This window comes from Liolophura sinensis, chromosome 13 (assembly GCF_032854445.1).
Source record: "Liolophura sinensis isolate JHLJ2023 chromosome 13, CUHK_Ljap_v2, whole genome shotgun sequence".
NCBI classification, from domain to species: domain Eukaryota; kingdom Metazoa; phylum Mollusca; class Polyplacophora; order Chitonida; family Chitonidae; genus Liolophura; species Liolophura sinensis.
The window spans coordinates 5839122-5911210 of record NC_088307.1 but is presented as its reverse complement, the minus strand read 5'-3'; the positions used below and the strand labels follow the sequence as shown (position 1 = coordinate 5911210).

Genomic DNA, 72089 nt, shown 5'->3' with positions numbered 1-72089 from the left:
GATGCCATCGTGAGTTTATGCTCCAAGACTTATTATTGTTACGGCGGGGAATCCAACGCAAAAGATAAACTCTCCTGCAAAGGTGTGAGTGCACGAGGTGTGGACAAGGCCGTGTACCTCTCTGTGCTGCGCGACCACCAAAGCGCGAGTGGCGTGAATAGGGGGATGCGGATGCGGGGAAATACGATGTACTCGTATACTCAACACAAAGACGCATTCACGTACTTTTACGGGAAGCGGAAAGTGCTCCCCGACGGGGTGAGCACCACCTATTTAGATCTGTAGATCGGTGCTATGTATACCCTAAGTAGTTGAGAATGTGGCTTTGGTTCCGTTTTAAGGAGTCGTTTTTTGTGGTGATGTGGTGGTGACGTCACACCTTCGCTGGGGCAGTTTGGTGGGCTTTTTCCACGTCGTGGGGCATATGTGATAAGGAGTGAGAGGGCTGGGCGCTGGTAGATGTTGCGGCTGGGGGTAGGTATGACGTCACCCCCTTCCATGCTTCGCTGGGGAAGTTTGGTGGGTTTTTTCCACGCCGCGGGGCGTATGTGTATAGACTAGTGTATAGTATAACCGTATAACAGTATAGGGAAAAAAAAGAGAAAAAAAAGAGCCAAAACGTCGGCTTGTAAAGTCGAGTGGGACAACTCGAAAAGAGCTCCCGGGCGCCAAAACAGACCAATGGGTGAAGAAGAAGCCGTGTGTGTGCCAAGCATTTTACCCTGCGGTATAACTGGCTCCGGCACCAGCGGACGCATCACCAGCCCCAGACAAACAAAAGATTCACCTGTCCGACCTGTGACCGGGCGTTTTTTCGCCGGGCGAATTTGATCCGACATCAACAGCGGCATGGCAACAAAAAAGAACGTGTGTGGCATTGCGAAGACTGCGAGGAGTCTTTCTACCGGTTGTGGGATTGGCGGACCCATCAACGTGGGAAACACGGCCCGGTAAGTTCTTGTACAAACATGTGACCGAGTCATTGTGTCCCGCTTGGGCAGAGTGACCTACTAGCCCACGACCCTCCCTCACAGCCCTCCCCCTTTCTCCCTCTCTCCCCGCCTTGGCCGATGACAATGCATTATAATGTATTATGATGTATGTTATGACGTCGTCATATGTAAACAAACATGTACGGCGACAGAATCATTGTGTCCTGCTCGGGCTGAGTGACCTACTAACGGGTCGGTTATGTACCTTTTGATTCTCATCAAGAATGTTATTTATTTTCTGGGCCGTTTATTCGCGTACCTCTAGGCCGGGATATTCGACCTTATAGACGGGTCGATTATATGAAAGAACCCACAAAGAACTAACAAAACCAGTAGAGCATTATAATCCTGGTTTGTTGTCCGTGTAGACAAGGCGAGTGTATACATCAGACTGATACGGAGTTTGCTTGACTTCAGTTTTGGATCCACTGTCTATACATCAAAACCTGAGTCTTAGAAAAGATAGCGCTGTACAGTGACGTACCACCGAGGTGATCGGCCTTTTATAAGACAACCCCGGCTTGTAAAGTTGGAGGGAAACGCGGGGCGCGGGCCTAAGTGAGAGCACTAAAAGTGATGTATCATTGGCGGGCGTGTTTTCATATATCCATCTCGGCTACATTTTCCCGCGCGTTTCATACAGAATCCTCCGCCTGGCAGAGCTGTGCGCGTGACGCTACATTGTTGTCAGCCGGGGTTGTGTTCACATCGCCTGCTATGTATATATGTAATACATGTATATATGTCTAATACTGACAACCGTACCCTGCACCGGCTGCACCGGCTGACCTGCCTGCCTACCTCCCAACCAGCCTGCATTGGAAATACATAAGTAACAGCAATACATTACACATACACACACACACACACACAAGAAATTTGGTGGGTTTTTTTCCACGCCGCAGGGTGTATGTGTATATACTAGCGTGATATAGCGTGTAGTAGACTAGAGTACAGTATAACAGTATAACAGTATATGGGATATAGATATAGATAGATAAATAGAGAAAACAGTGGTTTGTTTGTTTCAGGGTGGGTATAAATTAGGCAGAGTTTTAAGTAACACCAATACATTACGTATATACACAAGACAAGGGGATGTAGATATAGATAGAGAAAACAGTGGTTTGTTTGTTTCAGGGTGGGTATGAATTAGGCAGAGTTTTAGGTGGAGTAGAAGGTTAGGAAGACTTTGAGGATTTGGGATAAAAAAAAAATGGGGAGACTGTGTCTGGTGTGGGGCTTCTTTTTCTTTTCTTTTTTTTTAGTGCTTAGATTGAGAAAGTACTCTTTCGGGAAGAGTTGGGTGGCCCTGAAAAGGGCCGTTGGAAAGTGCTGCTGTTTTCTTTCTTTTTTCTTTTTTTTTTAAACAGCCATTTTTTTTCTTTTTTTCTTTTTTAAACAGCCATTTTTTTTTTTAAACAGCCAGCTGTTTTTTTTCTTTTTTTACAACAAATACAACAGGTTCACAACATGAAAAACGATTAAAACAAGATTGACAAACAATTAATAAAAGAGACGAATAATACGTAATATATACAAATTGCAGAATGGGCACCGCTGGGGTGCGAGACGACGAGCACAGGTAAGGCAAATCGCTGCATGCCCACAGGGTAAGAGACACGCATCGGACGCTCTTACATAACAAATCCGACACTCACGTGTTGGAAAACCGTCCGATGTGTGTCTCCTCCTCCCCTGTAAGGACGCAGCAAGTGACTTACCTGCACCACTCTCAGGTGATGGTGGGTTGGCTGGTGGTGGGTTGGCTGGTGATGATGACGCTGGTGCTGGTGCGGCTGGTGGTGGTGGGGTCGACCCCGGCGCTGGCGTCAGTGGTAATGTTCCCACCGCCGCGGGGATTAAAAACCACTGCAGGGGAGGGTCGGCTCGCAATGGAGCCTCAGTGTGACGAACTAAGGCTTGCCTGTCCTCTAGGCTAATGTAATTTTGGGAGTTGACAGGCCTCACCTCCCCCGCTTGCTCGACTGGTATTGGCTGTAAATCCGGCACTGGTGGTTCTACAACCCCACGGCGGGTGTCACCACCCCAAGGCTGGGGTGGGACGTGAACTCGGGAGTAGTATAGAATGTGGCTTTGGTTCATTTTTGAGGAGGCGGTTTTTGTGGTTTTGAGGAGTCGTTTTTTGTGGTGATGTGGTGGTGACGTCACCCCTCAGTTGTGGGTTTTTCCCACGCCGCGGGGCGTATGTGTATAGACTAGTGTGATATAGTGTACAGTATAACCGTATAACAGTATAAGGAAAAAAGAGAGAAAAAAAAGAGGCAAAACGTCGGCTTGTAAAGTCGAGTGGGACAGCTCGAAAAGAGCTCCCGGGCGCCAAAACGGACCAATGGGTGAGCTGGATTTGCCACAAAACTGCCCAATGGGGGGGGGGGATGGTCCGCAAAACGGACCAATCAGCGTGCGAGAAGAGGTTACGTAAGAAAAAACGAACCAATCAGCGTGTGGCGGCTCCTCAAAACCACAAAAACCGCCTCCTCAAAAATGAACCAAAGCACAGTCACACCGGGCCGTGGTTCAAACCCGATCGATGCCGCTCTCCATGCTTTGTATTACAACCCGAACAGTCCAGCGGCTTACAGCGGGGCTCAACCCCTGCTCAAGGCAGCTCGACAACAGGGACTCAAAGTCAGTCGAACCCACGTGTCGGCTTGGCTGGCTCAGCAGGACACGTACACACTCCACCGGCCTGCACGCCGCCATTACCCGCGTAACCGAGTGGTGGTTGGGGGTATGGACAGTCAGTGGCAGGCGGACCTGGTCGACATGACAGCGTTCGCCAAAGAGAATGACAACAACCGTTACCTACTGACCTGCATCGATGTGCTCTCCAAGTATGCTTGGGTGATGCCACTCCGGGCCAAAACCGGGGCTCGTTTGATCGAGGCATTTCAACAGATTTTCAAGACGGGTCGCCAACCGTTGTACCTGCAAACGGACGAGGGAAACGAGTTTCTGAACAGACCGTTTCAAGCCTTTTTAAAGGACAAAGGGGTGTTTTTCTTTCACACGTTTAAAGAAACCAAAGCCTCCGTGGTAGAACGGTTCAACCGCACTTTGAAAGGTCGCATGTACAAATATTTCACCGCTCACAACACTCGGCGCTACCTGGACGCCTTACCGGCGCTGGTTCGCGGTTACAATCAAGCCTACCACCGAAGCATACGACGAGCTCCTATCAACGTCACCCCCCAGAACCAGAAGGAAGTCCGCCAACTCTTGTACGGTCCACCCACAGCCCAACGTTCGGTCCACCGGTATCGGGCCGGTGATCTCGTGCGTATCAGTAAAGTGAAAGGGAAATTTGAAAAATCATACCTGCCGAATTGGAGCACGAAAATGTTCCGCATCGTCCGCTCCCACCCTCGACAGCCTGCTGTGTACACACTGGAGGATTTGAACGGGGACCAATTGCTAGGGACGTTTTACGAAACCGAACTCCAACCGGTGACAGCCGCGGTGGATAAGTTTTATCAGGTGGAGAAGATCTTAAAAAGGGAGCGGCGGCGCGGGAAACTGTACTACTGGGTGAAGTGGGTCGGTTATCCGCCCAGCTTTAATTCTTGGGTGCCGGCCACGGACGTGAAACGTATTTAAACCCGAGACTAACGAGGTCGCTACCACTTCCGACTGACCTGCCTCAAGGGATGGATCGGTGTATACAAGGCTTGCGCGAGAATAAAGGGACCGTAGCAGCCGTACTGGGCGTTCTCTTGTACATCGGTGCTTTAGTGGGTGGATTGGCTGCGGAACTCAGCCTACAACTGCTCCAAGACCAGTCAACCCTGCAATATCTACGAGGACAATTGAACAAGACGCGTTTCCGCTGGATTGGGACACCTGTATCGCCACCCCAACCACCGTCAATTGCCCGTCGATTTGACAATACCGAGAACGCCGTCACTGCCACTAGCGCCATTACCCCGAGCTGGGATCGAACTCCCACGTCACAACCCTCCACACCCACCACAACCACACTACACCGACGACACCCACTCTCCTCAAACTCCTCAAACTCCTCACCCCAGTCACCCACCCCTACTCACCCCACCACACCAATACCTAGCATCGTTTCCACACTTGTCTATCGACCCCCTAACACAACACAGGTAACACAGGTAACACAGGCAACACAGGCAACACAGACAACACAGGTAACACAGCCAACACAGGCGACACAGGTACCATCACCTGCCGTCACTCCCCCCACTATCCACCACCCCCACCCGTACGACGATCCAAACCGCCGACGGAGCTAGTTCTACCCATGGACACGCGATGGGAGCATCCCTTTACTTGCATTGTCAGCTGCCCGACGGGATCTGGGAAGTCTGTGTTTGTGAAACGGTTAGTGGAACACGCTCCAACTCTCATTCATCCGCCCCCACAACGCATCGTCTGGTGTTACGGGGAGTGGCAGCCATTGTACACCACATTACCCCACGTTCAGTTTGAAGAAGGTGTGCCCAGCCCGTCCACTTTCGACCCTGGGGAGCGGACGTTAGTCGTCGTGGATGATTTGATGGCTGAAGCCGACGATCGCGTGACAAAACTCTTCACCAAAGGCAGTCACCACCGCAATATCAGCGTGGTGTACATCGTGCAGAATTTGTTTAACAAAACCAAAGACCATCGGACCATCAGTCTGAATGCACACTACTTGGTGCTGTTCAAAAACCCGCGAGATGTATCCCAAATTACCACGATCGCTAAACAAATGGCTCCAGGGCGAACACAGTACGTGCGCGAGGCCTTTGAAGATGCCACGGCTGAACCTCACGGGTATTTGCTGGTGTATTTCAAGCAAACCACACCCGATCACCTGCGACTTCGCACCCACATTTTCCCCGGGGAGATTCAACACGCCTATCTCCAAAAGTCATAACACCAACTTTGAACCTACAATCTATCACATCAGTTTGTTTTGGCTGGCTGGCTGGTGGGCTGGCTGGTGGGTGGGCTGGCTGGCGTGTCAGCTGACGGACTGGTAAAACAGTGTATTATTGCAGCGAGCGGTGACTAGGTCAGTGTGTCAGTGTTATCATAAACACAACACACCTAGCTCCCAAGTCATAATACCAACTTTGAACCTACAATCTTTCACATCAGTTTGTTTTTGGCTGGCTGGCTGGTGGGTTGGTTGGTGGGTGGGCTGGCTGACGTGTCAGCTGACGGCCTGGTAAAACAGTGTATTATTGCGGCGAGCGGCGACTAGGTCAGTGTGTCAGTGTGTCATCATAAAACTTTGAACACACAGTCTATCGCCTCAGTTGCTCTCACAACGACAACCCATGATGAGGTCACGCCGTCTCCAACGTTACGGTCCCTTATTAACTCTGCTCGCGCGAGCCACCCCCTCTATTCGTCAGGCTGTGTTGCGGGGTAACGATCCAGGATTACTCCGGTGCTTGTGTGAATGTGCTAAGAATGTGTTAAATGGAAACGTTCCACTCTCGCCGGCTCAGAAGGTGAAGTTACAGCGACACAAGACGGGTCTTCGCACTTTGGTGAAGAAAAGTGTTCCCCTGCATAAGAAAGGACGGATTGTTCAACGTGGTGGATTCCTGCCACTGCTACTTGCCCCCCTCCTCGCCAAAGCCATTGTACCAGCCGTTCTCGGGGGTGTTGTCGGCGGTGTCGTTAAGGGTGTCACTAGTAAGGCTATAGCTGGTGGCAGGTAATGCAGCACGCCAAGAAAATGGCCTTGGTCGAGCCACGGCTCTTAGAGACGCTCACACGACCTTCACCTCCAGCCCACCCACCTCCAGCCTACTCTAACTCCCCATACCCCGTCTCCAGTACGGTGAAAGCCCTCAACACGCTCGATCAAGAGATGGCCTCGATCCTCCACGACAGGACTCTCTCGGACGAGGAGAAAATACAGCGATATCACCACACCCTTCAACGGTACCAAACGTTTCAAGATCAATACCAAATCGGGCAGCGACCGAGTTCGATCCCACCTCAGGCCAAACCCACAGCCAGTCGTTTTTTGAGCGAGGCGGATAAGGCGATGGTAGACACCCCAACCCAAACCCTCCAGCCTACCACCCCTACCACCCCTACCACCCCTATCCCCTCACACGATCGCTCAATACCCCGGGATCACTACCGAGCTTGGGTGCGGGAAAAAATGAGCACACCCGCCGAGCTGGGGAATCCCCCGACCGAGTTGGGGAATCCCCCGATCGCCAGAACCCCGACCAGAAAAAATTTTTAAAAAATCAGGCCCTCCACTACCGCCACTAGTTCCACACACACCACACACACCACACCAAAGCGACCCAAGAAGACGCGACGAGGCCAGCGACCTGAACTCCGGCCCGCTTCATCTATCATACGCCCGCTCAGGTGGAGTCCCTATTAATTAAATACAGGCGCCAGAGGACAAAACGATCAGTCCACCTGAGGGAGATCATCTCACCCACACCATGTTTTACGTGACGCTACCCAGTAACAGCTCGCTGGACTACTTCCCCAACAATACCTTGACGCGTTTCACCACCCAATTACCCCGCCCCATCCATTTGACAGGTGACTGGGAATGTGGGCTGGTCGAAATACAGTATCCCCGGACCTGGTTTAACGTGCGGACAGGTGAAGTGTGGTATACCATAGACTCCCCAAAGGACTCTCACCACGGTACGCATAAGCTCGTATTACCAGCCGGCTACTACCCGACACCCGAAGACCTGGCCTGGGGGTTGACCAAATTGTTAAGCGAGACAGAGATCCGCGATCTCCAGGAGCACGCCGGGGACTTAACGTTTGAGTTCGACGATATGCAGCGGAAATACAGCGTGCGGTTTGAGAAACCACTGGGGCTTGGTTTCAGCCCACGGCTAATGCAACTCATGAATTTACCGTACGGATGGCTCATGGGACCGGCGGACCTCATGTATGTCGGTGCCGAGGATTTAACGATCAGCACACCCACGCTGTACGTGTACACAGACATTATCGAACCGCGTGTGGTGGGGGACACGTTGGCCCCGCTGTTGCGGACGGTTACCACGGAAGGGCAGTATGGGGAGCACGTCTCCAAGACTTTCCAACACGTGGAATACATCCCCGTGCAGTCCAAACATTTCTCGACGGTGGACATTGATATTAGGGACGACACGGGTCAATCCGTCGTATTTGAACGCGGTAAAGTGGTGGTGACACTTCACTTTCGACAGCGGCGTGCTTTACCCTTGCAATAATGGCATCACAGCAGGCTTACATCGACTATTACACCAAACAAGCCGGCGGAGGTGGCTTACCTGTGTTTCGGGGTGTGGCTGTCCAGCGCGGTCACGGTTTGCTGGGCGGTCTCAGCAAACTCCTCTCACAACCCTTGTTAACCTCACCGGCTGTGAAAGCACTGGGCAAAACGGCGTTACGAACCGGACTGCAAGTCGTGGGGGACGTGCTGAGTGGGGGCGTGTCACCACAACAGGCTTTGAAACGACGCGGTTTGGCGACTGGAAAACAGCTGCTGGTCAAAGCTAGTCGCTACGCCCGACAGCGGTTACTGGGTGAGCCTATAAAACGGAAGACACCGCGCGTCACGCCCACACGTCACAGACACGTGGGACTTAAAAGACGTGCCGTCAAGCCCAGAAGAAGACACATTAAAGCTCGAGCCACATCGAATGCCCTGAATCCACCGGATATTTTCAGCTAAACACACACGCGCACGCGCACATACACAAGCCATGGCTCTTCCCCACCCCGAGTGCTGCCCGTCCGTCAGCAGTGAGTTTGATTTGTGGACCTTACCCCCGACCGACACCAGCGTTCGAGAAGGCCGCTGGGATGCTTACAGCCCCATCGCCAGCCTGAGTGATGTGGGACCTGTAGAATTTGTCATCACCAACGCTGACGCAGACACTTACTTGGACTTGGCCAACACCATGCTGTACGTGAAAGCAAAAATCCTCAACGGGGACGGGACGGCTGTGGCGGCTGACAAGAAGGTGGCTCCGACTAACCTGTGGATACAATCCATGTGGCGACAGGTAGACGTCTCCCTGAACGATAAACTCATCACGCCGTCCACCAACATGTACCCATACCGGGCTTACTTGGAGACATTGTTGTCTTACGGTAAAGAGGCTAAAAAGAGCCAGCTGTCTGCTGCCTTGTGGTATGCGGACACTCCAGGAAAGTTTGACACGATGACTGACACCAACGATGGGTTTGTCGATCGGCTGGAGTGCACGGCTGAAAGTCGGTCGGTTGACATGCTGGGTCGCCTGCATTGTGACATGTTCCTACAACACCGACACCTGCTTAACAACGTCACTGTCCGCATCCGTCTCACCCCGGCTAAGAATTCGTTTGCTTTGATGTCCGATGAAGCCGCTCCCGGCTACAAGACTCGCTTGGAGGAGGTCTTGATCTTTGTGCGCAAAGTGAAAATCACCAGCGGTGTGCAACTGGGGCATTTGAAAGCCTTGGCCAAAGCTCCTGCCAAGTACCCAATCCGCCGCGTGCTGACCAAGTATTTCTCTGTCCCCAGAGGTCACACCCTCATCAATGAACAAAACCTATTTCTGGGCAGCTTACCGACACGTTTAGTGGTGGGGTGTGTGAGCAACAAGGCTTTTGACGGGGACTACACTAAAAACCCGTTTCGTTTCCGACACTACTACACAAACTTCGTCGCCTTGTACGTTGGCGGTCGTCAGATTCCAACCAAGCCCCTGACACCCGACTTTGAGAACGAGAATTTCATCCGCACGTACATGAACCTCTTTACCCACACGGGGAAAGCGACCCCCAGCCTCCACGATGACCACCAACTGAACCTGGTACAAAAAGGGGATTTGCGCCTGGAGATGCGGTTTGCCAAACCACTGCCGGAAACCATTAACGTGGTGTGCTACGCTGAATTCAGCAATATCATAAAAATAGACCAAAGCCGAAACGTGCTCTGCGACTTCGCCAGTTGAACAGCCAAACAAACAACAACATGGACACGGTACAATTGCGACGTGTGCTACAAACAGACGTGTTTACCCGGGCTGTGGTGGGGGTGGGAGGTGGGGTCTACCCTCGGGATCATCTCCCCTCACTCCCCTCACGCAACACGCAACTCACGCCCCGCCTCTAGGATGCCCTGGACCCCCTGGGCCTGCATCATTAACACAGACACGTGCCTTCGCCCAGGACGACATTGGGTCGCCGTCTTCATAGACCAGTGGTCCAATCCACCCCATCTCCGGGGCGAATACTTTGATTCCTACGGACTCCCACCCCTCTACCCCGATATCACCGCTTGGCTTAACCGGGGAACACACCACTGGACGTGGAACGATCGGCGGCTGCAGAGTCTGGACACGACCGTGTGCGGTCAATATTGTGTGTATTACTTAACCCAGCGAGCTCGAGGTCGTCCCATGGATGCTATTGTACACACGTTGGACACAGCGTGCACGACCTACGATAATGACTTGCGGGTGTTCGATTGGGTGGATCGTCAGTTTGGGATTCATCCCTCGTTTTTTTTCCACACCCATGGACTGTAAAACATACATCAAATAACATTCTTTCTTTCCAGTTCGACGTGTTATGCATTCCACGTTCTTGTTTTCTCTGTTCGACCTGTTACCCCATACAGTATGGAATAAAATTAAAAAAGAGACTATGAGACTCACATACCGTGGTGGTTTGACTTTTTTCTTTATTATGATGAGGACTACCACAACAGCATGCAGGCCAGCTATAGCACACTGACACACTGACCCAGTCACCGCCTGTTACATCGTCATACATTGTTGCGTCATACATTGTTACCAGGCCGTCTGCGGTATACCGGCAAGGCACCGCTCGGCAACAATGTATGACGATGTAGCAGGCACGGCAAGTCGGGTCAGTGTGTCAGGCTATTACGGCTGCCGGCCCGCCGCCCCCCGCTAGGCGTTTTTAACTTTTTAACGTACGTACCACTGCGAATGATAAAACACATGAAAAAAATTGTACAATTAAAAACAATGGGAAGACTGTGTCTGGTGTGGGGTTTCTTTTTTTTTTTTTTTTTTTTAGTGCTTAGATTGAGAAAGTACTCTTCTCGGGAAGAGTTGGTTGGCCCTGAAAAGGGCCGTGGGAAGTATCACAAGAGCACAAGAGCACAGGAGCTGGGTGTGTAGAGTATCCATAGCACCGTTTTACAGATCTAAATAGGTGGTGCTCACCCCGTCGGGGAGCACTTTTCGCTTTCCGTAAAAGTATGTGAATGCGTCTTTGTGTTGGGTATACGAGTACATCGTATTCCCGCGCATCCGCATCCCCCGATTCACACCACTCGCGCTTTGGTGATTGCGCAACACAGAGAGGTACACGGCCTTGTCCACACCTCGTGCGCTCACACCTTTGCAGGAGAGTTTGTCTTTGGTGTTGGATGCCCCGCCGTAACAATAATAAGTCTTGGAACACAAACTGACGATGGCATCACCGGTCCACTCGACTTTGAAAAGCCCCGGTGTGCGCTTATCGTGGTCGTAATGGTCACGACGGGGTAACCACGCATCCCGCTCGGTCTCGTACACGGCTCGCAGCTCGGGTTTGACGAAGGATTCCCAGTCTGGGTCGGACCAAGCCATGTACGCAGAGTCTGTGTCCATCTCACAGTACTGCCAATCCGCCTTGTCGAAAAAACGAGCCATGAAATCGTAATAAAATTCCAGCATGCGGAGTTTGGCATACTGGTAGACCATGCACCCTATTTGCAAGGGGAGATTGTAGCGAATGGTCTTCTTGCTACTCGTCACTTCAAAGGTGGTCTCGTCGATGGGGTCGACGGTTCGACACCGAACACTCTCCAGTAATTTTCATGTTTTTGCCAGATCGCAGATTTTGACATCCACGTGTCGGTCTTGATTGGTGACGGTTTTTCCATAACCTGAATTCTCCAACAGCTTCATCGTCTCCCCGATCAGGGCTTTGGTGGGGTCGACATCCCCCTCCCGTCGAGCTTGGGTGACGGCGTCTGCGAAGGCTTCGAACGCTCGCTCCGGTGTGTATTCCATCGCTTGGTAGACGTGCGTGACGACCAATCCCCGACCGAGATACCACTGGAGCAGAGGTGTGGCTAGCAGAATTTGCTTCCCAAACATGCTCCCGATCAGCATACCCCTGGGTGTGGGCATGTCATTCACAGCCGCGAACTCTGCCATGGTGGGGCCTATATCAGCCCGACTCACCTCGGTGTTTTTAAAGATGGGTGGGCTATCGGCAAAGTCCGCTTTGAGGTGGTCCGGCACGTGGATGTCACATTCCACAAATCCAAACAACTGACCTTGAATGACAGCCTCCATGAGCTGAGCTTGTGTCTTGGGTTGTCGCTGCGACGGGGGTAAACCGTACTGTTGTAGGAAGTCCCGTAGGGCTGGGTTTGTCGCGCGTTGGCGGTGGAACTCACACTCCCATATCGTCACCAATGGATAGCCCTGGGAGCGAAAGTATGCGTCGTTCGCATCCACCTCCCGCCGTAAGTCCTGGGGGCTTAATCCCCGCCGCTCGTTGTAGCACACCTTTCCCGGGCGAGGGTGATTCAGGTGACAGCCGTGATAGTGGAAATAACACCCGTGGAATTGAAACACAGTAGGCTGTCCGTCGATATAGGCGAACCCGTCTACGGGGAGTTGTCGATCACCGATCCGCTTCTCGGTGTGATTGAGTCGGTGACGGATCGATACCCCCAGCTGCTGTGACTTCCAGTCCAGCCATTTTTCAGCCAGACGGGTGGCGGTGCCGGAGGGAACGAACTTCTCTCCCCCGCCCCGACGGCGCCAACGGACGCAGTGACCTGCCCGCATAGGTGAGACCAGGCTGTACAGGTATAGCGCGTTGGCATCGAATCCCACGATGCGCTGACACAGCTTTCCTCCCCGTATACGGGTTACGCCTCGTTCGTGGTAGAGGTGGAAAATGATGCTCGGCCCACCCACGATGTTTTTCTTGAGGCAATCGTGCATGTCTTTGTCTTTCTCACCGACGAGGGTGAACACGGAGCGTAAATCATGGAATAAGTAGCGGAGGGTAAGCCCTGGTATGCTGATGCAGTCTTTGAAGACATCCACATGCATGGTTCGGTAGAACACCGACATCTTCTCCGCAGCCTCCATGAAGGGAATGACGTCTAGGTTATTATACCACCGCAGCAAGTCTTTGACGGTCCGCATGCCGTGCTCTCGCCACACCGTCTGTAAGGTCTTGTACTCCGCGTCCGTGCACGGCTGGTGGGTGAGATCATTGTCGAAAGCATGCTGCGGTGGCAGTGTGGTTTCCTCCAGCCGGGCCAGGGAGTCTATGTAGCTGTAACAAAATTTCCCTTTGGTCACGTGACAGTCGTAAGCTTTCACCCACTTGTCGTAACTGTAATTCGGGGCCAGGTAATTCCGAATGTCCAGAAATTTCAGCTGCGGTGTGGTGAGGGCCATGTGATTATTGTTCCGCTTAATCACATACTCCAAATCACCGCTCTGGACCAGGTGGGGGTAAAGCTGTTGTTTGATTAAGTTCAGGTCATAGTTACCCGAGTTAAAGCCGAGGACGGGGAGTTGGTCCATATAGGTCACGAATCTGTCTCGCACTCGGCGCGTGTAAGACGGTTTCTTCTCGTCGGGATCGATCCGCTCGTCTAAGGCGTCCAGGATGTAAGCATAACGCTCGTGGAGATAGGCGCTACTGATCTCGCTGACGGTGTTGAGGTAAGCCATCATGTCCTCGACGAGTGCCTGGGGGTCACCGGTGGAGATGAAACACACGGGCTGGTCGTAATCCGGTACATTAGAGTTGACGCTGACACTCATGGGGATGTGTTGAGCCGTCCATTCCGTCGATCCAGTCGCCGCATCGTCCACCGGGTTCACCGGAGCCAAGTACGCCTCAAAGTCATAACACGCTCGGTACGGGAAGATGTCGTCGTCACCGTCCTGGAGTTCGATCCCCATGTCCGCCAACGTTTCGAAAATGGTGGGCTGATTGTGGAAGACACCCCCCGGGTACTTTCGTCGAATGGCGTCGGTGCACGTTTGACCGTGCCGTCGTAACTCCCACAGTTTCGGGAAACTCTTCTGGCACACCTGGCAGGTGAAAGATCGAGCATAACGTCCCATGTCTTTGATATAGCTGAAATGCCGCTGGTACAGGTTTAACCGCAGGGTAGGGTGAGAATAGCGCTCGGCACTGCGGTGAATAAGTTGTGCTGAGTACGACCTGTCCATGGGGATGAGCTGGTAGACTTGAATATTCACTTGAAACAGGCTTTCCACCGTGTCCAGTGCACTGAGCGGTACCCCGCGGAAATACCTCGGCTCCATCTCCATTTCCTCCAGATACCTGCGGTAATACACCCCAGCCTGGGCGTCGCAGTTATTGGGGTTGGCCTGGTCTAGATGGACGGCCAGACACCGAAACAAACACAAATAGTCCCTGTACGGACCGTTATTTCTACCCACCAACGTGTGTAGCCCCTTGTTTCCTTTCAGGTAAGAGGGTAACGTCACCCCACCTTTACCGATAGGCTGATGCGGGAGTTTGTGGACGAAAAACAACACGTTGGTGATGAGGTCGACGGTCCATTTCGTATTGGGGCGTTGTTTTTGGGCCCAGGTAAGCGGGTCTTGGGTGAGCAGATGCTGGGTGTGGAATCCTCGCAGGTCAGCCCGACTGGCCACGCGGTACGGTGCGTCGAGTACTCGGGTGTTGTTGGTGCTCGGGTAATAATACCGCACCTGACCCGTCTCTTTGTGGCGGAGGATATATCCAAAACTGTAATTGATAGTGAAAGCGGTCGGCTGGTCTTCGTAAATCTCGTCTACATAGGCTGGGATAGCACCGAGATCACTCAGTCGGTAATTATAACAGTCTTGAATTGGTTTGTGGCGATGGAAATGCGTTCGGATCGATTGCCAATGCCGCTGGTACAACTCCAGGACGTCACTGTCACCGCTCGGTAAGACAGCCTCGTGAGGCTGTACCGGGTCGGGCTCGAACTGGCTCGTTGGACTTTTTTCTTTTGTTTTTTCATTTTTTCTTCTTTCAGCGAGGTAGCTTCCGCTAAACTCACTTGAGCTTGACTCGTGCTGGGTTTGTTGTCGTCGGTGGTGGTGGTGGTGGTGGTAGATGAAACAGGTCTCTGTAACATAGAAGGGTGTAGACGTTATAACCCAGGTAAACCTAGACATACTCTATATACATACTATTGTACATATGTGCGTATGTACATATGTTCCGCTAAAAAATTTTATAATACATATAATACATAGGAGGCATTCCGATAGATATCAACCCTGGCATGACACACTGACACACTGACCCATACTATTGGGGATCGTCTCAAGGATGGTAAATGAGCGCCCGATTTAAATAACAACAAATCATAATTAATTTTTCATGGGATATTGTAAATTAAGTGAAATAAAGTCATACAATGTGTTTAAATGAATTGTGACATGAGTTTGCTTTACACAAATATGAACTAAATGAAATAAATCTATATATATAGATATATATACTGATACAATTGTTAACTCTGCAAAACCCTTATACAGTTTTGGAACAAAAAATAAAGAAAATGACTATATATATATATTACTCTTTCCAGACACGTATTGTCGTTTGACCTTTAGAGTTATGCCCCTTATTTCCGTTATTCCAACAAAAGTAGTCACCCCTGCTAAGCGTATTCCATCAGGAGTTATCCCCCTTGTTTACATACATTTGACATCGCGCGCATTCGTGGATTTCTACTACGAAATACATAAGGAAATATCCTCTAAGCTACTTAAGCTTTCTATCTAGCTTTACTGGAGTTACAAACTATTAAAAGACACAACTATCCTTAAATATATTGAACTAAAACTACTGTTATTCCCATAAGAAATCTAGCGAATACGAAGCGTAATATTACGTAATATTTATTAATTGGAAACAACAACAACGTCTGAAGGTGACCGATAGACAACTACTTTATGCGGTAATCTACTAATTAAAATGAAGCGTCAATCCGCTAAAAAAAATTTTTTTTAATACATAATACATAGGAACCATTCCGGTAGATAGCAGCCCTAGCATGACACACTGACACACTGACCCAGTCCCTTTTTTAATAGTAATTTTCAGCAATGAAATGCAGCATGTCTTATTGCATATGATCCAGTAAAGAAGTTTTTTTTATACTTTTCATATACTGTTACAAACATGTAACATGCGATAGCTCTTACTGTCTTCAATTAACTTTCAAGAAGCAAAGCGGGTTCGGGGAGAAAGAAGACATCTAAGCCTACAATGACCACTTATTCAATTGACACTTATACACGTAGAAATCACAACCACCAGCCGATGTCGGTATACATAGCAGGCGAGCTGAACACAACCCGGCTGACAACAATGTAGCGTCACGCGCACAGCTCTACCAGGCTGAGGATTCTGTATGAAACGGGCGGGAGAAAAACATAAAAGCCCGCTCGTTTTTTTACACTCATCATCCAATCAGTGGGCTGATAATTCCTTTTGTCGTGCTTTCGCCCAGGCCAGGGTTGTTAGTATATATAACATAACCGCGGGTTTGAGTTGATCAGACTGTTACGACATTTGCTTGACTTCAGTTTTACCGTTACATCACTACGCTATGAATCATCAGGCCCGCAATTTTTTGGGAGTGTCGGGGAGGAGCGAAGGAATGAATGGGATGAAGACCAGTCTTCTTCTTCTTCTAACCGGGATGACGAAGAACCGTGGACACCATCACCCCCAGCCTCTCCAATCCTCATCATCCCGAATACGCCGTCACCACCACCCGACGGAGAGGGAAGAAACCTCCGTCCCTGCCCCTGCCTACGGTGTATGGGTAGAAGAGCTGGTTGGCAAGTGGAGATAGGGCGGGGGAATTACGGCAATCGACTCCAGGAGATAACCACCACCAACAACAACAACAACACGCCGGAGACACCCCGCCTCACCCAAACACGCATGGAGCGTTTTACAACACGGAGGGCTCCCGTGGGGCGGGGTATTGGTCGGGAACTCCCCCGGCAACTGAATTTGGATTCGGCGGGGAGTTCAAACCCGGGTCGGGTAAGATCACCATCACCCCCATCACTCCCATCACCTGTACCAACAACAACCCCACCACGATCACCTGGGTGGTTGACGGCACGCCGGGGTCGGGCCCGAGCACGTCTGGATTCGGAGAGGAGTTCGACCCGCCCTACAGCCCGGGTCCCACCCCAACCACGGGACACCAGCCGTGACCGCCGTGAGGATGAGAACCGGTTACCATCACCCCTAGCCCAGGCTTTGCCTTCTACCCCGACTAGGGAAGTAGGGGTGGTTAGAGCTCACCCCAACATGCCGCTCCACACAGCCGAACTCGGGAATGACAATTACCTAACCAGTGAGGAACGTAACAGCCTAGTTAGAAATGTGGAGGAGCGGTTAAGAGCTCAACCGCCCCTACAATGGTTTCTCATCCCCGCGGCGGTTGGCGGGATACCGTTAACAACCACTCCACCGGAGTCAACACCACCACCAGCAGCACCACCTGTCGCACCTGGACCGGGCGCAGGTGAGGGGCTTGTGGCGTTCTCGCCGGGTAGGGGACAGGTACCCGACGGTTTTCCGACTTGTCGGATTTGTTATGAGAGACCGTCGGGTGCATGCCTCCTACCCTGCGGGCATGCGGCGATCTGTCTCACCTGTGCCCGCAGACTGGACCCACAGCGGTGTCCGTTCTGTAATTTGTATATTTTACGTGTTGTTCGTTTATTTTATTAATTATATGTCTCGTTTTTTAATTGTTTTCGTGTGAATTTGTTTGAAAAAAAAAAAAAAGAAAAAAGAAACATGGCTCTTTAAAAAAAGAAAAAAAACAAACAGCACTTTTTCCAACGGCCCTTTTCAGGGCCACCCAACTCTTCCCGAAAGAGTACTTTCTCAATCTAAGCACTAAAAAAAGAAAGAAAAGAAACCCCACACCAGACACAGTCTTCCCATTTTTTTTTTAATTGTACAATTGTACTTGTTCTGATATTTTTTTTTATCCCAAATCCTCAAAGTCTTCCTAACCTTCTACTCCACCTAATGCATACCTAAAACTTAGAGTTACTTATTAAAACTTAGAGTTACTTAAAACTTTGCCTAATTTATACCCAGCCTGAAACAAACAAACCATGCATACCTAAAACTTAGAGTTACTTAAAACTTTGCCTAATTTATACCCAGCCTGAAACAAACAAACCACTGTTTTCTCTATTTATCTATCTATATCTACATCCCATATACTGTTATACTGTTATACTGTACTCTAGTCTACTACACGCTATATCACGCTAGTCTATACACATACACCCCGCGGTGTGGAAAACACCCACCAAATTTTCTTGTGTGTATGTATAATGTATTGGTGTTACTTATGTATTTTCAATGCAGGGTGGTTGGGAGGTAGGCAGGCAGGTCAGTCGGTGCAGCCGGTGCAGGGTAGGCTTGTCAGTATTAGACATATATACATATATTACATATATACATAGCAGAAGAGGTGTTTATTAGGACACGCTCACTCGATACTGGCGATACTACAATAATTGTCCATAAATCTGAGGACGTTTGAATGTGTACACATTAACACATACTACATGTGCATAGTAAGAGTTGATGGAAAAAAGCCATTTGTAAGATTGTTCTGAAATTATTATGTGATAATTCTGTATATGTACCGAAAACGCATGTGCGAAAGTCTTTACAAATGCAGCTGTTCATAATCAACTACTGTATTGTAAAGTGGTATGCTGCAGCGTTTCACAAGTCGAGTTCAACAATAATGCACTAGTACCACTCGGTCGATCTACCGTAGTATCGTTATACTGTATGATACTGGTTTGTTTACCACAGAGTACGTGACAGTGTGTCATACTTATCCCTCTGTACCATTTCTACACTGTCTCCTATATACAATATGACTGTGTCTTTACTCTGTGTTACATGTACTACAGGTGTACACAACCTCGAAGTGCACATGCTCTTGTTTCACTTATGTTCACGCCAGCGATTCTGTCCAGACATTGAACTCTGTAGAATATCTCTGTCTATTAAATGACCCCGACTATTCACTGGGCCAAGGCTTACCGTTAGTTTGTAGATAGTAGTTTGCAGGCTTCCTGCTTAGAACTGATGGTGTTAAAGCTATAATTGTTCAAATTCTCTTATGACGGTTGTATATAATAATCAGTTAATGTATTAAATCGTTCTTTGATAATTTTTCTTCCTTTCCCAATGCTTGTCGAAATTCACTCAATACATATGATCAGCATCTTGCCTGACAAAATCCCAGTAATCCTGTAACCCCAAAATTTCCCCAATTTGAATCACTAAAAATATACGATTATCTCCACAATTCTTCGATACAAAATCATTTCCGATCTTTTTTTCTTCTCCTCCTCCTCCTTCAGACGTCGCTTCATCCACGTTTCTAGGCAGACCTTGTCGGGTTTTGGATTTTCCTGAAGAACACCAGGGAGTGCCACATCCTGGACTGCTGCCAAATCGGGAGCCCGCCAAACCCCTCGAGAGCCAATGGCTCTTCTGCGATTGCTCGAGAATGCCCTTGACTTATTTTTTTGTCGGAAATCACGAGCTGACCGGGAAGCTTTTCGGACTTTCTTCCTGCGGAGCCTGAAAACGTCTGGAAGGGATCCCTTCACACATGGGACAGACAAGTCGCTTAAGACGGTCTTACTGGTAAAGGGAAGGGCAGCCTCAGGGCAATCTCTCGGGTATCTGTCCGTACTCAACGGGGAGGTATCTCTTTTAGATAACACGGAGGAGCGGTTGGACAACCCGTCATTATCCTCGACATGTTTCCCCGTCACTACTAGGGTCGACATCAGTGTGAGGTATATCTGATGTGACTGGATCAAGAGTGTTGCCCTTTCAGTTGTCTGCGATGTTTCTTTCCACGTTTAAATCCATCTCCGACCCGGCAGGTGAGGGCCAGAGCTGAACCCGGCTGAAGTCCTCAATGTCCTCCACAACCAAGTCATCTTTGGTTGTGGACCTCCCGGGTTGATCGATCACTTCAGGTCTGGGAACAATATTGGTATCTTGTTCAGTTATTTTGTCGACCAAACATTCGCTGGAGGACACGATCTGCAATTCCACAGATTCGGTTCTGCACACGCGGAATAGTTCGAAGTCCACAACCTGTGTCTTTGGCGGACTTTCCATCGTCCCCGGCATCGGCGCCGTTTTGCAACGTCTCACACGTTTCCACCATCTTGTGGCTGATGTATCTCACGTCGCTTACCGACTATTTCTTCCACTGTTGCGGAAACTTTTGATGAATGGCATCCCATGATAGGCTCTGGCGACACTATCGCGTCATTGTCATCTTACTTCGATGAAATTCTAAATTAGAACTGACTATTGTTGACGTTGCCATGTTTTTTATATTTTACGTATTTGACGGCGGACAGCATAATAATGGGAGGAAGCCGTGCCCTGCCCGGGAGAAACCCACAACCATCCGCAGACTGATTTTCTAAAGAGCTGAATATAGGTGACAAGATGAAAGAAACAGAAAACATGACTTTGTTTCTCATCGAACTTTGATCTGATCAGTTACACAGTAACTTCCTTTTGCTGGTTCAAATCCAGTGAATTATAGCTTTTTTTTTCACTGTGTATCTATTTGTTTGAGAACATTTAAATTATCAATAAATGTATAAACGGGGTATATAGGTATTTTAAGGGTACCTCTAACCAAGTATGCGACAAAGGGTTAATGCTGTCGGCTTCGACATAGCCAAACACTGTCCCCCAAGTAACACTGTAGAAACTTCCAAACGTCTCTTAAGATTGGCTGCTCTTTTATCATCAACGATAAGTCTTACTTCCGAACTAAATCTAAAATCGGTGGGTTCGCACTTGTAAATTTTATTCAATGAGCATGGCTACTTTCTACAGAGACGCCACCTGGCGTCCCCTAAAACACCAATCAAATCAATAAACAAATCAACGCATATATTCCTGCTGGAAAGCAGTCACTGTAATGTCACTGCTGGATTCAGCTGGGATCACCTACAGGTCATAATCAATCGGGATGGAATAAAGGTCATACGCGAACAGCACTATGCTCAGCTAATCAAATGACCTCAAAGTTACAAACATATGGCAATCTGCATAGTGTGTGGTCACGCAACGGAAATATCTTTTCCCGTATGTCTGAAAATAGTGAAAGGAAACAGGTGCTTATGTTTAGACTGCTCAGATACGGTAAACTACGTGCACGTATAGGTCTATTTTAACGTTTCCCTGACATTACATGATATAGGCGAGTGAACAGTAACCATCATTTGCCGTGGTTCGATCGGGCTTAAGTTCTGTGTAATCATCGCTGAGCTGCATGAATTTCGTGACTGCTGTTCTTTCCTGCCAGCGCATGCATTCAAAGGTGTAATCTTTGTAAAGCAGTAAAACGTGTTCTGGGTACGTACTGCTCAATATCCACGTGGAGAGACTGCACGGACTTCCCCGTTCACCGGGGCCCTTGTGTTCGTAAATTTGTGGTATTATATAATCGTGCCAAATTTGACCAATGAACTTTAAAATGGATCATTCTGTTAGTGGAAAGCTCCGGTGTCATGCAGGCATCTTAATGTGTCTTCATGTCGGGATCATCTAAACCGAATGTAAATACCACACCTCATATAATTATCTCCTTTATCAACTTTGGATGAAGATGATTTTCTTCTCTCTAGGTCCTCTCTGCAGGAATTGATGGTCTAATTTAATCTGTGGTTTTATTTGTGTTTAATTTTAGATCCTCATAGTAAATTAACCCTCCCTTTGTTATGCCATACTTTAGGTATTGACCTAACTCATGCTGTGTATAGTATTATGTTTTTTTTGTGTTACTTTGTTTTGTAAGGGAACAATCATTTGGATGATTTCGGTTAATTTCGTCAAGAAATAATGGTATTTTGGATCAGCAGTTACAGTTACATTTAATAATCTGGAAAAAGTTCATTATGTGTTTGTCTGAGGAACTGGGTATTTACATGAAGGTTTTAGTGCATGTGCTTTCACTCGCTATCTCTCTGGTTATTACCGGTACATCATGGATAACATTAGCCTGTACAGAGTCGCAGTTGGGGCATGACGTAATTATATGTGTTATAAAGTCAGTCTACATCTTCGAAAATTATTTACATTATTTGAAGACGTGCTAATTATTATGGGAATTGAATCTCTTACTGGCATATTTGGTTTTTTTCTGTTCTGAGTATATTATGCAATCTGCATTACTCATTATTTATACATATGGCAATCTTAATGAGGTGCGGTGATGTACATAGAAACCCGGGCCCCCCAAATTAGCACAATTTATCTTGTTGTCATTTTAATGCCCGGAGTTTATTGGCCCAAGATGATGATCAGCTGTCGTTTTACTTTAAGTTAGATGAAATGCCACTGTATTAACACAGGAATATAATTATGTTATATGTGTGAGAGAAACCTGGCTTAGTGGTGATATTCCTGATGATACTGTTAATCTAGATAGGTATTGTACTAAAAGAAAAGACAGACACGGAGGAGGTGGAAATGTATTGCAAGGAATCTCCTAATAGTACTAGACGTAAGGATTTAGAGAATGGCAGTGAGATGTTATGGATAATGGTGGAACAGAATAACAAAAGCGTCTCATTTACATGAGCTTTTTTTAAGTAATCTGGAAAAAAATTTAACTTCAATGTAAAAAGAAAATCCCGATGCCATGTTAATAACGGGTCTACATCGGGAAAAATACCACGATTTGAGCGAATTGAAAATGAGCCTTTATGATATGGTAGCTGGGAAAAATCTTTTTCAACTAATTAATAAATCCACTCGATATACTGATGCTGCTGCTTATGTACTGGACTTATTCATAACGGATTGTATTGGTTATAAAATTGACTACGGACTTGCCTCACCAATGGCTAATCTCGACTACTGTACTATTTATTGCACTATAAACATCTTATGTAACGATAAACCAAAGGCTTTTGTAAGACATGTGTGGGACTTTAAATGGCCGATTGGTATGGCCTGCGCAATCTTCTCTCTGTTACGCCATTTGATGTCGTTGGTAATATTTTCTCCCACGTGAATGACAAATAATTTGTCTGGAACAGTTTGTTTTTGTCATGTTGCAATGAATGTGTTCCGAATAAGAAAGTCACTATTAGACCAGGTGACAAGCCTTGGATGACCAACGATGCTCGGTATAAGATACGAGTGAGGAATCGTTGTTTCAAATAATACAAACGGACTAAGTCCGATGGGATAAGTTTCGATATTATATATCTAGAAGGGAGGCCAATAATGCTAAACGTCAAGCAATACTGCGTTACTCCACAGATTTAAAAGGTAAACTCTCCAACCCCCAGCTGGATACAAAAACATACTGATCGATAATGAAATCTCTATTAGGGTCGAAAGCAAAACCGCCTATTCCTGTTCTTGCTGTCAATGGCAAAAATGTGTCAATTGACGTTGAAAAGGCGAATTCATTTTCATTCTGTAAATTCATCAGAATGCGTTTCAGCCGGCCCCTCACCACACAGTGCCTGCCTTGCCACCTTTTACGTATGTTACAGTATCACGTCTCAGTTGTATAGACCTGTGAAACTAAGATTAAACATTTCCTTGAGACCCTGAATACACGGAAAGCCTCACTTACTGATGGTATAAACAACTTCATGCTTAATAATTCTGCTGATTGTGTTGCAGCTTCCGTAACGAATCTTTTAAATTATTCCTTACAGATAGCTGTCTTTCCAGCAGCATGGAAGCTCTCTCGAGTCTGTCCTGTATTTAAAAAAGGAGATAGACATGACGTTTCTAATTATCGACCAGTGTCGCTTCAGCCCTCTCTTTCTAAGGTCTTGGAGAAGGTCGTGTATAAACATCTGTGTGAGTATTGTATGTCAAATAATCTTCTTATACCACAGAACTCTGGATTTAAACGTGGGGATTCGACTGTATGCCAGCTTTTAAAAATTGTTCATGACATATACAAAAGTCTTGACAGTGGAAATGACACCTCTTTACTATTTTTAGATGTCAGTAAGGCATTTGATGAAGTCTGGCATGTTGGTCTCTTGTTTAAGTTAGAGCAGTTGAGTATTGAAGATCCTCTACTTGCGTGGTTAAAAGATTATTTGTGTGACAGAAAAATTAAGGTTTGCCTTAACGAGCCCGAAACTCATCCAATATATGCTGGTGTCCCACAAGGCTCTGTATTGGGTCCACTTCTCTTCTTAATTTTTGCCAATGATATTAGTATGAATACTGAATGTAATATTAAAGTATTTGCAGGTGACACATCCTTGTCTGAAGAAATTTTAGATTCAACAACTTCTGAGGCTAAACTTAATCGTGATCCTGAACGTCTATCCAACTGGGCTAGTCAATGGCTTGTGTCATTTAATGCTACCAAAACTGTTTATCTCTTAATATCATTGAAAAATAATCCCTCACATCCGAGATTGTATTTAGATGGCGTAGATGTGAAGAGCGTTCCGTCCCATCAACATCTCGGAATTATTCTGCAACACAATGGTAAATGGAATGAGCATGTAGGAGCTATAGTTAAGACAAGTAATATGAAATTGAGTATGATTAGTCGGGCCAGGCGAACACTTACTAGAAAGTGTATGATCACACTATATTTTGGCTTGATAGGGTCTTCTGTTGAATATGGAGATTTTCTATTTGAGATCTGTAGCTGAGCGCTCTTCACGGTGACCATTGTGCTCTGTAGAATGAGAATGGGGCTGAGCGCTCTTCACTGTGACCATTGTGCTCTGTAGAATGAGAACAGGGCTGAGCGCTCTTCACGGTGACCATTGTGCTCTGTAGAATGAGAATGGGGCTGAGCGCTCTTTACGGTGACCATTGTGCTCTGTAGAATGAGAACGGGACTGAGCGCTCTTCACGGTGGCCATTGTGCTCAGTAGAATGAGAATGGGACTGAGCGCTCTTCACGGTGACCTCTTTAAATATAACATTATCGACCATCAGTAATGTAGTAAATGTAAACATAAATGTGAATATGCATCTCATTATTTCCTTGACTGCCCTGCCTATGCCACTCATAGAGTGAGTGAGTGAGTGCTTGGGGTTTAACGTCGTACTCAACAATTTTTCAGTCATATGACGACGAAGGAATCATTAGGGTGCATGCACGTGTAATGTGCCTCCTTGTTGCAGGACGGATTTCCACCGCTCTTTTATTTAGTGCTGCATCACTGAGACGACTTACCGAAGGCAAGTAAGCCGCCCCGCCCGAGCCATTATACTGATACGGGTCAACCAGTCGTTGCACTATCCCCTTCATGCTGAGCGCCAAGCGAGGAAGTTACAACTTCCTCTTTTAAAGTCTTAGGTGTGACTCGACCAAGGCCACTCATAGAAAGCACATGGTAAAAAGCATCTTTAGAATTATACCTCCTGGGGTTCACCCGTCTGTATTTTTGAGTAGTTGTTCTAAACACCTTTGTACTATACTCTTATTTGGTTCACCTGAACTAAGCGTGAATAATAATCAAATGATCTTAAAATCTGTACATAATTTTATAAGCGTGTCCAATAGATTCACCATCCAAACCCAGCAATAATAATATAATATAATAATGTGTTATTTTATGTATATGGGTTGATTTTATTGTTGAGGCGATCCCCCCGTGGCTATAGAGCTGTGGGAAATCCTCAATAAACAAATAAAAAATTACAAAAAAACATACGGCATAAAACCAGCCAAATTTAGACAATAACCCATCAATACTCCAGCAAAGAGAGCGACACCGCTGCAGATTCTTTGACTTAAGGCACCAGCCCTAGTCAGAAGAGGTGTTTGTTAGGACACGCTCACTCGATACTGGCATTTTTCCGTGGGAAAAGGATGTAACCTGTTGTATATCCCGCGGAGTGTCCTGCTGACTCACCACTTGGGGTTTCACAATAACCAGGCACTTGTACAACATTCTGATTTTTCGTCCGCTTCAATTCCTGGAGACTGGCTCGCTAGCTCCATGTGACGTCATTTGATATACCCATGTGTTTAGCAGTAAATTTTCTCGGGCTTGTGTAGCGTCCATTTTGTCTCCACAGTTGAGAATGAGTTTTCGTATGAGCTGTCGGTTTTTTGTTTTTACCGGTATTTCCTAGGCAATGAACTCGCATTAAGTCTTTTTTTCACCGCATTTTCAGACAAAATCGTTTGCGAACAACACAATACAAACATGCTACACCGATTAGAATACTGATTTCATCCATTGACCAAGAACGTTCCTTTCGTCTTTCGAACATCATTGGAAGCTGTTGACTCCTTTTCTTTCCATGATTCGTCCCTAGCTTCGTACTTCGCACTTTCTTTGGTTTGTTTTCTTTGGTTGTCGGCTGGTATACGAATATCTGTTTAGACGCATAGAATCTGTTTATATTGTCCCTGTGTATGTTGTCCCCCAGTCTTAGCTATGATCGACTGTCTCCACAATGGTAGGGCGGTCTGGGTTAGGCTCAACATCTCTACAATTGGTAAGTTCAAACGCTCACATGCTTACGTCGATTCAAATACAGCGACTGGTATAAGGACATATGACGCCATTATGCCGATCTGGCCGTAGTTATGACGGCCTGCCCTATGCAGTCCGATTCTTACCCTCCATGTCGACAATTTGTTGGCAAATACAGGCTCAGAATCGGTTTACTGAGGTACATCACTCATGTGAACATATGTAAAATATTTACACATTAACAAAGCTAGGGGTTTTACAAAGAGCTCTTTCACTAGCACCTACTTCCATGCCTAGATACTGGTATAGTTTTGCACCAAACTAAATAACAAAAATTAGAACTGAAACTGTGTCGTATAAGCAGTATCTATGCATCGAAACAGATATTCGTATACCAACCGTGAACCAATGAGAACGATCCAGGTCAATAATCGCAAGTACAATTTCTAAAACAATGTATAACACAAACCACCAAAGAACTAAGAAATTATATAAAGTATGACATTAGGCCGGAATCCCTTTGACCGTCTCCCCATAGTTCGTCTATCTTCCTCTCTTGATCAATTTAAGGAATTCGTACCTGAACTCTCTGTTGTAAATCCCGTAAATAATAGGGTTGATGAAATTCGCGATGGTAAAGGAATAGAGTGTGAAATTCTCTATTGTTTGCAAGGTGAGATCATCCTTATACCCGGGATAATAAACCTGAGTGACCCGTACCCCGACAAATGGGAACCAACAGAAGAAATATATCCCAGTAATGAGTGCAATTGTAAAGGTCGCTTTTGTTCCTCTGGACCCTGTTCTTTTACCTTTGTTCCCGTTGGCCTGTGCTTGTACCGTAAACACGGGAACGTCACTGATGCTCTTAGCTCTTTTGTAGATGTTGATGTAGCAGTAAATGATCATACCTGTCCCAGGGAAAAAGAGAAGTATTCCTACAGTTTTAGTATAGGTGAGCGGAGTAAGCCCAGGAGACCAGTTTAGCTGACAAATTTTGAGGTTGTCGTAGTAAACGTATTCCCCAAACCCCATTAACGGCATTGCGGCCCAGAGGAACGAGTATGACCAGCAGAAGACTACGGCCGCTCGGAACTTGTTTCTGTTCAGAATTTGGTGATATCGTAATGGCCTTGTAACGGCCACATAACGGTCGCCGGCAAGGCAAACCAGGGTCAACAGTTCCACATACGCCAACCACGTGCTGATCAATCCGAACAGGATGCAGGGATGATGTCCAAACACCCAGCGGTCTTTGAAGACACTGGGCGTTACAAATACAGGGGACACCAAGGCGAAGGTGAAATCTTTAAAGGCCAAGTTAGCCACAAGGAAGTAGGACACTTTGCGAAGTGCGTTACATTTGACAATTGTGGAAATCAGCAATCCGTTGCCAATGATGGCTACGACTGAAGCGATCGTGTAATAGGTAACTTTGACAAAAATTAAAGTGGTTGGTGGAGCATCAGAAGAAGGGTCTGTATCTGTGAAGTTGCCAGGATTGGTAACGTTTGACGTCAGCACTGCCATTGGACACCATTTGGTTTCAGAAGGGTGGGCCTGAATATCCTGAACACGGTGTGGCCAACATGTTGCTCGACTTCACGCTGTACACTCTGAAAGTGGACGAAATCCGTAGAAGATGTAACATGGTTGGATAATACTTTGTTCTGTACACTTATCACCTCGTACATATATTCGATCTCAGCTGATACGACAGGTCGACCTCAGTCAAACAACTCGAGCTGATACATCATCGCCGGTCACACACTGTTAAGATAATCTCTATATACAATAAAAAGGTTGTAGAAGGATTTTTAAGCTCTAAAAATGTAAGACTGAAGTACTGGAGGTTCTAATACATATACCGTATAAGGACATCTCCGTATAGGATTTCTCTACACTCTGTACTACTTTTCCGCACAGACAACTGACAGCTGGTTAAGGTCAAAGGCAAGAATACCTTATTTAGTTCCTTTATGTACCAGGTTTACAATTCTCCTTAAATTTCTCCTTATGTGAATTCGAGGAAACCATTATGTGACCGTTTTTCAACCATCACACTTTAACTACGGACGCAAGAATTGCGTGACTCGGTTCAAAACTGACTAAACTAAATCTCTCAATAAGCATGATTCAACAATTAACTAAATTACGGGATAGTCCGGTACCGTAGACGGCGGGTATTCGAATCGTCTCATTCGTGTGCAAGCCGTCAACAAAAATGGCCATTCCAGGACAACGTCAGTTTTGACGTTTAGATACAATACCAATTTCAAATTTATAGTCCGTAGATAAAATTTCCATTATCATGGTGTACTTATCTTTACATCACAGAGACTGCGTCAGTCATCTGCCAAAGATCGGTGGTTTACCCCATGCACTCGATCCGATATCCTCTACCCTAAATTCTGGCCGATATTGTATAACTAAAAATTATTGACTATGGCGTTAAACACTCTCTTGTCTTTTAACACGTGCCATTAAATTTAAATACATTATCTTGAATCAATTTGTCTTAGCACGGGTAATTTAAATAACTTCTTAAAAACTCCAAAACGTCTCACTAACAAATTAGACGCTCAAATACATGTACCGTATAAGGACATCTCTACACTTGGGATTTCTCTGCGCTTTGTACTACTGTTCCTCACAAAGATTTGATTGATAGAATTTCATCACTAATTCTATCGGTGTTTAATAAAACTGGTCACCGCTACATCAAGGTCAAATGCAACAAGGCCCTCTTCCGTTTCAATACATACAAGAGTTACCATTCATGGGATGTTTCAGTGTTCATCTAAATGTTTGAATTTGTCAGTAATGGCATCTACGTGAAATTCGGGAAAACCACATATAAACAGTGTATAAGGTATTCCGATGGATACAAATTGCGATCTCCTTTTGGATCTATACCTTTTCTCGTTTTACGTGTGACCATATACAGGAACTATTAAAGAGTAATCTTCACCATGCAGGCCCATTCAATAAACGGTACATTGATGATTTAAACAATCATTTCAGTTTTGATATTGTAAATTACCCTTACTTGGACAACAATAAACCGAAGAATCCTGCTTATGGTGTGTACATATCTCACCTTGTCGCATTTGTTAGATCATGTGTGGTATGTGACGATTTCAATCAACGTCACGAGTTATTGCTGCAAAAGCTGGTGTGTCAAGGTTATTCCATGAAACGCCTTCTTTTTGTACATTGAGTATAATTGTCTTTGTATGAAAAATATGGATAGAGCGTGCAGAATCATATGAATCGTGACGATGAGGTTTAGTAGGCTTTATCATGGGCTAAGGGAGGTATCTTCATCGTGTCGAATTAGATCTCCGCGTTTGATATATGAACAGTTGCAATCAAGACGCAACTGAGATTCATATTTTTTCATCGTATTCAAATCGTGTACAATGCTAGTATATATATATGTTATATATTAACACTGTACACGATTTGAATACTGATTTCACTCGTACGCAAGAACATTCCTTACGTCTTGCGACCATCATTGAAAACTGTTGACTGCTTCTCTTTGCGTGATTCCGTCCTCTTTTCGTACTTTATATACTTTCTTAGTTCTTTGGTGGTTTGTGTTAAATGTCATTTTGGGAACCGGCCTTGCGATTATTTATTTAGAGCATCCATTTTGGTAGACGTCAGAGATACGAATGTGTATTTCGACGTATTACAGTTTCTGAACGTGGGTCTCAGTAGGAGTTCACCGGATGTCAAAGTTAAATGTGATTGTTCTGTGTATAAACACGTACTGTGCCGAACTGAAAATCGAATTGAAAGTACTTACCGTAATGTATGGATGTTTAACCAAACTGGAAAGCGGGGTGGCAGGATTGCTGGAGAACTAAAACATGCGCATCTACCAAGTGGAAGATACCAGAAGGTATTGGTTTCTCTGCACTTGGGACCTCAATGAAATGATATATTCAGTCAAATGAAGCACAAGTATTGTGTGAAGGACCTGGAGACTGTAGCGTGCGACCCCTGACGACTCAAACCGTCCACTCCTGTCACTTCTTGGTCATATGTTCGGCGTTACTCGTCTCTCCACGTCATACCATGAAACCCCATGAGAACAAAGACAGGATAGATGGTGGACTAACGAAGGTCTCGTACCTGACACACCACCCCACCTGATGGCTCGTTGATTATAGCAGAACGCGTGGTTCTCATTAATCTGCTCTAGGTGTAAATGTAATTAAACATAACTGTATATAAGCGTCAAGTCCGACATTCACATATCATTCGTAGTCCGTAAAGGGCGTTCCAAGTCGATAATCGCAAGATCCATTTCTAAAACAACGTTTAACACTAACTCCCAAAGACAAAGGTATGTAAGAAATTATACAAATACGAAATAAAGCCGGTGACACATAAGAGAGAAGCGGTCATCAGTTTTCAATGATGCCAGGCAGACAATGAATATTCCAGGCATGAATTCCATATCAAAGTTCAAATTCGTAGTCCGTGAATGAGTTCCATGTCAAATAACAATTAAACAAGTATTTCAGTCGCGCTTTAATTGCGACTGTTCATAAAGGCATCATGTTGATGTTGATCTTTACGGTCCCTAGGTTAAGCGGTATTAGATACAGTTTGAAAATGATGAGCGTTACAAACCCTAACCGATCAGATTGTGATTCAAAAGTAACGGACGATTACATCTTTCCCGTTAATATGTAAAGATCTCATGCTACAAGAGGCGCCATCTATAATGTTACACATGACATACAAGATAGACGGTTACACTGGGGAACCTGCGCCATCTATGTTGTTAAATACCATGTACGTGATAGATATGTACATAGGGAAAACAGCGCCGTCTATGTGGTTGATCACAATGCAGATCGCTAGAGATTCTGAACGCTCTGTCCATACCTGCCAACGAGAGTGTTATACTCATTGTAAAATTTAAGAATTTTAGAATGAAGGCGTTTGATGGAGTATCCTTGACAAACTAGTTTTTGAACTAGCAACCTGTGACGCAGATTAAAGTCATCACAATTAACGCAAGATCTGACAAATGCTACAAGGCGAGATATGTATTCGCCATATGCAGAACCCTTTGGTATATTGCTATCTAAATATGGATAATTTACAATATCAAAATTGAAATTATCCCTTTTGTCGTAAAGGCGGCGTGAAAGGAGACCTTGTTCGTCTTTGTACAGATATAGATCCAAATAAGATGTACCATCAGGACTATCTGTTGTCTCCTTCATATCCAATGAAGGCGGATAGATTTCCTTTAACGCTACAGCAACATGGGGATTATTTAACGCCAGTAGATCATTAATATACCGCTTGGTAAATGAAAAGGATCGAGCTTTAAAGATATTACTTTTAAGTAATTTCTGCATATAGTCGTATTCATGTGAAAACAGGTATAGGTCTGCCAAAAGAGGCGCACAATTGGTACCCACTGGAATACATATGCACTGTTGGTAAATGGTATCTCCGAATTTCACATAGATGTTATTAATGAGAAATTCAAGTAATTCAATGAATAATGTAACATCCCATGAGTGGTAACCTTTATAAAGAGTAGAACTAAAGAAAGCCTTATTGCTTCTGACGTTAATGTAACGGTGATCTGTTTTAGTAAATACCGAGACAATTAACGACGATATTTCTGTGTGACGGGTAGGTATATTTATGCGCGTTTCTTTAAGAAAGGTTTTTTGTTTGTTAAATAGTTTGTTAAAACGCACACGACAAAGAGTAAAACCAGAGCAGCGACGACAGTGTGGTAGCTGGTCAATGATAGCCGGTAAAATACGGCCTCTTGTCAGTTTACCTCAATTAGGGTTTTATTCTAACTGTTCATGTAAATGCATAAATGGCCGCACATTACAACGCCCCCCCCCCCCCCCACACACACACACACCACCACCACCACTGCTTAAGCAGATTTAGTTTTAAAAATGTTAATTACATTTTATTAGGCGCCATTGATCTAGAAATACTCAAAATGCTTGTCACCACATTTAGCTTACAATAACATTAAAACAATGTCAAGTTGCGTGTGCTACATTGTATAAATGAATGATTTATTAAACACAATATTGTTCCCATGTATTAAAGATTATAGCTTGAAATGAGGCTGAACAATGTACATCGATAGGGGCAGTCGTCGATTACGCGTTGCTTTAAGTCGAAGGCGGACTTACGAAGATCATTGGGCGATTTCGAGGACATAATTCAACTTGGTGCGAAAAGAAAAAAAATTGTTGCACCACAATAGACATGTTCTTCCATTCGGTTGCCTTGACTTTGGAATGACTGGGTGGTATCTGGCACCGTTTCTGGTTGTATAAGGCAGTTACAAAAAAAATTTTAAAATTCTGGGTGTGGATCGGCATCAAACTTTAATGAACTTGTGGTTGGTCGAAGGTCAAACCATGGAAAATAGTTAATCCCGGCAATATATAGAGGATTTTGATATCTGTGTATTATTTATATTTTGAAATATCGTGATTTTGTGCATTTGAACAAGCTTAAGCATTGTTTTTAGCTATAGGCCTTCACAGACATGTATATAGCGTGACGTGGCACATGACGTCTTGCATGACATCGTGTCTCCTTGCGTGGTTGTTAAGAAATGTTAAAGTTGACGGAACGTGAATTATGACGTTATTCTGCTAAATTCGAATTGGAGCGTCATGAAACAAAATGTTTCTTTGTGACGTCACGGCGTCGGGGTGTGTAATAACAAAAGTAATATCTAATTCTAGCCAGTGAGATATCACGTTTGTCAGTGAAAGAAATCTTGACAGTTCATCTTTATATAAATAATAAATAGAGGACATTGCACAGGTGGAAGTGATAACCCACGAGGCGCGAAGAAAGCGATTAATAAAGAAAACTGAAGGATAGAGAATTTTCCCGGTAAAATATTCAGGGATCTGGAGAGAGGGTCTGTGTGCTCGAGTCGATTAGATAGGGTTACTGAACGCACTGCGCGTTTTTGTAACAGACTCAAGGGTCTGAGATGAGAGGGCTAAGTGTTAGTATAATCCCACAAAACACAAGCATACTTCAGAAAAGGGGAAATTAAGGAGTTATAAAGTATTTATAGAGTTGGTTTGTTTGTAAAGTGTTTAAGATGATTAATTATGCCAATGTTGCGAAATACTTTTTTTTTTTGCATATTTAATTGATATGGGATGTCCAGGAAAGTTTGCACTTAAACATTATACCCAAAAATTTAAATTCAGAAACAGGATACTGGTCCGATGACAACACATTTGGTTTTGTTAATGTTTGACGATAGCCTGACTGAATTCATCCAGTCACGAATCTTTTCGAGTTCAGCAGACATGGTAGTGACTGCTTCGTTTATATTTCTGGATGAGATACACACACTTGTGTCATCGGCGAATAATACATATTTCGGTACAGTGGTGACATTAGTTATGTCGTTGATATAGTAAAGAAATAGAAGCCTCCGTGGCTCAGTTGGTTAGCACGCTAGCGCAGCTTAATGACCCAGGACCATCATCATCAATGCGGTCGCTGTGAGTTCAAGTCCAGCTCATGCTTGCTTCCTCTCCGACCGTAAGTGGGAAGTCTGACAGCAACCTGTGGATGGTCATGGGTTTCCCCCGGGCTCTGCCCGGTCTCCTCCCACCATAATGCTGGCCACCGTCGTATAAGTGAAATATTCTTGAGTACGGCGTAAAACACCAATCAAATAAATAAATAAATAAATAGCAAAGAAATAAGATGGGCGAAATAGGATGGATCCCTATGGGACTCCACAGTCAACTTGGGCAAAAGAGGAAACTATGGTTTCATATTAGAGACGCTGAGTTCGGCCAGCTAAATAACTTGACAGCCATAGGAGTGGTTTGGCTTGAAAGCCGTAATGTTTAAGTTTAGTCAGGGGTAGCTTGTGATCCACGGTATCAAATGCTTTAGATTAGTTTTAAAAAGTAACAAGACTGGTTTCATTCTTTTCTCTAGCAGATAGAAGGAAATCGTGTAAAGAACATGGTGCATGCATGGTGGAATAATGTTCACGAAAACCATTTTGATTAGGCAATATGACATTAATTTCTTCGAGATAATTTGTAATATTGATTGCTATAGTGTTTTTCAAATATTTTACTTATGGCTGGGAGGACAGATGTAATATAACAGATACGATAATTTTCGAGTAGGTTGGGTTCTCCTGACTTATGAATGGGTGTAATTTTAGCAATCATTAATGAGTCCGGGACGTGACCACTTTCGAAAGATATGTTAATGATGTGAGTTAACGAGGTGGAAATATACTCGGAAACTAGTCTGAGATCAGACATACTGATACCGTCAATTCCTGATGCAGACGATTTTAATAATTCAATTGTCGAAGAAATGGTTGCATGTGAGACGGGACAGAAATTTAGCGTATTTGAGAATGGCTCGCCAAGGTATTGAGAAAAGTCGCATGTAGCATGCGGTATTTTTGATTCAAGGTTATATACTATGGCAGAAAAATAATTATTGAAACGGTCGGCTATGTCTTCTCTGTTAGACACATCACGACTATTTATAGTAAAAATTTTTGGAAGCGCGTGCGATTTACCTCTGCCAAGTATTTAGGTGAGAGCTTTCCAATTGTCCTTTATGTCATTATTGGACGGTACAAATTTATTTTTGAAATGTTTTGCGAAAGCATTTAATCATAGTATCCAGATTTTTTCTGTATTTCCTGTATTTATTTCGCGCGTTTGGGGAGGGAAACCAAAGTTGCTCGCGGTACAGTTTCTTTCGTTAACTGACGTAAGGAGAGAAGGCATTATCCATGGTTTGCGTATTCATTGACGGGCAGCGGCGACAGTCTGCTCAGGGAAAACTTCATCATAAACTTTTTCAAACTTTTCTTCAAAAATTCCAAGGGCCTCGCGATGACTCATATTCATCGCGAAAAGCTTTGTCACAGAGGTCGTGTTGTATGATACACGGCGAAACGGTATTGCTAACGTTCAACATTCTTTCTTATTTTGACGTGACTCTGAGAACATTGTATAACCGGAGATTTCATACAGGGATTCATTTGATTCTGTTAGCCAACTTTCCGTGAACCCAAACACAGTGAAGTTAAAATTAAGATTCTGCAGGAATCCAACAGTTCGTCAAAGTCTTTTCTAATGCTACGTATATTGAAGTGAGAGGCAGAGAATAGGCCTTTGCTGTCATTAAACGTTGAGGTAAACTGGGTTTGCGTGAAATGACTACTCTGACGATAGGCAATTTTATTCCAGTGTGATATTTCGTAATGACTGTCTTCCGTAGGTCGCATAGATATCAATAAAACAGACGAAACATGGGAGACGATATTCAATAGGATTTGACTTGAGAAATCTGCATACAGTGTCATGTCAAAGCTGCAAAAGCATAAGGACGCCATTGAGAAGGGAACACACACAGTTATGTAACTGATGACGTAGGGATCGGCACAGAGCGACGAGTCAGAGTCACGGTACATGCTTTCCATGACCTCCAACAAAAGTAGATGCGCGGACTCGAGAACACAATAGAATACTGTCAGGGACGCTCACTAGGTAGTAAAATTTAGTCACCGAAAATGAAAATTTGACACAAAAATGTAAGATACCAAGACTCGTAGTATTATTTTTTTCTGTACCGGGAGAGAATGAATGATGTAACGTCACGTTGCTAATGCCGACGTGCAATATGAACTTTGCTAATGCCGACGTGCAATATGAACGTCACTAATACCGACGTGCAATATGAACGTCGCTAATGCCGGCGTGCAGTATGAACGTTGCTAATAGCCACGTGCAATATGAACGTCACTAAAACCGACGTGCAATACGAATTATGTGCGACAGCATCGTCACAACGTTAAAAAATAGGCAAATGTGAAATGTGCATAATTAAAAAGACTACAGCACAATGAGTAAAATAAGAGCTGTCGCACCTCACGGTTAGGGTTCCGGGTAAACCTCCTGACTTAAAGTCGTAGACGACATATCGGTTGCTGGGTTCGAACTCACGACTACAATGTCCATGAGCTACAGTCGATTTCCTCGATAACTTACCAGACTGTGGTCCAAAGAGGGCTGGCCATATAAATATGGTTAAAGATAGAGTCGTGGATTATACATGCTTGAATACATTAGGGATACAAAATTGATTACAGAAATCTTAAATTATTCGGTATCCAGTTTCAAACTGTTGTATGACTCTTAAAGAAACATGAGAAGTATTGCCCTGTACCCGATTAGGCAGTCGAGAATCACCTGACATTTATCACTATATCGTGAAAGTATTCTTGAGCATAACGTGAAACAAATAAGAGGGAGAGTTTTTCAATTCTCAAAACCAAAATCCAAGATGGCTGCCATGTCACGTGACCATGGTTAACCAAAATAGACAAAATTTGCCGCGTAACCTTGTTTCTAAAATCACCAAATTTCAACAAAATCCAATAAAAACTTTTCCTTTTACACCTCTTAAACCTTTCAAAAAACGGAAAGAAAAAAAAGAAAAATCCGAAAATTTTCGATATGTGTCCGAGCATGGATTGCTTGGCCACCTAATAATAATAAATACATGTATCGGATATGTTTTGGGTCTACAATAGATCCACACATTCTTTTATTTGCTAGGAGTGTTTTGGGGTGTTTGGCGTTTTCCAAGCCCAAACAGGGATGATGCACGCCTCACTGTTACACAACAAAAGGAGCTACTTTATATGGCTGTTAACCTAAAAGAACAAAGTGCTAGGATACATGAAGTATTTTATTCAATTTAGTCGCCTCCACTAGCAGTTCTAGGGGCCTTGGAGGCACTCAGCGCTCGTGTAGCGATTTATGTGATGAAGTTTGTCAGAAATGACATGCTCTCCACCAATATCACATATATATTGCATGCTTTCATTGTGCAGGTGAAAATGTGAGCGCTACATGTGGCAAAGGCCATCAGTTATATACCTGATCAAAAGGTCGGTGATTAAATCTTGACAATCACGTTTTCTTCCCCCCCCCCTCCCCCCTCCTGGAAATATTCTCCAGAGTACGATGTTAATTTTGCCAATAATCGGCTATCGAGCCACAGATGTAACAATGGTATACCTCATTAGTAACGATGAATCAGACAGTTGATATCGCCATGCTTTGATGTCAGCCGCGTATCCTATACTATAGCTTGTAATTATCAAAGTTGGAAATGACAGAAACTGACTATAAACAATTAAAGGTGCCAAACATGTTCTTGCTTCTCCATAATTATAGGGACATAATTTATGAAGGGTGTTATCATATTCGTCATAATTCAAAATTTGAATCTTCAGTCGTAACGGCAGCTTATCCGTTGAAATTCACGCACTATTTTATATTATAGAATTTGGATTTCTCTCTTTCTAGAATATTTATTTATTTATTTGATTGGTGTTTTACGCCGTGCTCAAAAATATTTCACTTATACGACGGCGGCCAGCATTACGGTGGGAGGAAACCGGGCAGAGCCCGGGGGAAACCCACGACCATCCACAGGTTTTGCTGACAGACCTTCGCACGTACGGCCGGAGAGGAGGCCAGCATGAGCTGTACTTGAACTCACAGCGACCGCATTGGTGGGAGACTCCTGGGTCATTACGCTGCGCTAGCGCGCTAAACGACTCAGCCCCAGAGGCCCCCTCTTTCTAGAATATGCACAACAAATTTTATTTCTGCTTTTGTGAATTTGTGACATAGAAATCTACTTGTGCATTTTTATTATAAGTGCTTGAAAATTCTTACCGTTAGATAGCGTGCGTAAAATCTCATCAGTTAAAATAGCCACCAAAGTCTAATAATAAATTCTTTATTTCAGACTGAGTAATCCTGATCACAAATTACTAGAAGAAAAACTAAAATGAGAGAAATAAAGCTGCACATGTCAATATAATTGACTGGCATAAACGCGCAGTATGATGTTAATTCTACTCTCTTAAACTGAAGTGATACCTTTAACACTAAGGATCACGAGGAGTGAATGTACTTGCAGGAGTTACATGTATCTAACCAGGTTTTATTAGGTATTAATATTTCAAAACTATTCATATTCCAACTCCTTATTTTTTTTTAAGTATTGGTTTAAGAAATTGATTCAACCAACTTTTAATGAAGTTTGAATGTTAACACTTTGGCGAGTGTTACAATAAGAACAGTTAATAAGAGTGCAGTCACTCCTTGTCATCTTTACTGTGAAGTCCAGCTCATGTTGGCTTCCTCTCCGGCCGTACGTGAGAAGGTCTGTCGCAACCTGCGGATGGTCGTGGGTTTCCACCCACCATAATGCTGGCCGCCGTCGTATAAGTGAAATATTCTTGAGTACGGCGTAAAACACCAATCTAATAAATAAATAAATAAATCTTTACTGTGTTAAATGGAACACTATAGATTTAAAAGTGTAGCGGTAAAGCGTCCTTTGACAGTGAGCTAAGCGGCCTGACGTAACAAATAAAGCCAGATATGTGTACAGTATATAAAAATACTTTGTTAGTGTATCAGCTTGGGTCTTTACGTCGTACATAACCCTTTTATGTCATTCGGTGTGTGTGAATACTTTGTCTGTGGAAGGGCGAGTCCTTGCCGCCAAAGTGTTGCCGACACTGAAGTATCATGCCGAAAACACCAGACACGACAACACACCCTGTCGCATTGTAACGACACTGGGCCAGCTATTCCCTTGCTCTAACACCACACTGCTGAGTGCCAATCGAGGCAGCAACAAATACCATTTTGAAATGGTATGGCCAGCCCCGGGTTGGATATTTGATATTGCCGTATACAGCTCTCCACATGTTAGGAAAAGCTACTTCTTAACTAGAGCAGGGAACTTTCTCATTAAACCACTGGCACTCACGCCTAATCTACGTTCAGCTTACATATGTGAAATGCTTGAATCTATTCTAAGATTTGCCTCCGAAAAAATGTTGATAAATTTCGCTTTACACTATTATTTTGCATCGAGTTGAAATAAACCAAAATTTTGTCTGATTTGGGTGAAATTAAAAACATTTTGATCTGTGTTACTTACTTTAAACCCCAGTTTAAGGGGTGACAAAATACTATAACTTCACTTCCAGCAAAAACGGCTGGATGCATATACAGGTGTGCTATATCATACCACACAAAAGTCAGTCAGGTATGTTTTGGGGGGTGGCGTTGACAAACTTAATACATAAAATAGTAAGAAAAATCAGTGCACACATATAGTTTGTAGAAATAACACAAACATGGTTCGTATAGTTGATCGAAGAACTCGCCTTTACAACAGGAGAATAGTAGTACAATAAATATTAACTCTGTAAGTAGGCTATCCCATCAGGTTTATACATGTGGTATTAATGCTATATATCATTTCAAAGGTGTGCAATGTTCATCAGGAAAGACTGGTATTAACGCTATATATCATTTCAAGGGTATGCAGTGTTCATCAGGAAGGACTGGTATTAACGCTATATATTTCATTTCAAGGGTATGCAATGTTCATCAGGAAAGACTGGTATTAACGCAATGTTCATCAGGAAAGACTGGTATTAAGGGTATGCAATGTTCATCAGCAAAGACTGGTATTAACGCAATGTTCATCAGGAAAGACTGGTATTAACGCTATATATCATTTCAAGGGTGTGCAATGTTCATCAGGAAAGACTGGTATTAACGCTATAAATCATTTCAAGAGTGTGCAATGTTCATCAGGAAAGACTGGTATTAACACAATGTTCATCAGGAAAGACTGGTATTAACGCTATATATCATTTCAAGGGTGTGCAATGTTCATCAGGAAAGACTGGTATTAACGCTATATATCATTTCAAGGGTATGCAAGGTTTATCAGGAAAGACGTATTAAAGCTATATATCATTTCAAGTGTGCAATGTTCATCAGGAAAGACTGGTATTAACGCAATGTTCATCAGGAAAGACTGGTATTAACACTATATATCATTTCAAGGGTAAGCAATGTTCATCAGGAAAGACTGGTATTAACGCTATATATCATTTCAAGGGTATGCAGTGTTCATCAGGAAGGACTGGTATTAACGCAATGTTCATCAGGAAAGACTGGTATTAACGCTACATATCATTTCAAGGTGTGCAATGTTCATCAGGAAAGACTGGTATTAACGCTATATATCATTTCAAGGGTATGCAAGGTTTATCAGGAAAGACGTATTAACGCTATATATCATTTCAAGGGTATGCAATGTTCATCATGAAAGACTGGAATTAACGCAATGTTCATCAGGAAAGACTGGTATTAAGGGTATGCAATGTTCATCAGGAAAGACTGGTATTAACGCAATGTTCATCAGGAAAGACTGGTATTAACGCTATATATCATTTCAAGGGTGTGCAATGTTCATCAGGAAAGACTGGTATTAACGCTATAAATCATTTCAAGAGTGTGCAATGTTCATCAGGAAAGACTGGTATTAACACAATGTTCATCAGGAAAGACTGGTATTAACGCTATAAATCATTTCAAGGGTGTGCAATGTTCATCAGGAAAGACTGGTATTAACGCAATGTTCATCAGGAAAGACTGGTATTAAGGGTATGCAATGTTCATCAGGAAACACTGGTATTAACGCAATGTTCATCAGGAAAGACTGGTATTAACGCTATATATCATTTCAAGGGTGTGCAATGTTCATCAGGGAAGACTGGTATTAACGCTATAAATCATTTCAAGAGTGTGCAATGTTCATCAGGAAAGACTGGTATTAACACAATGTTCATCAGGAAAGACTGGTATTAACGCTATATATCATTTCAAGGGTGTGCAATGTTCATCAGGAAAGACTGGTATTAACGCTATATATCATTTCAAGGGTATGCAAGGTTTATCAGGAAAGACGTATTAAAGCTATATATCATTTCAAGTGTGCAATGTTCATCAAGAAAGACTGGTATTAACGCTAAGTATATCAGACGGCATTGGAAATTATATGTAGGATCTTACTACCGTTATTAGAAATGTTAGATCTATCAGTAATCTGCGGATGATCGTGGGTTTACACGAAGCTTTGCCCGGTTTGTATAGCGAAAAACTCCAATCAAATGAAATAAATAAATAAATAAGTACACATTAGAAATATAACTTGTACATGTACTTGTTGGACGTCTCGCGTTTTGTTGATAGTGCGAATACTGCATGGTCAACACCGTGTCGGCCACATTGTAAACTTGAAAATGTAGTTTCATGTCCATTTTCAGTACAGTATAGGTGGGAAAAATAAAGCCAAATAACATAACTCTTGGTAAAATGATACCAACTTATACCAACAATGCTGGGGTACGACTCTTCACTCGCTTTTATAGTACTGATCTTGATCGTCAATTTTGGTATGCGAATGTATGTTTTGACGCCTAGATTTTACATTCCGTCACGTAGAGCTGAAGTTATGTTTCATAGAATGAAGACTGAGTATACCCCACTTAAATTCTTATCTATACCGATTCCGAATTACGTGATTCAAATCTTTGTGAAAGTTGTCTTGTCGAAGAAACTGTTTAGCATTTTCTGTTTAAATGCGCTAGTTATAACATCTAAAATAGCTTAATTTTTTATTGATCTTACTTGTGCAGGGGTGCACAGATCTTGTATAGAAGCTGTACTGAAACCGGTGAGAAATATCTAAGAAGTGTCTCAAGCTGTTGGAAATTACATTCTTTGTTGCCATAGGTTTTGGTTTTATCCTGCATGTGTTTTCTTCAGAATGTCACCGTGTAACGTTTCCTTTTAATTTGCATAATACTGAATGTTTATGCATTGGGGTTTATATTGTGAACACGGCGGTAATAAATTGAATTCGACATCACTGCATTTTCTTTACCTACTTCTGCTTAAACCAGGGTGCAAGGTGGCGTTTTAAATGGTGCAAGGTGGTGATACTATTTATGTATTTACATGAACAGTTAGAACAAAACCCTGACTCAGGCGAATTGAAAAGAGGCCGTATTTCACAGGTTACGTGTCAACCACACTGCCGTCGGTGCTCTGGTTTTACTCTCTATGCTGTGCGCCTCGTAATGTTATTAGCCTTGTGTTGTGCTTTGCTGCTTGTATGGCCTGAACCATCCCCTACATGTTTCTATGTTGCCCGTTTTTTTGGCTGGGAGCCCTTTTTACTGTTTTGCTACTTTGGATAACCTGTAGTCTGGGCATGTTTTAGGCTACCTGTTATACACGTATGTTTGTCTATCAGCTGTTTTTTGTGTTCTCACCCATGCTATTGTCTTGTTTTTGGCGTGAATTTTTCAAATGACTGGAACACCAACAATTTTGTATCTGTGTGCCTGTCTGACGCCTAGATTCATGTAATAGATGTAGACGATGTTTCCGCCTTGTGCTGGACCTATGTCTCTACTACCCCCATTGGCTCATGGACGTTGCCGTGGATCCTCTCGAGAGGGTTCACAATCCTAGTACAACAGTCGAAGGGTCCAGAAAGTGTCGTATATTATTTGGAATGAGGCGGTGGTTAAAGTGAACAGGAAGTCTGCCACTATACATAGAAAAAATAATATAGGACACGGTTATCACATAAAAATATGTAAAAAAAAACTCTATAAAGGTTTGAAAGCCGAAAAGATGAAGTTCAGCATTGGGATATGGCACTGACGGACATGTCACTCTGAGTAGCCATGTTATAGAATCCCTTATGAACCTGGCCAATCACAAGCGCTGAAGGCGTCACGTGATAATCGGCTGTCACGTCAAAAAACCTATTAGATTGTTGGTGGTAGAGCGTCCGCTTCGGGAGGCGGTATATCCAGGGTCAATCCTGGTCGAGTCACACCTAATACCTTAAAAAAGAAAGTTGTAACTTCCTGGCTTGGCGTTCAGCATGAGAGGACAGTGCAACGACTGCTTGATCCGTGTCAGTATAATGGCTCAGGCGGAACGGTTTACTTGCCTTAAGTAGGTGAAGCAGCACTAGATAAAAGAGCGGTGAAGGCACATTACATGCACTCTAAGAATTCCTTCGTCGTCACATGACTGAAAAATTGTTAAGTACGATGTTTAACCTCAAGCACTCACTCACTCGATTGTCGGTGTGGTTTTCTTATAGTGGATAGACAAATATCGATACAATTAATTTGCAATTTGCTTGAAGAAACATATTGTAAAATTATTTTTCCTCAGCAAAGTCATATTTATTACGTAAAATATTTTCTCAAAGTATGAACGAAAGGGTCTGTTATCAGTCAGAAGGCCCTGCTATGCTCGATAAATTCCCCTGATGTCGGTACATCCAGCTAGGCCAAATGCTTACACCAACGCAGGACGAGGACGAGCAGGACCGTTGTTAAAACACGACGTTTGTGTCCACGAACATCGCCCTGACCGAGCGCCAAACTAAAAGAAACGTCCAGGCCCTTCGAGGACGGAACAGAGCTGATACTCTTTGGTTGGGTATTTGGCGTTTTTTGTTTGTATTTTCTTATCGTCACATTCCTTAATACCCATGGTACGGGAGAGCTATGTTTTGTGACGTCATTCTAGATAGCTATAACCTGGCCTAATGGCGTCACCAAATGAGTGGCTAGGTACTGACGATTATTTGCTATTTAAATTGTTAATAAGAGCTGTATAATGTTTTAAATGTTTTTAGAACATTTCTTGAATACTCGATGGCCGGGGATGCGTTTAAAACAAACTATACGGTAACTATTTGAATCTTCCGTCGTAACGGCAGCTTATCCGTTGAAATTCACGCACTATTTTATATTATAGAATTTGGATTTCTCTCTTTCTAGAATATTTATTTATTTATTTGATTGATATTTTACGCCGTGCTCAAAAGTATTTCACTTATACGACGGGGCCAGCATTACGGTGGGGGGGAACCGGGCAGAGCCCGGGGAAAACCCATGACCATCCACAGGTTTTGCTGACAGACCTTCGCACGTACGGCCGGAGAGGAGGCCAGTATGAGCTGGACTTGAACTCACAGCGACCGCATTGGTGAGACACTCCTGGTCATTACGCTGCGCTAGCGCGCTAACCGACTGAGCCTCAGAGGTCCCCTCTTTCTAGAATATGCACAAACCAATTTTATTTCTGTTTTTGTGAATTTTGTGACTTCATGAAAAAAAAAGAAATCTACTTGTGCATATTTATTATAAGTGCTTGAAAATTCTTAGATGACGGCCGTTAGATAGCGTGCGTAAAATCTCATCAGTTAAAATAGCCACCAAAGTCTAATAATAAATTCTTTATTTCAGACTGAGTAATCCTGATCACAAATTACTAGAAGAAAAACTAAAATGAGAGAAATAAAGCTGCACATGTCAATATAATGACTGGCATAAACGCGCAGTATGATGTTAATTCTACTCTCTTAAACTGAAGTGATACCTTTAACACTAAGGATCACGAGGAGTGAATGTACTTGCAGGAGTTACATGTATCTAACCAGGTTTTATTAGGTATTAATATTTCAAAACTATTCATATTCCAACTCCTTATTTTTTTTAAGTATTGGTTTAAGAAATTGATTTCAACCAACTTTTAATGAAGTTTGAATGTTAACACCTTTTGGCGACTGTTACAATACGAACACTTAATAAGAGTGCAGTCACTCCTCGTCATCTTTACTGAGAAGTCCAGCTCATGTTGGCTTCCTCTCCGGCCGTACGTGAGAAGGTCTGTCAGCAACCTGCGGATGGTCGTGGGTTTCCCCCGGGCTCTGCCCGGTTTCCACCCACCATAATGCTGGCCGCCGTCGTATAAGTGAAATATTCTTGAGTACGGCGTAAAACACCAATCTAATAAATAAATAAATAAATCTTTACTGTAATGGAACACTATAGATTTTAAGAGTGTAGCGGTAAAGCGTCCTTTGACAGTGAGCTAAGCGGCCTGACGTAACAAATAAAGCCAGATATGTGTACAGTATATAAAAATACTTGTTAGTGTATCGGCTTGGGTCTTTACGTCGTACATAACCCTTTTATGTCATTCGGTGTGTGTGAATACTTTTTCTGTGGAAGGGCGAGTCCTTCCCGCCAAGTGTTGCCGACACTGAAGTATCATGCCGAAGACACCAGACACGACAACACACCCTGTCGCATTATAACGACACTGGGCCAACTATTCCCTTGCTCTAACACCACACTTGCTGAGTGCCAATCGAGGCAGCAACAAATACCATTTTGAAATGGTATGGCCCGCCCCGGGTTGGATATTTGATATTGCCGTACACAGCTCTCCACATGTTAGGAAAAGCTACTGCTTAACTAGAGCAGGGAACTTTCTCAGTAAACCACTGGCACTCACGCCTAATCTACGTTCAGCATACATATGTGAAATTCTTGAATCTATTCTAAGATTTGCCTCCAAATTGAGGGGCCATTATAGATTGTTGATAAATTTCGCTTTACACGTATTATTTTGCATCGAGTTGAAATAAACCAAAATTTTTTCTGATTTGGGTGAAACTAAAACATTTTGATCTGGGTTTTTACTTTAAACCCCAGTTTAAGGGGTGACAAAATACTGTAACTTCACTTCCAGCAAAAACGGCTGGATGCATATATAGGTGTGCTGTATCATACCACACAAAAAGTCAGTCAGGTATGTTTTGGAGGGTGGCGTTGACAAACTAAATACATAAAATAGTAAGGAAAATCAGTGCACACATATAGTTTGTAGAAATAACACAAACATGGTTCGTATAGTTGATCGAAGAACTCGCCTTTACAACAGGAGAATAGTAGTACAATAAATATTAACTCTGTAAGTAGGCTATCCCATCAGGTTTATACATGTGGTATTAATGCTATATATCATTTCAAAGGTGTGCAATGTTCATCAGGAAAGACTGGTATTAACGCTATATATTCATTTCAAGGGGTGTGCAGTGTTCATCAGGAAAGACTGGTATTAACGCTATATATCATTCAAGGGTGTGCAATGTTCATCAGGATAAGACTGGTATTAACGCTATATATCATTTCAAGGGTGTGCAATGTTCATTCAGGAAAAACTGGTATTAACGCTATATATCATTTCAAGAAGTGTGCAATGTTCATCAGGAAATATCATTTCAAGGGTATGCAATGTTCATCAGGGAAGACTGGTATTAACGCTATATATCATTTCAAGGGTATGCAGTGTTCATCAGGAAAGACTGGTATTAACACAATGTTCATCAGGAAAGACTGGTATTAACGCTATATATCATTTCAAGGGTGTGCAATGTTCATCAGGAAAGACTGGTATTAACGCTATATATCATTTCAAGGGTATGCAAGGTTTATCAGGAAAGACGTATTAAAGCTATATATCATTTCAAGTGTGCAATGTTCATCAAGAAAGACTGGTATTAACGCTATATATATCAGACGGCATTGGAAATTATATGTAGGATCTTGCTACCGTTATTAGAAATTAGATCTATCAGTAATCTGCGGATGATCGTGGGTTTACACGAAGCTTTGCCCGGTTTGTATAGCGAAAAACTCCAATCAAATGAAATCAATAAATAAATAAGTACACATTAGAAATATCACTTGTACATGTACTTGTTGACGTCTCGCGTTTTGTTGATAGTGCGAATACTGCATGGTCAACACCGTGTCGGCACATTGTAAACTTGAAAAATGTAGTTTCATGTCCATTTTCAGTACACTATAGGTGGGAAAATAAAGCCAAATAACATAACTCTTGGTAAATGATACCAACTTATACCAACAATGCTGGGGTACGACTCTTCACTCGCTTTTATAGTACTGATCTTGATCGTCAATTTTGGTATGCGAATGTATGTTTTGACGCCTAGATTTTACGTTCCCGTCACGTAGAGCTGAAGTTATGTTTCACAGAATGAAGACTGAGTATACCCCACTAAATTCTTATCTATACCGATTCGAATTACGTGATTCAAATCTTTGTGAAAGTTGTCTTGTCGAAGAAACTATTTAGCATTTTCTGTTTAAATGCGCTAGTTATGCATCTAAAATAGCTTAATTTTTTATTTATCTTACTTGTGCAAGGGTACGCAGATCTTATATAGAAGCTGTACTGAAACCGGTGAGAAATATCTAAGAAGTGTCTCAAGCTGTTGGAAATTACATTCTTTGTTGCCATAGGTTTTGGTTTTATCCTGCATGTGTTTTCTTCAGAATGTCATCCGTGTAACGTTTCCTTTTAATTGCATAATAATGAATGTTTATGCATTGGGGTTTATATTGTGAACACGGCGGTAATAAATTGAATTCGACATCACTGCATTTTCTTTACCTACTTCTGCTTAAACCAGGGTGCAAGGTGTGCGTTTAAATGGTGCAAGGTGGCGATACTATTTATGTATTTACATGAACAGTTAGAACAAAACCCTGACTCAGGCGAATTGAAAAGAGGCCGTATTTCACAGGTTACGTGCGCCCACACTGCCGTCGGTGCTCTGGTTTTACTCTCTATGCTGTGCGCCTCGTAATGTTATTAGCCTTGTGTTGTGCTTTGCTGCCTTGTATGGCCTGAACCATCCCCTACATGTTTCTATGTTGCCCGTTTTTTTGGCTTGGAGCCCTTTTACTGTTTTGCTACTTTGGATAACCTGTAGTCTGGGCATGTTTTAGGCTACCTGTTATACACGTATGTTTGTCTATCAGCTGTTTTTTTGTGTTCTCACCCATGCTATAGTCTTGTTTTGGCGTGAATTATTCTAATGACTGGAACACCAACAATTTTGTATCTGTGTGCCTGTCTGACGCCTAGATTCATGTAATAGATGTAGACGATGTTTCCGCCTTGTGCTGGACCTATGTCTCTGCTACCCCCATTGACTCATGGACGTTGCCGTGGATCCTCTCGAGAGGGTTCACAATCCTAGTACAACAGTCGAAGGGTCCAGAAGGTGTCGTATATTATTTGGAATGAGGCGGTGTTAAAGTGAACAGGAAGTCTGCCACTATACATAGAAACAATGATATAGGACACGGTTATCACATAAAAATATGTAAAAAAAACTCTATAAAGGTTTGAAAGCCGAAAAGATGAAGTTCAGCATTGGGGATATGGCACTGACGGACATGTCACTCTGAGTAGCCATGTTATAGAATCCCTTATGAACTTGGCCAATCACAAGCGCTGAAGGCGTCACGTGATAATTGGCTGTCACGTCAAAAAACCTATTAGATTGTTGGTGGTAGAGCGTCCGCTTCGGGAGCGGTATATCCAGGGTCAATCCTGAGTCGAGTCACACCTAATACCTTAAAAGAGAAAGTTGTAACTTCCTGGCTTGGCGTTCAGCATGAAGAGGACAATGAGACGACTGCTTGATCCGTGTCAGTATGATGGCTCAGGCGGAACGGTTTACTTGCCTTAAGTAGGTGAAGCAGCACTAGATAAAAGAGCGGTGAAGGCACATTACATGCACTCTAAGAATTCCTTCGTCGCCACATGACTGAAAAATTGTTAAGTACGATGTTAAACCTCAAGCACTCACTCACTCGATTGTCGGTGTGGTTTCTTATAGTGGATAGACAAATATCGATGCAATTAATTTGCAATTTGCTTGAAGAAAAATATTGTGAAATTATTTTTCCTCAGCAAAGTCATATTTATTACGTAAATATTTTCTCAAAGTATGAACGAAAGGGTCTGTTATCAATCAGAAGGCCCTGCTATGCTCGATAAATTCCCTGATGTCGATACATCCAGCTAGGCCAAATGCTTACACCAACGCAGGACGAGGACGAGCAGGACCGTTGTTAAAACACGATGCTTGTGTCCACGAACATCGCCCTGACCGAGCGCCAAACTAAAAGAAACGTCGGCCCTTTGAGGACGGAACAGAGCTGATACTCTTTGGTTGGGTATTTGGCGTTTTTTGTTTGTATTTTCTTATCGTCACATTCCTTAATACCCATGGTACGGGAGAGCTATGTTTTGTGACGTCATTCTAGATAGCTATAACCTGGCCAAATGGCGTCACCAAATGAGTGGGTAGGTACTGACGATTATTTGCTACTTAAATTGTTAATAAGAGCTGTATAATTAATGTTTTAAATGTTTTTAGAACATTTCTTGAATACTCGATGGCCGGGGACGCGTTTAAAACAACTATACGGTAACCAAAACTTTGATAGGAAGGTGGGATAAGCTACATATTGTTGTATTAATTCTTTATGTGTTTTAGCCGTTACGATTTATAATGTATACTGAGTGAGTAAATTGACGTACAATTCCACGACAAAGGTGAGGATCTGGGGCCCCGGAAGCTCTAGTCTTTCAGGTTACCAGCTGAGAGTCATTTTGGCGAATTCTGATGATGTAGCACTCGTTTTTCTTGACTGCTTCTCTTTGCATGATTTCGTCCTATTTTCATACTTTACATACTTTCTTAGTTCTTTGGTGGTTTGTGTTATAAGTCGTTTTGGGGAATTGGCCTTGCAATTATTGATCTGGAACGTCCTTATTGGTTGACGGCTGGTATAAGAATGTCCGTTTCGACGCATAGATTCGTTTAATCTAGTTTTTGTACATTTTTGTTTCATTAGTGAGAATAACTCCATCTTGAGCAACGAATTGAAATGTTAGAATGAAGTACGGTTGAATGTCTTGAGAAGCTGGCTGAGGCTATCAAGTTGACCAGGTGTATTGCACTCATGAAAGCACAGTATCGGGATGTCCTCTGCCTAATTGCTTTAGTAGTGATGGCTGATGAGTTCCAAAACTGTCCTCGCGTCCTCTGGAATTGGCTTTTCATGTAGAATCCAAAATGTCTGCACGACCCATAGAATCCAAAACGTCTGCACGACCCATACAATCCAAACCGTCTACATGACTCACAGAATCCAAACCGTCTACATGACTCACAGAATCCACACCGGCTACAAATTCACTGAACAGTCACTCTGTGGACTTGTGGTTACATGTAATCTTCAACCAAACTGGCAAGAACAACACAAGCATGGAGAGTGAAACGTTAACCAGTGTCATAGTTAGCAACTGGTCATACGCCACTGGTGAAATCGAGACACTTTTCAGTTTATCTCAGATGTGCCACATCATACATACAACAGACTGACAGCATAGACAACAAAACCAGAACTGCGATGACATTGCGATACTTGGCAAATGGTCACGCGTAACCAGTGAAATCCGGTCTCTTTCAGTTTACCTAAACAGTAATATATAAAAGACTTATAGCGTTGAGAGTAGAACCAGAACTACGACGACATGTGATAGTTGGCAAATGGTCCACACGTCGGCCGTGAAATCAGATTTCTTTTAATTTACCTCAACAGTAGCATTTAAACAGCCAAAGGACATATTTCAGCCATGCGAGGTCACGCGCCTTTCTACGTGATCCTACGGTATCGCGACAAGGCTCGTGATTACGCCACAGATTTGGGGATAATTATCGACAGAAGAGTATCAAATACAGTATTTCAGATTCCTTAAACATAAATCTCTACAAATTGTACAAAAATCAAGCACCTAGCTGTATCTGAATAATTCAAAAACATCCAAAATAAAAATGAACTACTTACTCACGTATTAGCTAATGAATATTAAGTTATTCAACATGGCGGCTCCCACGAAAGACAGCATGAAAGGAATGAGTAAGTGAGTGCTTGGGGTTTAACGTCGTACTTAACAATTTAGTTATATGACGACCAAGGAATCCTTAGAATGCATTAATTTGCCCCCTTGCTGCAGGACGGATTTCCACCGATTTAGCGCTGCTTTACTAAGACGCCTTACGAAGGCAAGTAAGTCACCCCGCCCGAGCAGCTATACTGATACTGGTCAACCAGTAATTGCATTGCCTTCATGCTGAACGCCAAGCGAGGAAGCTGCAACAGTCCCTTTTGAAGTCTTAACTCGAACGAGGATTGGGTAAGGTAAAAGCCTTGTATATCAGCTTATGCCTTGGGACATCCAACGTCGAGAACATTGACGAACCCACGATAACTATTGTTGTATACCCTTCTGAATGCTGTTTTACAAAATCAAGTGGTAAGTGTGTAAATATATTTAAATTGCTATGGTTCGGCTTGAGCACGGACGGAGATGATAGTAATACCCACGAAAGGCTGTAAATAGCGCACTGCTCAACAGTTCGGTGCGTTTGCCATCGCGTGAAGTTGTTTAAGGCGAAAGCGACATCATCATCTCAAATCAGGTGACGTAATGCACGAGATGTTAATAACATCTATGTGAAATTCGGGTAAACCATAAATCAACAGTGTATAGGTAATCCGCTGGGTACAAATTGTACCCCGACACCCCCTCTGGTTGACCGTATGAATACGAGCATATGCCGAAACTATTAAGGAGTCATCCTCACCAAGCCCGATCCTTCTCATTAATTAAACGGTATAATGTTGATTTGCTGGCTTTAAACAATCCATACAAAGCAAAGGCTGTCAAAGATATTTACCCGCCTTCGCAATAGAGGGGTAATATTTTTGACCGTTGTATGAGTGAAATATTCTTGAGTACGGCGTAAAACATCAGTCAAATAAATAAATAAATCATATATGCATACGATTTTCTACATTGTTATACGTATATTGTGGTTTTCGAGTTTTAACTCAGGTTTGGTTCGTTTTAACCATTTTTAAACGTGTTCGTCTATTTATGTTTCATTTTGGTGTTATGAGCCTTTTGTAAAGCATTTTCTGACATTTGTTCTCGCCACGATGTGGCTGGAATATTGCCGACGTGGCATTAAGCCATAATCATTCATTCATTCATTCATTCGCCTAGAACATACAATGTGTCTTTCCAAAATAACTGAAAACTGTTGACTGCTTCTCTTTGCTCGATTCCGTCCTATTTTCGTACTTTATATACATCCTTAGTTCTTGGTGGTTTGTGTTATACGTCGTTTTGGGAATTGACCTTGCCATTATTTACCTGGAACGTCCTTACTGGTTGACGGCGGGTATACGAATGTCTTTTTCGACGCATAGATGCTGCATACATTCTGAGATAAGATTGTTAGTCGTGGTTAGTTAGCTTTTACGCATAACATGCACAATATCCATGGTTTACATCCAGTTTATTGCTTTACTCTCAGTTCATATGTTGCCATAGTTACTTCATATGGATGGTTCTCTTGGGGAGCCCTGCAACCTGGATATTGTTAACAGGGTCACTATGACATAATATAGGCTTATAATAATACATGTAATTTTGGAGACATATTCATAACATGCTTATAATGGCACGTGAAATTTGAAGTAATATTCATTCACATGAACAACAAGTGTATACTGTTTCCTGTATTGGTGTGTACATTTACTGCAATGTCACAATGTGGTATCTGTGAATGTCTGGTCACAAGGTAATATCTACATTGTGTGTGATTACTAATAAAGTCCAGTAGAAACCAATGACAGTTGGTTGAGTCGGTCTGTCCTGGATTACACTCCTCTTACATATGCAGTCCAATCCGTACCCTCCAAGTCGACTATTTGCTAGCAAACACTGTCTGAGATTCGTTTTTACTGAAGAATAGAACGTAAGATGTCCAAACACTGAAACCTTTATTTTTTCCGCACAGTTCCTTTAACACATACTTCCAATGTGCAGGTACTTATATAGTTTTTCACTAAATTTAAATAACAAAATTAGAAGTGAAACGGTGTCTTGGGTGATTGGTGTTTTACGCCGTACTCAAGAATATTTCACTTATACGACGGCAACCAGTATAATGGTGGGAGGAAACCGGGCAGCCATCTGCAGGTTGCTGACAGACCTTCCCACGTACGGCCGGAGAGGAAGCCAGCATGGACTGGACTTAAACTCACAGCGATCGCATTGGCGAGAGGCTCCTGGGTCATTACGCTGCGCTAGCATGTTAACCAACTCCTGAGTAATATGACGGTCTCCTGTTGGTGGATCCCAAATTCATCTTCTGATTAACTTGAAGAGTTCGTGCCGGAACTCTTTGTTGTAAATCCCGTATATAATGGGGTTGATAAAATTCGCGATGGTAAACGAGTAGATTGTGAAATTCTCTAACGCCTGCAGGGTAATATCATCTTTATACCCGGGGTAATAAATTTCAGTGAGCCGTACCCCGACAAAAGGGAACCAACAGAAGAAATATATCCCGGTGATGAGTGCAATTGTAAAGGTCGCTTTTGTTCCTCTTGACCCTGTTCTTTTACTTTTGTTCCCGTTGGCCTGTGTTTGTACCGTAAACACGGGAACATCAATGATGCTCTTAGCTCTTCTGTAGACGTTGATGTAACAGTAAATGATCATACCTGTCCCAGGGAAAAAGAGAAGTGACCCCACACCGTACACATAAATCTGCCGAATCAGCCCAGGAGACCAGTTTAGCTGACAAATTTTCAGATTGTCGTAGTAAACGTATTCTCCAAACCCCACTAACGGCAGGGCGGCCCAGAGGAACGAGTATGACCAGCAAAAGGCTACGGCCCCTCGGAACTTGTTCCTGCTCAGAATTTGGTGATATCGTAATGGCCTTGTAACGGCCACATAACGGTCACTGGCAAGGCAAACCAGGGTCAACAGTTCCACATACGCCAACCACGTGCTGATAAATCCGAACATGACACACAAATGGTGTCCAAACATCCAGCGGTCTTTGAAGACACTGGGCATGGTAAACACCGTGGACACCAAGGCGAAGGCGAAATCTTTAAAGGCTAAATTAGCCACAAGAAAGTAGGACACTTTGCGAAGTGTGTAACGTCGGACAACTGTGGTTATCAGCAATCCGTTGCCAATCATGGCTACGACTGAGGCAATCGTGTAATACGTAACCTTGACAAAAGTTAAAGCGGTGGGGGCATCATCAGAAGAAGGGTCTGTATCTCTGAGGTTGTGAGTACCGGTAAGGTTTGCCATTTTGACAAACGGATGGACGGAATGTTCTGAGCGCGGTGTGTCCAAGCTCTCGTTCGTCTTCACGCTATGCACCCTGGAAACAGAGAAAATTAGCAGATGATCTAACATGGTTGGATAATGGTTTTGCAGTACACTTATCTACTCGTATATATATATATATATATATATATATATATATATATATATATATATATATATATATATATATATTTATATATATATCCAATGCTTAAGGCAACTAAAGGATTTCTTTTTATGTATTATTGAAAATAATTACATAATTGTATCCTAACTTCTTGTAAATTTTTTATATTAAAACAAAATTTTGTTCACTGATTCTAGAGAAGGGGTATTTTCCACATGCCTAGATAAACCTGGATTTTACTACAACTGAACAGTTTGATAGCTGGCAAATGGTCACATGTAACGGGTGACGCACGGCCTCTTGTCAGTTTATCTGTCATGGTTTTGTCCTAACTGTCCGTGTAAATGCATAAAAAAGTGCCTACTTACAAACCCGCTATAGTACCATGCATTAAGCCCCTTTAGACAAAATATACATCACCGTTAATTTATAAAAAACGCCAGTGGTACCTCTCACGTCCATTGTATAATAAGAGAGGTGGCTTTAATTTTGATATTTTTAGCCATCCATTTATGGAGGACAGTACATTATAATTCCATACATAAGGTGTATACATATCTCGCCCATTGTTGCCCATTGTACAGCGTCTCCTATCATGGACGATTTCAATATAATTAAAGCGGTACAGCTTTGAGAGTAAAACCAGAGCAGCGACGATAGTGTGATAAGCTGGCAAATGGTCACACGTAACCGGTGGAATACGGCCTCTTGTCAATTTACCTTCGTCAGGGTTTTATTCTAACTGTTCATGTAAATGCAAAAATAGTAGCAATTTACATGCTCCCTGGCAACATGTCTAAAGCAGAATTAGGTAAAAAAAAATGCAGTGCTGTTAATTGCAATTTATGAGACGTCACAGGTCTAGAATCACTCAAACCTCTCTATGATGTATTCCTGTTCAAAGTTTCCTCAACTTTGCCAACCATACCAGTTATTCATTACAACTTGCAATAATGGCACTATACAGTACAGCCTCATTATAGTGGAATGTCCTACGGCTATCATGGCTCCACGGTAGGCGTATGGTGGGCCATGGTCGGATTATGTTACATTGTGCGTGTATAATGGGCGTACAATCCGATTAGGATGCGCGTATCATGGTACCATCGTGGCCGGACGATCTCAGCATGATTTACTACATCAACGTAACTGGTACATGTGTATGTTCTTGAGGCGAGTCAACGTGAAAACTCTACAAGAATGCAACTATTCAGATGTCTGCAGATTATTTACTGAATCTCATGACGTCGCTGCATCATTATATTCCCAATCTGTACATACGTGTAGGTTTAAAATCTACACTGAATTAATATGTGCGCGGTGTATGTGTGCACAATAATCCTCACCAGAAGCCACAAACACCAGTGCTATAGACTCTAATAATGCGAGATATTGTTGAACAGGAAAACATACTCGTCAGTAGATGAAGATAGGGTGAATTTGCTGTAAATAAGTTCGTAACAAACACAGAAAGTGAGTCGCGACACATCGTCATATGTGTATGTGTGTATTCCACCAAAAATTAAAACTCAATGCAGATAACTGTTGGAGTTATAGACAAGAATACGGATGGACGGAAAGACGGACAAAATCGTTATAACATAATAAGCTTAATGGAGAGGGCGTATGAAAATTAAGACGGATTCAAAGCAACTTTTTGGAAATTAGTTACATACGTAGGTCACATATGGGGAATTGCGCCATCAATCTACCAAAGGTAGGGGGTATACCCTAGACACTCTATCCGCTATGTTCCATCTAAAATTCTGGCCGTTACAGTATCACTGGAAATGTTAAGCACTAATCAAATGAATATATTTATTTTACCATGACCCCCGATCTTTTAGCACGGGTCATTTACTGAGCGCTTCGATGATCTAATGATCTGAGCGCCCACCTCAAAGTCGGGAGAGCCCAGGATCAAACCCGGGTTGGGTCATACCAACACAGTAAAAATGGTACTTTCTGCTGCATCGCTTGGCGTTCAGCGTACACGTTGGCTTTTAATGAGCGTGGGTCTCAATGGAAGTCGACATATACCAGTTCGCCGGATGTCACAGCCATAGTAAAGATGTGATTGTTATATGCAAATATATGTACAATACCCAAATGAAAATAAGGACTTACCCAAAATAAACGGACTTTTCTACAACCTGTAAAGCCGGTTTGTTGGATTGGTGGATGAACCAAAATCTCCGAATCAACCAAGAGGCAGATACTGTAGGTACTGGTCCCTCTGCGCCCGTGAAAGCAGAGAAAGTAAGTTGAAAAATATTCACTGTTTGTTATCGCGCGGGGGTGGGGGTGGGGGAGGGCTAGTCGAAGGTAGAGCTCTGGATAAAGTCAGAGGCTGACCAGTGAAAGTGTCCACTCCTGTCACGTGATCGATATTTGTTGTCTGTTCGACGTTGCCCATCTCTCCGCAACATATCATACGATGAAAATTACAGACGACAAGGAAAGGATAAATGGTGGACTAACGAATATTTTACCCCTGACAAATCATGACTTGTTAATCTCTATCGATCCTTAGTTATCCCTGAATTCCATTCGCTGTAGAATTTATGCTTCTTGTTAACACCTTATGCATAAAATACCGATTGCACGTGCTAATTATATTGATATATATTGTGTTCAATATTCATTTCAGTTTGCCCAACATGGATTTAAAGGTCATGAATTGAATGGAAGGCTGAACAAAGTGGAATCCGTAACATGGAGTTTGACTTGTGCATCGTTCGATGCAGCTGTCAACTATACATTTGCTCTGAGGTATGGATCGACATCAAAAGGTCTCCAAGACATAAATCAACTGGCTGCGAAAGAAAATGATTTGTTCATTTTTGTCTCACTGCATGGGGGAGTCTTTTGTCGTGTCTTTAATGAGGGTTGTATTTGGGTGGATGGGTTAGGGGTCTGGTGGAGGTGGGGGGGGGGGGGGGGGGGGAGGGGCTGGCGCCGTCTCTGGATCCAAGACTAGCTAGAGTCCGAGGCTGATCTTTCAAATACACTCATTCTCGGGGGAGAGGAGGTGGAGGTGGTTGGCGAGGTGGTAATTAACATTTCATGCTGTTAGAATGGTCCACTCAGTCGTCTCGATCGCCGACATTCGTTGGAGTGGACAAAGTGGAATCACTGGCGTAGATTTTCTTCAATATACCGAAGAGTCCTGCATATGGCGTCTACACGTCTCACCTTATAGTATTCGTTAGATCCTGTGTGAAGATTTCAATCAACGTCACGACTTATTACTGCAAAAATCTAGTAGGTCAAGGTTATTCCATCAAAAAGCCTACACTCCACGTTTCTTAAGTTTTACAATGAGTATAATTCTTTTGCAAGTAAATATGGTCAGAGCGTCCAGAATCTCGGTCACTCTGCTTCATGAGTCTGACTGAACCCACTTGGGTTGAATTTATTCGGCACGTTGGACATATGAACAGTTGCAATCAAAGCGAACTGAGATATATATTTTATTATCGTCATGTGATATTCTAGCATGGTACACGATTTAATACTGATCTCACTCAGTCGCCGAGAATATACCTGGCGCCTGTCCAACATCAGTGAAAACTCTTGACTATTTCTCTTTGCATAACACCTTCCTGATTTCTTACTTTATATACTTTCTTAGTTCACATCACTGCATTTTTTTACCTAATTCTACTCAAGCCGTGGTGGACGTGTAACTTATTTCTATTTATGGAGTTACATGAACAGTTAGACAAAAAAACAACTGAGGTAATCTGACAAGGGGCCGTATTTCACCAGTTACATGTGACCATTTCCCAACTATCACACTATCGTCGTTGCTCTGGTTTTTCTCTCTATCCTGTATTATATCCTTAATTATATTTGGTAGTTTGTGTTAAACATCGTTTCTGGAATTGGCCTAGCGATTATTGACCGGGAACGTCCATATTGCTTGACGGCTGGTTAACGAATGTCTGTTTAAGACATATAGAGGAAAGGGGAAATCAGTGTGCACAAACAACATATACCACCAACACGAATGTCAGTTATCACAACGTCATACTATGTACACGACCTGCCAGTTCGGCTAACGACAAGGACAAATCAAGGTGCCCCAGCGCCCTGTTAAAAAGCCTAAAGGGAGTTTATAAAGCACTGCGCTATTGACAGAATACAATCAACCTGTTCGAATATGAACTCGCCTGCGATATCTTATAACAATCTGAGATGTCAGGTTAGAGCTGATCGAACAACTCACCCGTAAAACTATGTATTTTGGTCGCGTTGCTAACCTAAACAGTGAGCGAATAGAAGTACAATAAATGAAGACGGTCGTGTAAGTAGGCTAATGCAGTAGGTAATATAGCTATGCAGTAGGAAGCGTGTATTTGGAAGGCAATGCCGGCTCATGCATCCAGAACTCTACACTGGGGACAGCATACTTATATTTTTATTTCACGATCATAATTCACAATATTCATCAGTTCGATTGAACTTTGACGAAACGTGTTTGGAAATTGCATTTTGGACAAATTAGTATTTTTGTCTTGGCTATAGAACAGATCGCTGTGGACGTGGGATCAGAAGGTAACATTGTAAGTAAAATGATATGCAATATCTTATCACCAACGTTAGACAAGTTACTTGTAATACGTATTCGCTTTATGTTATGTGCATCTTGTCGATTGCGTGGTTGGTCCGGTGTCAGCAGTGAAATCCTGGTGCCATGTCCGGTGTCAGTACACTGTAACGGTGAAATCGTGGTGCCATGTCCGGTGTCAGTACAATGTACCAGTGAAATCGTGGTGCCATATCCGGTGTCAGTACACTGTAACAGTGAAATCGTGGTGCCATGTCTGGTGTCAGTACAATGTACCAGTGAAATCGTGATGCCATGTCCAGTGTCAGTACACTGTAACAGTGAAATCCTGGTGCCATCTCCGGTGTCAGTAAACCATAACTGTCCAAACGAGATGTCATACCCGGTGTCTCAACAACCAATTTCGAAAGAATTTCCCCCCTGTTTATTTATGATAATAACAAAGTTCAAAAGCATTAATTGCTGGCTGCGTGACCTGATGGGCTCTGTTGGAGATCGCTAGGTTTGTGTATAAGGCCGCGTGCTCTATTCCAGCACAGGTTGGTTCGGAAGCGGCATTATGTCAGGAGATTTTTAAGGTACTTGATGATATGAGGTGGCTCGTCAGGTACTTATAGGTTATTGGATTGTATGGTCCTGTATGGACGAGTCCTGGGCGCCCAGGACTCGTCCATGCAGGACCATACAATCCAATAACTTATTTATTATACACTCACTTGTCAAAAACGCAAGTAAATAAACTCGAACGCTGAACAAACTGGGTAAAACCGTGCTAATTATTTCATATCGCGTAACAATAGCGGATAGGCGGTTGCGGATGAATATGGAATACTGAATGGAGTACTTTCATTGGCTGACAGAAAACTGGATCAGGCGCACCTGGCCGAAGCGGTATTATACAAACAGAAGAGTAGAGAAAAGAAATGCCGACGTTTCAGTGCAAATTAAAAGTGCAGTTATTGAAAACTGCGCCACCGAACAGACTAGTGTAATCTTTGCAGGATGAGGACGAAAGAGAAGTAGAGTTTGCTGACAAAGTTAGCTGATTATCCTTGGGATTCTGTGCGGAAGTTGATGGCATCGGAGTCGTGAAAACTTCGTTTATGTGCACTTGAACTCAACATATGCTTCTGCTCTACGTGATCTAATTTAGAATCATACTCCTGGATGCTAGCAAGGGATTTGTGTCCGGTGACCTGCATAATTTTATGTGGGTTTGGACGGTTGTTTTTCGGACCGAGTGATTAGTTTTCCGGCCTTTCAGTCCAACAGCCTCGGCTGCCCTCTTCATTAGCTCTCCCAAACGATGCTCTCCCATTGGAGTGGAGTAATACCACACAGCTGCATCAGGTTTGAAGCGACATTCGGGAATTGGTGTGAGGTAGAACGGACTGTCCGGAGACACAGATTTTTCTGGACATACAAATTTCAGCGTCGGTGAGATCAAAAGTGTCAGAATCTGATTGATCGGCAGCCGTGCTTGTGTCGTCTGCTTGTTGACAAACGAAAAGTAGTCCGTGCCTGTGACGTCACAGTTACAACTGTCCAATGTATTAAAAATATTGGACAGTTGTATTTACTGCATAATACAGTAGGCGCTGGACACTTAGGTGTATAATAATTGATGATATGAGGTGGCTCGTCCACCACTGCATAGGTCTGATCGCCATTATATGACGGGAATATTCTTTACTACGGTAAAAACGCTAATATGATAATTAAATAAGCAACAAAGTTGGACGTCTGTATTTTTTACAGCAAAGATAGTGGACAAAAATTGTGGTACACACATCTAGAGCAGAAACTACATATAGTCTTGTAAGATGTACACATCCGGGAGTATAACCGTTCATGATACAAAGAAGATGAAGTCAGAGTATAGAACTCTAGTTGCAATTCTTCGAGACGATACATGCCGGCGTCTATCACCGATGAGTGTAAATTGGCTGAGCAAATAAACCCGTACAAACGGACAATCTTCTGATTATCCCTTTACATAGCAGGTGGTCAGTATTTCATCACCAAAATCAATTCCTGGTGATTTTACGTGGACTAATAATACTGGACAGACTGTAAGTGCTAATTAATATCTGATATTTGTCACTATTATGTAATAACTGATCAATTAGATCAGTAAGAAAGGATAACCTATGAGCGTTTTATGAAACGACTTACAATTACAGGTTTTGTTAGTCATCTACCCTCACAGCAACACAGTCACGTTAATAAAGTGTACCTAATCCATCTTGAAGGGTTCTTCGTGCGATCTGTACATACATACAAATCGCAAACACAAACCTAAGCCGGTCGCCGATAAGTCTTTATTTATGTTCTGGCGCCCCCCAGTGGTCTGCTGTTTGCCGGGTCGTGCGGTGTAATGTTAGCGTTCGTACATGGAGCAGTGTATGTACCTGACCATGCCGGAAATTTATGTACATATAAGGTTTCGTGTACCTGAAGACGTACAACAAACTTTACACCTGATATGGAATGAGGGCTATCACCTTGAATGCAACAGACTAATTCACTTAAAGAATTGGTTCACCACGATATGGCTGAAATACTGTCGATATGGTGTTAAGCCATGCTCATTCACTCAAGATCAGGAATATGTGACAATCTATGCACATCGAACCATCTAGATTATTGATCCAGCTTTATCAAACACGAGAAATATACACTGTTATCGCAGCATATAACGTATATGAACATTTTCCAACGTTTGTTTCATATTGTCTTGTACAGTACCGCTTTACCTTTTCCAGTTGCCTTTGCTTTTTGTGTATTCCCAAATGAGGCGAAGTACCTCTATACCTGTGTTGGGCCCATATATTTCAGCTTGTAAGGATACTAAAACCCTCAAGTGAAATTGGGCCATTTTTTTATTTCACATTTTGATTCTCCATTTTCTTATCTTTCCTTTCACTGAAAGATGAAAATCAAAATCGAATTGTAAACACCCTATACACGTACACCACAGTCGTGCTTTCGTGTTGATTAGGGCGATTAACTCACGGGAGGGGATTTGTCTTCTTTGAATAAACATGCCTGTGCTCAGTGAGATGTTTCAGCATACTTTAACCATTTCAAGCTAAATTTGCCAGTGTATTACATATGTATATACATTTGGAAGACCTGAAGAACGAGATTTCGGGTCCAAGTTATGTAACGCTTCGTTCTTTCATTCCTGCCCAAAACCGGCAACGATCTTGCAAAAAGGTGTATACGTTTACATGCACATTGGCATGTAAGTTGTATGAGAGGATCGAACCTGAGATGACGGGATATGTGTTATCTTATGCTTTTGGTGCTATACTTAATGGGGTAATTTTTTTTTTTTTTTTTTTTGATTGGTGTTTTACGCCGTACTCAAGAATATTTCATTTATACGACGGCGGCCAGCATTATGGTGGGCGGAAACCGGGCAGAGCCCGGGGGAAACCCACGACCATCCGCAGGTTGCTGACAGACCTTCTCACATACGGCCGAAGAGGAAGCCAGCATGAGCTGGATTTGAACTCACAGGGACCGCATTGGTGAGAGACTCCTGGGTCATTACGCTGCGCTAGCGCGCTAACCAACTGAGCCACGGAGGCCCCTAATGGGGTATTGCATAGTAATACCGCTTTCAAGTTAATAACTATCTGCAGGAAAAGGTTAACTGGGCAGAGTGAAAATGCACCATTATACTTAAGGTATCATGTTCCATGCAGTGGTTAACACTGTATGCCTTTATCTCTCCCCAATAACACTGACTCTGCCTTTACTGGCAGCAGTTATTTACCCACAACAGTTATTTACCCATATCTTTGGTGGGTCGCCTGCCGATGTACAAGACCAACGCGAAGACGAATAGGCCTAATGCAATCCTCACCACCCCCACTCCCGCTGATGTCATTGATTACACGAAGCTAGCCAAGAATCCGTTATGTACTTGGATATCGACGACACCATTGTGTGTGTGTGTGTGTGAGTGTATATATATATATATATATATATATATATATATATATATATATATATATATATATATAGCCTTCAACGAAAAGGTACGTTTCACGCAGTTCAATAATCACAAAGCCAATTCCAAAAAAAAACCGTTCAACATAAACAAAAAACCAAGAAAGTAAAAAATTATGACATCCAGGAAAAGAGAAGCAGTCAGCAGTTTTGGAAAGACGCAGAGAATGCTAAAGACGAATGAATGAAATCAGTATCCAAAACGTGTAACATGCCGGTTTATAAGTTGTCGGCAATGAAGATATGTATCTCAGTTGCGCTTTGGTTGTCACTGTTCATCTATCCAACATTGCCATCTAATCCAACATCTATCAACACTACAGCCGCTAAAAACACACTGGCAGGCTTACTAGCGCTTGTGTCATCCGTGGCGGATAAGATTTTACCATCAAAAATGACAATTAAAAATGTTAGGTCAGAATCTGTTTTTCTGAATAAGTAACCAGAATGTATCTGCTCTTCAAATATGATAGTTTCAGTGCCACTTGAATACAATATTTTTGCAAGGCGGTCACTGTGAGTTCAAAGTCCAGCTCATGCAGACTTCCTCTCCTGTCGTACGTGGGAAGGTCTGCCAACAACCTGCGACTAGTTGTGGGTTTCCCTCGGGCTATGCGAGTGAAATAAGTGTATAAGTGAACTATTCCTGAATACACAACACAAAAAACCAATAGTAAATAAATAAATGTAAAACTTTTGAAATTGGCAAAAATCCGCATTTCATCTATTTAATTAAATTTATTTATGAGTTTACCATAAATGAGTTCAACATCTTGTGTGTGATTTCAGGGCTTCTTGAGGATGTCCATGTTGATTACTGTATTCGGGGCTGACGGGCGACAGGGCCAGTCCGTAGTTCACAGATTGGTCAATGATGGAAAATTCTCTGTGCGAGCAGTGCTCAGTAACAACAACAGAAACGCCTTGGCAATAGGAAGAGTGGAAATCACACGATGTGATTTAGGCGACAAAGACGCCGTTCAACAAGCTGTCTGTGGGTCGTATGGCTGTTTTGTTCTTACAAGGACGGAGGTAAGCCGGCCAGACGCGACGGAGAAGGAAATCCGGGAAGGCAAGAACATCGCCGACGCATGCGCCCTCCACAAAGTGAGTCACGTGGTAGTGAGCACGCAGCTGAACACAGAGCGCGCGCTCGGCATCGTGGCGCGCAATATGGTGGCTAAAGCAATGGTGGAAGAGTACATGCGTGAAATCTGTCTCCCTGTTACCGGGCTAATTATACCGTGTTACTATGAACATTTCCTGGATGTCTTCAAGCCATACAAGACCGGGCCGTCCGACTACGAAATAGGTATAGTAATATAATTCGACACGTCGTTCACAGAGCAGCAGCTGCCATCGCTTTCAGCTTATCCATGTAATTACGTCAGCCACACAAAATCGCCTTTGTGACAAATACCGAGCAACAACGCTCGTGTAACAGTTAACGCAGTGTTAGGTTCCTTGAACGTCTGTCTTCATCCCAGGTTAAAGCATCATAACGCTCGTCAGCCACACATTTTAGCATGTTTCGTGCATTTTATGCGAATCTCTGCAACAACAAACACTTTAGATGGGCCAAAACATAGTTTAAGTCAAAATCAGACAAAAATACACATACAAATTCGACCAGGGCTGAACATTTGGCTTTTGTCTAAGTCTGTAATGTTGTACCATAGACATGAACGAGAATGTGCCCTAGTTTATCAATTTAGCGATTCTGTACGTCTGTAAACAAGATAACAGTCCTCCTTGCTGCCTTTGCTGGTCTGATCCATGGCTCATATCGCTTCAAATATATGACAATGTTTTTCTCGCAAATGTCATTTCCACTGCATGTTTCATAAGATCTTTCCAAACCTCACCACAGCTAGGTTTTTATTACAGCTGTTCCCATGGGAACGCACGTGTGGGATATCATCAGTGTGGATGACGTAGGAGAAGTTGTCCGCCATGTTTTCAACAACAAGACTCAATATCTAAACAAGACACTGAGTCTTGCCGGGGATAAACTGACCATCAAGGAGATCGCAGACATTTTGACTCGACAACTAGCACCGAGAAAGTTTAAGGACAAGCAGGTAATTTATTACGTCGCCTTTAATGCTCTTTAAAATTATACCAGGGAAAACCACTGAAATTCTCATTTGTTGCATTACAGTACTTGTAGCAAAACAGTATTTGTCCGTATCGTGAGTGTTGATGAAAATCCAAGCAATGTAAAAGACTACAAGCTAGAGAGTAAAACCAGAGAAGCAACTGTGATTGTTTCAAATGGGTCACATGTAACCGGTGAAATACAGCCTCTTGTCATGCAGTTTACCTCAGTTAGAGTTTTATTCTAACAGTTCAATTTTTTGCAACAGGAAATGTCCTGGAAATCAAAACAGATTGATAGTTTTGTATTAAGGAAACAATTTTGACGTCAACAGCATTCCTTAATAGTTACTACAGCCTTAGCTCCTCATTCCCGATCGCGCCTGTTAGATACAAAGTATTGTTTCCTCTGTAAAACTCTCTAACAACTCTGTGAACACGATTTTTACTCCATGGTTGATCAAAAGAAAATAAAACCACAACAGTTACTGTATTCGGCCCATCACATACCTGTAACATGAACTGCCATTTTCTTTGACAGTGCAGCAGAGTAAAAGCTAAATCCCGATTGACCAAAATTTCTGCAGAGATCTGCAATCGTGACTGTACACGCACTAACCTCATGACCGAATTAAACCAATCTGCGGACCTCGAACAAATATTCAGAGGAATTTTTGCAACACATATGGCATAACACAACAAATCTGTATGAGAAGCGAAGGTGTATAAACTGTTTTATAAACGGTTATATGCAAAACACAGGTGTAAAAAAGAGAGATTTTCATTTCACTCTTTTGTATGACATTACCATGGATGGCATCCTGTTGTTTGTTTAAAACCAAGGAACACTTGACTTAATGGAGACCTCTAGTATAGAAGTTTAAAAATATTTAAAAAATACAAAAATATTTCCTTTCAGACACAGCTTCTACGTACAAATCACTTGCATATCAGAAGAAAACGACATTTGAAGCCCTCTCAATATAATTAAAGACGTACTTACGAGAGTACAGCCAGAGTAGCGACGACAGTGCGATTCTATACGTCTAAAGAGACATTAGTATACCAGCCGTCAACCAATAACGACATTCCAGGTCTATAATTGCAAGGCCAATTGCCAAAAACGACATATAACACAAACCATCAAAGAACTAAAGAAGTTTATAAAGTACGAAAATAGGATGGAATGATACAAAGAGAAGCAGTCAACAGTTTTCGATTATGTTGGAAACTGAGTGAAATCAGTATTCAAATCGAGTTCCACGCTAGAATATAAGTTGTGGATAACAAAATGTGTATTTCAGTTGCGCTTCCATTGCAACTGTTCGTGTATCTAACGTGGCCAGCCTATTCAACCTAAGTAGATTTAGACACAATCACGAAGCAAGGCGCCAGAGATTCTGAACGCTCCGTCCATATTTACTTTCAAGAGAAAGTAACCCATTGGAAAACTTAAGAAATTTGGAGTGAAGACATTTTATGGAATAACCTTGACACACTAGTTTGGGCAGTAATAAAATGTCATGTTGATTGAAATCGTCACAAAACACATCGGATCTAACAACTGCTACAAGGCAAAATTTGTGCACACCATATGCAGAACCATTCGCTACATTGCTGTCCAAGTAACGATAATTTACAATGTGAAAATTGAAACCATCCCTCTTGTCGTAAATTCTGCCATGCAGGAAATGGTCATACGTAACCGGTAAAGTACGAGCTCTTGTCAGTTTTTACTTAATCGGAGTTGTGCTCTGACTATTCATACAAATGCATAAATAGTAGCAACTTAAACGCCCCCTAGCCTATATAGAGTCCAAAATACTGAAAAATCTTTTTGAACTTTGCATAGTGTATGCCTCGATATCAGTTGTGACCGCATAATATCAGTCACCATTCAAAAATTTTGATCAGCTCTATCTTGTGTCAAAAATTCGAACCTTTTACCTTTGTCCTTCTTAATATATAAAGTTTTTAAGTAACGTTTTTTAATCTTGTTATCTAGAACTCTCCTTAAAGTTTGGCACTGCCATAATTTTAACGCTGTTTCACTTCGTTTCAGATCACTATCAACGAGTACCAGTACCTGGGCTTACCATGGTGCCGAGACTTCGCCGTTATGTTTGACTTCTTCTGCAGAGTGGACCAAAGATACAACGTCAACTCTACCAAGGAAATTAACTCTGGTCTGCGGCAGTTTGAGGATTGGGTCCGAGTGAACAGGGATCGGATATGTCACGTTTTAGACCAATCAACTCCTCAGGATGGCTCAATTTTGGACTGGACATAAAAAAGATCGATGTCAGACTGACACAAATTAGCTTACTGTGCCTAATTTAATAGCTAAAGTAAAAGTATCCCTCAATTCCTTTACACCCAGAGTACTTAAAGTCATACATAGTTTTATTGTCATCGTGCGCAAGGATATGCAAATACACTTCAAAGAAAATGTAGGACAAATTCTTTTGCAATGTTTATTCATGACAACACTGCGCTACGAGTAATTCTACACCATTTACGTTTAGTGAACGCTGTTAACATCACTACAATGTATTCGTTTACCTAATAATGCTCAATGGTCATTTACCTTAATAATAACATAAATACTGACAGTTACCCATGTCTAGTATTGGGTAGATTTTCAGTATTTACATTCAAGGATCAATGAAAGCCATATTGGTGAAAGAGAGACGTCTAAATTGCTGATATCTAAGTAAGTAACATGAAGTTAGAATGAAACTGTTAACTGAGGTAAACCGAAAAAGAGGCCGTGTTTCACCAGTTACACCAGTGGCCATTTGCAAATTATGACACTGTCGTCGCTGCTTTGGTTTTAGGCTCTGTGCTGAAGTCTTGCATATACATTTATGACCGTCTTTATATTAATCTCCTTTTTAACAATCCAACACACATCCATCCACTTTGAAACAGAAACCATATGTGCAATATATTTTTTCTGCAGATGGGTTGACGTACATTCTGTTAGCAATGAGGACAATTTTTTGTCCTCATGTTGTCCAATGGCCATCAAACACCTCTTGTCTTTCGTTTCGCTGGAAAAATTGTTTTAGAACTAAAATTTGTGTTTTGTCTACAAAAAATGTTGAATTATTTTGAAATTTGTAAACTTGTTGCTAAAGCCAAGTACACACAGGACAATATTGAAAACAGAAATTTCACATCCTGGTGTCCCGCCAAACAGCTTACATGTAAAGCGAGCGTAGAAAGTGTCACATGCGCTGTGAGCAGTATGGATGTCTGCTGATCAGGATTATTAGCTACCTGCACGTGTGTTGCTCGGTTTTAAGAATCCAGCAGCAAAACAATGTCACATGATATATTCAAGGTCACGCGAACATGCAGGAGAGCGTCTCGTTGGCCAGATGATGGCCGTTTTCCCCATACATACATGACTTTCCCGGCGACGCTGATTGGTCACAACACACTAGTATACTCCACGTTTACACTTTACACTAGTATACTTTCCGCATATGCATTACACCAGTATACCTCCCGCGTACGCATTACACCATTATACCTCCCATGTATGCATTACACCATTATATCTCCCGCGTACGCATTACAAAAGTATACCTCCCGCGCACTATTACACTAGTATACCTCCCGTGTACGCATTACAGTAGTATACCTCCCGAGTACGCATTACACTAGCATTCTTCACGCGATTTTTTTGCCTGTCCAGATAGCACACTTGATAGAGTGTCGGCTTCGGGCGAGGGCAGATCTAGGGTCAATCCAGGGTCGGGTCACACCTAAGACCTTAAAAAAGGAAATTTTTACTTCCTCGCTTGGAGTTCAGCATTAAGAGGATAGTGAAACGACTGGTTGACCCCTATCAGTATTTTGGCTCGGTAAGTCGTCTCAGTGAAGCAGCACTAGATAAAAGAGCGGTGGAAATCTGTCCTGCAACAAGGAGGCACATTACATGCACTCTAAGTATTCCTTCGTCGTCATTTGGCTGAAAAATTGGTAAGAACGACCTTAAACCTCAAGCACTCACTCACACACACGATGGGAAAACAAAGGTATACTCCACGAGTACACATTACACTAGCATTCTTCAAGCGAATTTTCTCCACAGGGAAAACCAAAAGTATACTTTACGTGTACACGTTACACCACTAGACTTCACGAGTATGCATTACACTAGTATACTCCATGAGTACACATTTCACGAGCAAGGTAAAAAAGTATGTAGTGATGTTAACTGCAATTTATTAAACATCACTGGTCCAGAATTACTCAAAGCAATGTAATTAAAGACGCACAGCATATAGAGTAAAACCAGAGCAGCGACTACAGTGTGATAGATGTACAGCATACAGAGTAAAACCAGAGCTGCGGCGACAGTGTGATAGACGTACAGCATAGAGAGTAAAACCAGAGTAGCGACGACAGTGTGATAGACGTACAGCATACAGTGTAAAACCAGAACAGTAATGACCTTGTGATAGCTGACAAATGGTCACACGTACTCACCGTCCTCCTGATATCAAAGCTTGAAAGTATGCTCAAGAAAATATATATTTCGCACATAGATGTTTTTAATGAGAAATTCAAGTAACTCGATGAATAATGAAATATCCTGTGAATGGCAACCCTTGTATGGAGTGAAACTGAAAAAGGCTTGTTGTCTTTGACGTTAATGTAGCGGTGACCAGTTTTATTAAACACCGATACAATTAGTGATGGATATATATCAACTGAAGTTTTGTGAGGAATTGTAATATAGAGAGTAAAGAAATCCCAAGTGGAGATGTCCTATGTGTTTGAGCGGCGCGTGGATTTGAGCGTCTAGTTTTGCAGTTTTTAAGAATCCACCTACAGTTGTTGCAAAGCTCAAATTTAATAACACCCGTCATGCTATTATCTATAATTAAAAGAGCGTCCAGTTTTGAGACTTATTTATTTATTTGTACGGTTTTTTTTATACATTATGTACATATATGTCGTTCCCATGGATACTGACAAGACGATTGTTAAATAAAAAAAACTCTCTGTAGCTTATTGTCAAAGTTACGGTCCTTTGGAATAAGTGATAATCTGTTTGATTGGTTTGAACACTTTCTGTCCGACAATCCGAGTTGCGTGAGTTACATGGTGGTGTGCCACAGGCTTCAGTCATCGGCCCCTGTTATTTTTACTGTATATTAATGACCTGGCTAGTGGTGTTATCAATAACATGAATGTCTTTACGTGATATTCAATCAGTTATGCAACACATATGATGGTAGCCGATACTGTTACACTCAGATAAATCTTGAAAATGATTTACGTCTTACTGAAGAATGGTCGAAGAGGTTGCTTGTCGATTTCAACCCTGATAAGAAAAAAGCTCTACTTAGAAGCTGAAATCTTCTAATATTCTGCTGACTTTAGATCTACCCCAGTAAATATCCTGGCTTCACATCAGCATTTGGGTGTTGTCGTTTCTAATGATCGCTCTTAGAATGCCAACAAGTATTATAACTACACCCGCTACAAAAACAGCAATATTTTATGTTCTAAAATACAAATTAGATTGTAAAAGTTTAGAAACTATGTATAAATCAATTATTAAGACCTAACATTTATAAGATTAATGGCGTTAATGTTGACAAAGTTGACAACTATAGCTTTCAATGTGTTTATTGTAATAGTAAGCTACACTGGAAATCTCACAGTTTAGCTTACTAAATGAATTGTCTAAGAAAATAGCTGGAAAGCTTGGCGTCATCAAAGATATTAAATCTTGTCTGAATAAAAAAAAACAATGATTGTTTTATATTATTCTCTTATATTCCCATACCTGTCATATTGCAACATCGTACGGGGTAACGCATATGTTTCACATCTTGCTCCCCTTCATATCCCTCAGAACGTGCAGTTAGAATTATCAGACAAATATAAAGAATGCATCTAAATCATATCAATAATATATTTTAGTGAAATGAACAAATGAAATGAAATGCAGCCCGTAGATGTTTTTTTTTTTGGCGATTTGACAGAAACTCGAGCCACCAGACTCGAACATATCCATAAATATTTTCTTAGGACAATATCAGGTGTTATGGGAAGGGCTTCGTCTGACCTATTGTATTTAGAGACTGGACTAATAAAATCAGAATTGGGACATAAAGTACTCGCAGACTGCTCTATCGTTTGCCCCAAGTGACAGCTGACAGACACCCGTATCTGGAAAGTTTTTCTCACAACTTAACACCTTTTCTAGGTAGAACTGAATTCTTTCCAAAAAATTCTTCCCTACGACTCATTATAAGAATTATACATAACGCAGAGTCGTTCAACAGGAAGATAATCACCTTTAAAATACACAAACCGCCTCCGTGCTTTTACTATGGTAATAGACTTGAAAATATTGAACTCTGTCGCATGAGGAACGACTGCAGTGTACTCAATGAGATCTTCTCAACAACCGTCTAACAGACAATCCAAAATGCTTATGTGTGACAAGCAATGAATAATTTATACACTGAACAGAGACAGCGTTGTCTAGACGAAATATCTGCTTCTGAACACACGACAGATATAACAGCCACACTTTTATTGTGCGAGGACAATAAAAATACTACTAAAGTTACTAAAAATATTCATATTTCCAGTTTATGCTGTTCATATATCAAAGATTCTAAACGTTTTATCCGAAACAGGTAACTTACAAACTCCAACATATATTAACATCATATCGATTTTATTTGGTGAAAAAGTCCCTAGAATAACCGGGTAATATTATTTGATTTATCTGGTACTGTGTAACACCACTGTAAGTAAAGAATGTTCATGTTTTATGGATGGAAGCAA

General features: G+C 42.7%; 5 protein-coding genes across 7 annotated transcripts; 3 read left to right on the top strand and 2 right to left on the bottom strand.

Moving 5' to 3' along the window:
- Positions 1-8716: 8716 nt before the first annotated feature.
- LOC135480474 (uncharacterized protein F54H12.2-like) lies at positions 8717-9955 on the top strand. Its single transcript, XM_064760313.1, has one exon. The coding sequence runs from the start codon at positions 8717-8719 to the stop codon at positions 9953-9955; it is 1239 nt and encodes a 412-aa protein (XP_064616383.1).
- A 6024-nt stretch (positions 9956-15979) lies between these two features.
- LOC135480473 (uncharacterized) lies at positions 15980-18090 on the top strand. Its single transcript, XM_064760312.1, has 3 exons — positions 15980-15984; positions 16616-17574; positions 18065-18090. The coding sequence occupies exons 1-3, from the start codon at positions 15980-15982 to the stop codon at positions 18088-18090; spliced, it is 990 nt and encodes a 329-aa protein (XP_064616382.1).
- An 8948-nt stretch (positions 18091-27038) lies between these two features.
- LOC135480470 (melanopsin-A-like) lies at positions 27039-29544 on the bottom strand. The gene is made up of 2 exons (XM_064760308.1): positions 29499-29544; positions 27039-27969 (listed from the first exon to the last, which is right to left on the bottom strand). The coding sequence occupies exons 1-2, from the start codon at positions 29542-29544 to the stop codon at positions 27104-27106; spliced, it is 912 nt and encodes a 303-aa protein (XP_064616378.1). The 3' UTR covers positions 27039-27103.
- A 23919-nt stretch (positions 29545-53463) lies between these two features.
- On the bottom strand, positions 53464-54432 carry LOC135480468 (melanopsin-like). Its single transcript, XM_064760305.1, has one exon. It carries the CDS (start codon positions 54430-54432, stop codon positions 53464-53466), a length of 969 nt encoding a protein of 322 aa, XP_064616375.1.
- A 4464-nt stretch (positions 54433-58896) lies between these two features.
- LOC135480747 (nmrA-like family domain-containing protein 1) lies at positions 58897-67836 on the top strand. 3 transcript variants are annotated; one of them, XM_064760668.1, is made up of 4 exons: positions 58897-59137; positions 63960-64482; positions 65058-65251; positions 67330-67836. In XM_064760668.1, the coding sequence occupies exons 2-4, from the start codon at positions 63972-63974 to the stop codon at positions 67555-67557; spliced, it is 933 nt and encodes a 310-aa protein (XP_064616738.1). In that variant the 5' UTR covers positions 58897-59137; positions 63960-63971; the 3' UTR covers positions 67558-67836. The 3 variants fall into 3 exon arrangements, with proteins under 3 accessions (XP_064616738.1, XP_064616739.1, XP_064616737.1); XM_064760669.1 differs by having other exon boundaries at positions 58897-59145; positions 67407-67836; XM_064760667.1 differs by having other exon boundaries at positions 58897-59145.
- Positions 67837-72089: the final 4253 nt, after the last annotated feature.

Bases quoted from the DNA above. Each gene is read 5' to 3' on its own strand.
- LOC135480474 (XM_064760313.1), top strand. From the start codon at position 8,717: ATGGCTCTTCCCCACCCCGAGTGCTGCCCGTCCGTCAGCAGTGAGTTT.
- LOC135480468 (XM_064760305.1), bottom strand. From the start codon at position 54,432: ATGGCAAACCTTACCGGTACTCACAACCTCAGAGATACAGACCCTTCT.
- LOC135480747 (XM_064760668.1), top strand. From the start codon at position 63,972: ATGTCCATGTTGATTACTGTATTCGGGGCTGACGGGCGACAGGGCCAG. The intron at 64,483-65,057 runs GTATAGTAATAT...TTTTTATTACAG, and splicing joins GCCGTCCGACTACGAAATAG to CTGTTCCCATGGGAACGCAC. The intron at 65,252-67,329 runs GTAATTTATTAC...ACTTCGTTTCAG, and splicing joins GAAAGTTTAAGGACAAGCAG to ATCACTATCAACGAGTACCA.
- LOC135480473 (XM_064760312.1), top strand. The intron at 17,575-18,064 runs GTGAGGGGCTTG...AAATCCTCAAAG, and splicing joins CGCACCTGGACCGGGCGCAG to TCTTCCTAACCTTCTACTCC.
- LOC135480470 (XM_064760308.1), bottom strand. From the start codon at position 29,544: ATGGGCCTGCATGGTGAAGATTACTCTTTAATAGTTCCTGTATATG. The intron at 27,970-29,498 runs GTCACACGTAAA...CGATCGCTTCAG, and splicing joins TTTAATAGTTCCTGTATATG to TCGTAGCCATCATTGGCAAC.